At 36.5% G+C, this 55226-nt stretch overlaps 1 protein-coding gene across 10 annotated transcripts; it reads left to right on the forward strand.

Moving 5' to 3' along the window:
* Positions 1 to 19916: 19916 nt before the first annotated feature.
* On the forward strand, positions 19917 to 43206 carry LOC131156698 (gamma-tubulin complex component 4 homolog). 10 transcript variants are annotated; one of them, XM_058110567.1, is made up of 17 exons: positions 19917 to 19967; positions 20456 to 20849; positions 21285 to 21576; positions 22873 to 23009; positions 23415 to 23513; positions 24952 to 25072; positions 33653 to 33925; positions 34145 to 34225; positions 34307 to 34390; positions 35534 to 35620; positions 36547 to 36602; positions 36729 to 36926; positions 37129 to 37354; positions 38184 to 38272; positions 39561 to 39714; positions 41328 to 41450; positions 41542 to 41974. In XM_058110567.1, exons 2-17 carry the CDS (start codon positions 20680 to 20682, stop codon positions 41608 to 41610), a joined length of 2259 nt encoding a protein of 752 aa, XP_057966550.1. In that variant the 5' UTR covers positions 19917 to 19967; positions 20456 to 20679; the 3' UTR covers positions 41611 to 41974. The 10 variants fall into 10 exon arrangements, with proteins under 10 accessions (XP_057966550.1, XP_057966553.1, XP_057966552.1 ...); XM_058110570.1 differs by having other exon boundaries at positions 19955 to 19972; XM_058110569.1 differs by lacking the exon at positions 19917 to 19967 and adding an exon at positions 20041 to 20107.
* Positions 43207 to 55226: the final 12020 nt, after the last annotated feature.

A 55226-nucleotide genomic window follows, 5' to 3' on the forward strand; every position in this document is an offset into this window, starting at 1 on the left:
ATTTTCTTTTCTAGATCTTGCATTTTTGAATCTTTTAAGTCTTCGCAAACACTTTGTAATTTTATGAATTCATTGGGCATTGTGTTTTTTTTACACTCAAGTTCTACAATTAGAAGATCTTTATTATTATCACTTGAAGTTTGAGATCTTACTGCATTCAACTCTTTTTCTAATTTTTCATTCTTGTTTACTAATTGTTTGATTTTTAAATCATTTTCCCTTTCAACAAGAACTTTTGACTCATATTCTTTCATACATGCCTCATACTTTTTATTCAAAATAGTATATCTCTTATTAGCTTTAACAAGTCACTTATGAATTCTAACATATTCGATTTGCAGTTCTTCATAAGTAGGCATACTTTCACTATCAGAACTATCACATGATTCAGTATCAGATGCATCATTCAAATCATCACATGAATCATTTTCAGATTAATCTAATAAAATGGAAGGAGTCGAGATTACCTCATCATTAGTCAAAGCAACAAAGCACGAGTTACCTCCTTCAAGATCCGTAGAGCTTGAGTCACAAGGAGTGATCACTTTATTTTGCATGGATGTTTCATATCTCCTCTCAAGTTCATCCCAGATTTCTTTAGCACTGTTACACTTCATAACCTTACAGAGAATATCAGAATCTAAAGCATGCATCAAGGTGTTCATAGCATCAAAATTTACTTGCACTAAATACATGTCACCATTATTCAGCTCATTTTCTAATTAGGGAACGTCAACACAATCAATGGTTTTCATAGGCACAACATTCCCATAAGCAATGACTTTCCAGAATCTCCAATTTAAAGTTTTGATAAAAATAGGCATCCTAAATTTCCATACAGCATAATTATCACCACAAAATACTAGAGGGTTCGTAACTAACCTTCCCTCACATGAAGAGGATGCACTAACACAAGTCATCGTGATCTTTTACTAAGTAACGTTTAAGTCTAAGTGACGAGGCTCTGATACCACTTGTTAGCTTTGGTGCAATCCCAAGAAGGGGTGAATTGGAGATTTAAATTTTATCCCTAGGTCAACCAGTCTAGCAGCAGTATTACACAACCTAGGGTCTGTCTATGTAGTCATAAATAAGCATACATGTGTGGTAATATAAAATGTAGAAGACTAAACAGCACACACAATATGTTATTGAGGTTCGGCCAAAGTGCCTATGTCCTCGCCTTGGCTCACCAGCACAAGGATTCCACTACAGCTCACTTAATAGGTGGAGTGACACTGATTACAACCAGATCAATTAGCGGAACTGACCTTAACTTACAACCGCACCTTACTAGGATGGTGCACCTTACTTTCCTAACCGGGTCGAAGCCAATTCGAGACTATTCCACAGGACTGGTCTCCCTCTTCAGGCCCATGCCTAGAACACAACAAATGTATATAGATTTGCATACATGGAAATATGCTTCTCAAACATGCAAATATGTAGCCCAATATAGCTCAAAAAATAACGCAAGCACAAATGATAGTAGATATGCTTAGTGCTTAATAATGTGTGTTAAACACTTAATCTAGTATAGATGAGAAATCAAGATCTAGAGTGTATTTCTAAGCAGACTTTGAAACACAATATGAAGATTCTCAAAATCAGTTTAGAGTTTCAAAGATGTTAGCAAGATGATTCAAACAAACTCAAAAAATATGTTCACAATATGCTAAGCACAAGAGATGTTTGAATGCAAGCTTAAGAAAATATTTTGCACACAAAAATAAGGGCTAAGGTATCTTGTAATATCAATGCAAGCACCCACAAGCCACTAAGTTTTCCCACACAAGATTTATTAGATAAAATCAGTGGGAGACCTTAAGCTTAACTCTCAATATCAAAATCAATCAATAAACCACACAAATGAGAGTATTAAGCAATATAGAATAAAGCACATGCACTTTTAGCACACTCACTACACTTGGATAACCAAAGAAATTGAAGCTTTTGAGTGTATGTGACTAGTATAAGCAAAAATAAGATTTGGAATTTTGAGAGAATTTTTCCTTAATGATCTTGCTAAATCTTTGCTAATTTTTGCAAATGAACTTGTATATATAGGCAAGGGCAATTTTATGACCGTTAGGGACTTAATGGGCATAATTAAAAAAGTTTTAAACCAATTTAACCCAAATAACCCCGTGTTACCACAGTTAAAATTATTTCAACCCAAAAGGGTCGGTCAACCATCTTGATGGTTTGGTCGATCGTGGTGCTCAGTTCGATCGACCAGGGAGAATTTGAACTAAGTGTTTGGTCAATCATTTATAAGACAATTTTGAACCTCCGCGGTTCGGTCGACCGTATTGGGTTCGGTTAACCGAATTGTACTAACTTCGGTCAACCAAGTCATTTTGAACTTAGTGGTTTGATCGACCAGGACGTTGGGACTTCCCCCGAGGTGCTTCGATCGACCAGAGCATTGCAGCTCATTTTCGGTCGGTCGATCGAAGAGTCAACTTGTTGACCCTAGGGAAATTTGGTCGACCAGAACGTTGGAGTATATTTTTGGACGGTCGATCTAAAGTTCAAAATGTTGACCCAATGAAGGTTCAGTCAACCGAATGCTTATGCGCAGTTGACCGAATGCTTCTGTGCATTACAATTCGGTCGACCGAACATGCCTTTTTCGAGTATTTTGGTCCTAGTCCATTTATAAAGTTATCCTTATTTATATAATGATTGAATTTAATTCAATAGGGCATATTTTAATGCAAACATAAGGGTCTTAAGGTCAGTCTAGGTCTTTTTGAGCATATCATCCTACCATGCGTGATGCAGATTATTATAGACCATATTGTGGTACAATCCATAATCAAATTATAGCCCAGAATATAGAATTATAAAAATAATTATAAATACAACACAATTTTCTTCATTCTTCTGCATGATCATCATATGCCATCATGATGTAGCTTTCTGTTCAAATATACGCGTAGGGTGAACCTGCATGCAAGCTCATGACAAATATCAGTATCAAGTGTATTTGTCATTATCAAAACTGGGAAATGACCAACTAGGTCAACGGAAACTCAACCGTTAAATATTACTTTGTCAGTGTCTACGCCAACTGGGTAGTAGTGTTGTGTAGGAAGGTACTCAAGAACTGTCCAATTTGTATTTAGGGGAGGTCATTACCAGCTGATCTAGTGATTTTAGATATGCATGGGTTTAAGATTATTTTGGGGATGGACTGGCTAGCTAATAACAACGCTAGTATAGACTTTTATCAGAGAGAGGTGGTATTCAGACCTTCAGGAGGACAAGAGTACAGATTTGTGCGGTCATATGTGCGCACCCCGCCACAGATGTTATCCGCCATTTCGGTGAGGAGGTTGTTGCTAGAGGGTTGTTTGGGATATTTGGCCTGTGTGAAGGAAGTATCAGAAGGGGAGTTGAGGTTAGAGGATATCCCGATGGTGAGGGATCTTCCTGATATATATCTCGAGGATTTGTTTGGACTACCTCCTGATCGTGAGGTAGAATTTGCTATTGATCTAATTCCGGGGACAGCGCTGATTTCTAAAGCGTCATACAGAATGGCACCGACAAAATTAAAAAAGATAATAGAACAGTTACAAGAATTATAAGATAAGGGGTCTATCAGGCCCAGCGTGTCACCCTGGGGAGCGCCGGTATTGTTTGTGAAAAAGAAAGATGGGTCGATGAGAATGTGCATCAACTACATATTTTCATATTTCCATAAGTCGGCCAAAATAGTGGGGACAGTTTAATCCTAAAATTAAGATGCCCATAAGAATGTAAGATACTAAGAGGGCAACAATTAGACTCCTATGTTTTGTGGAAATTCTTTATTCCCTGGGAAGTGATGTTATCCCCATGAGAATAAGATTTCATGGGCATCACATTACCAAGTATTCCAAAAGATCCTATGAACCAAATAACACCTAACAGAATTATCTTTAGCAACTTACTTAGAAGGAAAAAAATCATAATGATACTCAAACCTTTAGCAATTTACTATCCAATAGGAAAACCATACATGCTAGGACCTAGAGCTTTATCTTTTTGCTCTATCATGTGCGAATCCTACTTGGTAATAGGACACCAATTTAACCGCTTAGGCATCAGCTCGGTTGGGATTTGATTTGTGTATAGCTTAATGTGAAATATTCTGTTGTTGTCTACAATTGACTGTGGCTTTTGAAGCCATCTTCAGAATCTAATCCTTCTACCATTAGCAACTCTCTATAACAAATGAATATCACCCTTTTCTTCCTAGTCCATTTCACACAAGATTTATGCTATCAGACAATGTCCAATCACTGATCATAGTTGACGAAACAACTTCATTAGTATTGTATTCCATACTAAAAAACCAAGACACGTCTTTATTGCATATTTGTCGAGTCACTAGAGCAAGATCATGGTTGACTTGAAGTCAGTATATCAGGACTTAGACTAGTCATAATTGCAATCCATGTTTTTCATTAAGGATATTTTCCAACTATGTTTTGATATTCAACATGTGCCACCATAGGTTAGAAGTTGAGCCTTAAAAACTATTTAAAGTAAGAAAAAAAAATCTAGAAACCAATTTGGTAGGAAAATGATACTTTTCCCTGATTTAAAAGTGTAAGCCTGTGCATTAGTTTAGCATTGAAAAGGAATTGGATGATTAGAATTCTAGGGAATGTTTAGAAGCTCATATCATTTTTACTCAAACAAATTACAAAGCTATAATGAAAATTTTGAAGTGCCTTTTATACAATTGATCTGACAGGCAAATGATTACACATCCTGGTCTGAGATGTCCCAGCAGGTATGGTCCTTGATGAGTATGAGTCATCATTGCAAATTCTCTGTTTAAAGATGAGGCTAACTATTGGTGGTTATCTATTTATCATACACCTAGTTGATTGTTTTCAAAAGAAACTAGTACTTAGAGATCCAAATGGAGTGATAGTTTCCTTCCAACTAACAAGCTCTCATATTTGACATCTTAAGAGCTTGTGGAAGGATAGAATTTGGACGCATGTCTGGGGTTATAACAGCAATGAAATAAATATATAAGTTAACGAATTCCAAACTACTTTACTCATAGGTGATGAATTTTTAGATATTCTTCTCAAATGATTTATCGGAGTTACCTTCAAGAGGAGATTGAATTTAATATTGATTTGGTGCTAGAAACGGAGCCTATGTCGACTAAGGCAACGTAGGGTGCAATTAGAAGATTTCCTTGACAAGGAATTTGTTCAACCTGGTATATCATCATAGGTTGCACTTGTGTTATTCACTAAGAAACATAATGGGGCCTTGAGGCTATGCATTAATTATTGGAAGTTGAATCACGTTACATTAAAAAAAAAATTGGTATCGATTTCTAGGAATTGGTGGATTATTTGATTGATTGGTAAAATCCCAAAATTTTTTAAGGTTGATTTGCAATTAAATTATCACTAATTAAAATTTGAGAATTACACATCCCAAAGACAGAATTGAGTACACAGTAAGATCGCTATAAGTTTATGGTGTTACCAATTGGGGTTACCAATGCACCTTACATTTTTCATAGATATAATGAATCAAGTTATTCAACCATACTTGGATCAATTCATTATAATTTTATAGATGATTATTAGGGTATTCAAAGACTCAAGAAGAGTATGAACAACATTTGTGATTAATTTTACAAACATTATGAGAGCATAAGTTATATGCTAAACATGAAATGTGGGTTCTGGACAACTAATACAAAATTTTTGGGTCATGTCATAATCAAAGGATAGTTATCTATTGATTCTTCTAAGGTTATGTCGGGGTTAGATCTTTGGAAGACTGGAGATGAAAATTGAAATTGTTGGGTCTTGGTGCTGAAGCAAGGTGTATTAGGACAAGATGTACAATCCAACAATTTAGGTTAGTTACCAGCTCTAGTAGAGTTGTTTAAAAGATTAACTCAAAACTTGTTAGGTTAACGATTGATTTTTCTTGGGGAGGTATTTAATAAATTTCGAGGTCAAAATTTTTATAAGAAGTGGAGAATGTAACGACCCCAAAAATAATATGCATGGAAATGAAATAATAATAATAATAATAATAATAATAATAATAATAATAATAATAATAATAATATACTGAATGGTGATGATATGAGATTTGAAATATGGGAAATGATGAAAAGTGGAATATAGAATTGTTTTATTGAGAACGATGAATTGTGATATACCAATATGTATTTTACTAAAAAATGATGGAATATGATATATATGTATGTATGTATGTATGTATGTATAGTAATGTTTTCTATGATAAACGAGGAAAGAATAAATATCGATATGCTTTATTGAGAAATTTTGAAATATGTGAAATGAGATATATACTATTATGAGACGGAACATGTACTAATATGATGGCAATGAAACAGAAAATGGTAAGAATATTTCTGATGTGATGAAATGTACCAACATACTGAAATGTGAATACTGAAATGTGAATACTGAAATGCGAATATTGAAATGTGGGAATGAGAACCCTGATAGACTGAAGTTGGATAGAAAGCACGGTACCGTTACTACCAAGGTGTTAGTGCAACCACATGGTCTCGTGGAGAGTGTGGCATGGTAGTCGATTGAGCCAGTAAGAAGGGTAATTTTGCCACTTGGCTTCCGGATCAAGAGTGGGCAAGCCAATCGTACTACAGACAGACAGTTTCCTTATTTTTATCTAATCGGGTAGGCCAATCGCGGTTAAGTCCAGCCTTCGGGCCGCACAACCCGGTCATGGGGGGAAGCATGACGATGTGAATATCCTCAAGGCAGCCATGAGTTACAGACAGAATGTGTATTTGTTACTAGTGGACACTCATGAGCTAGTTTGTGAAATGAAAATTAGAAATGAAAGAGTGTGAGTTTAATTGCATAAATAATTAGGGCGAAGTAAAACTCTCTGCCTAAGGGCTTACTGAGTAAGGTGAGTGCCCTAATAAGTATCAGTTGTAGCCGCACCCGAGTTAATCGGGGTAAGGTTACAAACGATATCAGAGTAGAGGGGCGCTACATGTATGGGTGTGTTATCTCCCCTATCCTCAGGAACTTTCACCGATAAATATTAGTTGTATATGTGTAAGTATAAGAAATGGTAACATAGCTTATGAAATTATATTTTATGATTATGAGTACATATCGGTATATTTTCTCAGATGATGTAATCACTTAAATGAGTATATTGATATAACTAAACTTATACTGCCACACACTGTGAATAATTTATTCCATCTTACTGAGAGGTGTCTCACCCAAATATCTAAACATTTCAGGAAACTGTGACAGACCAGTAGATAAAGCTCCGAGATAGAGGGAAGCTGGTACCCTAGTAGACAGGATAAGTGTTTTGTGTTGGGGACACGTTTGTGTAATTCCCTATGGTACATTATGGATTTTTTGGAATATGTATGGATGTATAGAACCCTGGTTATTTGTATTCTAGATGGTTTGTAAATATTGACTTCCGCTATTAGGTTTGTTTGTATGTGATAGACTGTTTACCCAATACCCATTTTGGATCGGGTTATGTTAGAATGGTATCAGAATTTTTGACATGACGGATGTTTGATTAATATTTATTATTTATTGGAGACAAAAATGAAAAAAAAAATGGTATGAAAATCGGGGTGTCACACTTACTAGCTCTTTAGTCATCTGATTTATTTTTCTCCCAAGTTCACCAATGACTAGGTCCTTTTTTTTTTCAATAAAAGTTTGAGATCTTAAATCTTCTAGTTCTTTCTTTACTTTTTCATTCTTGCTTTCCAATCACCTGATTTTTAAATCTATTTCTCTTTCAGCAAGATTTTTTTATTCTAATTCTTTCATTACAACTTCATTCTTATTTTTCAATGAAGTATATCGTTTAGTTATTTTAACTAGAATCTTATGAACTTTGAATAATTCTGTTTGTAGTTCTTCATAAGATGGTCTACTCTCATCACTGGATTTATCAGATGAATCATCACAAGAATCATTAAATGATTTGGATGAGGAGCTTTGTACTTCATCATCGTCCCGTGCCATAAGACAACCATTTGCAATCTCTTGGTCACTTGATTCACATTCTGAGCTACTAGAACTTATATTGTCCCATGTAGTGGCTTTCATTGCGTTTTTTCTTTTTCTTCTTGGAATCCTTCTTAAGTTGTGGACAATCTGGTTTTATGTAGCTCATTTTCTTGCAATTATAGCATGTAGGAGGTTCATTCCTTGTTTCCTTTTATTGGTTTCTCCTTTATCTAATTTTGAGTCTTGGAATTTTCTAGTGAATTTATTATTTCTAAGGATTTTTGTAAGTCTCTTGGTTATGAGGGCTACATCATTCACATCCATTGTCTCTTCATCTTCATCTCTAGAACTTTCATTTGAAGCTTTAAAAGCAATGGATTCCTTGGCTTTAGATTTTCCTCTAGTTCTTTTGTTTATTGTCATTTCATAAGTAAGGAGAGATCCAATTAATTCATCTAAGGAGGTATTTTTCAATTTTCTTCCTTCCATAATTGCAGTGGCCTTAGGTTACCAAATTGGTAGGATTCCTCTTTGTTGAGTTAACCCAACAAATTAATATTTAGCAATCACACAATTACAATGATATTAATTTGCAACCTCACAAGTCCAACCAACAATCCTTTTGAATATTCTAATCCAATCAACAAGGTAAACTTGATTTCACAATATGAAACAATATGGAAATTTCAGCAAGCTTCCAAAATTTAGATTTTTATATCAAATAAGTTACTTGAATTTAATCAATAAGTTAATGAGCTTTGATATTTATTAATCAACGTATTCCCTTAAGGTTTCCGCAAACTTTGATATTTATCAATCAACGTACTCCCTTTAACGTTTCCACAATTCTCAATAACAAATTAATTTCCAACAATTAAGTAAGCATCCATGTAATTTATATATGCAGAAAATTAAATAGATTTAGGGAAGAGAATTTTACGAGGTTCGGTTATACCCGCCTACGTTCTCGCCTTAGGTAAACCACCCAAAGATTTCACTATACTACTCCCTTAATTGGGCGGTACAAACCATTTACACACTCCTTCAAGTAGGATGAAGTCCTCCTCTCCAAGTGATATATACCCCACGCTCGGTTAGCCAACTATTCAATCAACCCTGAATCGTAAAAAACAATAAGAGAAAATTTTGTGTACAATGACACTCTCAAAAGAGCTGGTCAGTACAATTTGAATATCACAATATACTTCAATCAAATATCAATATAGAAAGATGAAGCTCAAGTATATATTACTGGGTTCTTTCTTAGATTGAAAATTTCAAGTAGAGGACAAGAATCGTGAGCTTTTAAATTAGCAAGTACTTGGCTTTAGCTTTCAGAAAATATTCAGCAAGAATGATTTGATTGAGAAAGAATTTGATCAATAATTGATTTTGATCTTTCTTGTTATATTTGATTCTTGGGTTTAACACGTATTTATAAATATAAAAAGTAGTATTTCGTATTCCCCAAGTTGCTTTGAGTATACCCCAAGTTTTCACAAAGTTTGGGGGTCAAGCAATACTTTTGGAAACCTTCCCACGCTGTTTTAAATTTAAATTTACGAAGGCCAGTCGCCTAAACCTAAAGGTCAGTTGCTTGTGCCTTTTAAATCAGTGTATTTTTTAAAACAGTATAGGGTTAGTCGCTTGGGCCCGATGGGTCAGTCGCCTGACCTGGTTCTGTTTGCTTGTCAGACAACTGATCAGATATGGTCAGTCACCTAATCTGCTGTCAACTTCGATCATCTTTCAGTATTTTAGTCATAACTTTTTCTAGACAACTCCAAATTGGACGTTCTTGGTATCAACAGAAATCTAAGAGAAAATCTCATAACTTTCATGTTGAACACCTTTTAAGATAAGAAACCATTGATAGATAAAATTGCATATCAATGCAAATGTAGTAACCCGACCCAAAAAAAAAACAAAAATAAATAAATAATAAATAAAAAATAATAAATAAATAAACAAATAATAAAAAATAAAAAATAAAAAGATATTTTGGAGAAGATATTTTGGGAAGATATTTTGAAAGGAGATATTTTGAGATATTTATATATAAATATCTTGGAGGAGATATTTATTTAGATTAATTAAAGGTTAAGTTAGGTTTTATTTTATAAACTCTCATTCTCTCTCTCTCTCTCTAGGATTTCACATCATCTGTTGCCAAAATCCACGATCCGTCGTTACCACGTGGGTTAGAAGGAGAATCTCTACGTTTATTGTGGAACAGATCTTCATTTGTGGAATTTCAGGATTTTCCCTAAAATTGAGGTAAGGGTCTAAATTCGGTTTCAGTTTGGTAGATCGGTAGTATAGGAAATTATATTGAAATATTGTTCTTCGATTTTTAGGTTTTGGTGACCCCGAGTCATTGTTTTCGATCGGTTCGTTTGTGTTTCGGTTTCAGGTTTAAGGTAAGGGGATTTGTTTACATCAATTTATTTTGAAAAGTAAACCGGTAAGACTGTAGTCTATACTATTATGTACGTTATGACTGTTCATTTGCAAAATTCTATCTGGTAAAAGTGTCGGCTTAATTATTTTTACAGTTTTGGTAAATTTAGGGATTTTTGCATATGATCTCCAAACGTTTTAAAAACTTACCTAGTTGCTTTAAACTACTAGTAGAAGATGCTTGAACCCTCATTTTTCATCTAAATGACTTTTTGAATCGATTACATCTCAAAACAGTTTTTGACGAAATGAACATGATATATGCTGTCAAATGGACTTATAATGCATTGGTATATACAGTTATGAACTATGGGAACTAAGGTTCCATTATACTATCTGAAACTATGGAAAATAGGTGCCGATTAAATACCGGGTTTTATATGTGAAAAAGGGTAAGCTGAGAGTACGTGTGCCGGTTGATACCTCAGTTTGAAAGAAAGAAATAATGCTTTTCTAGTTCATTAATGAGATTGTGAAAATACTGGAATTGCACAGGTTATTATATTTTGTTATAAATTGTATATATAATAAATGGAACCACAGTTTGCTACCAAAAGGAGTTAAAAGATACTTTCGTGAAAAAGTTGAAAAATACTTCTACAAAAAGGGGTTGAAAGATACTTCCAAAAAAGGAGTCGAAAGATACTTCTGTGAAGAAGTTGAAAAATATTTCTGCGAAAAGGGGTTGAAAGATACTACCGCCATATAAGGCACGGTACCGTAGCTAGTGAGTACAGTGCAACCACACATAAGAATCAGTGTGGGTACGTAGATAGTCAGCTAGCAGGAGTATGAAACCACCGGTGAAATAAATTACCAGATGGGGGTAGTCAGACTATATATGAGATACTTAACAGTGCCTGCATGAATAGGGCATTGTCAGAGTATCAATGCACATCCCGTGCCATAGGATAAACAGGCGTAATATGTCACACCAAGCTGTTCGTCGTTCTTAATATTTATATGCATGATTTAAAAACTAATATGGGATTTTTATAGTATTTGTGATGATATATCTATTGCAGTTCAGTATTGAAAAATATTCCTTGAATGTATCTGTTTTAAGTTGACATAGAAGCATGTGGTCACACACTGATTGTAATATCTTCCACCTTACTGAGAAGTGTCTCACCCCATTACACAACCATTGTTTTTAGGTCTTACTGGACGTCAGTCCTAGTTGTTTGGAGGGACTTGGACGTTTGTTTTGATTTAGTTTACGTAAGTGCTCTATGTGTGTAATAATATTAGTTTGGAACACCTTTTTGGGAGATTGTAAGAATTGGTTATATTTTCAGTATGGATGTATATATTAGAGCATACGGTTAGTAAACTCTGGTATATGTCTATTAGAAATCCCGATGGATGTTTATGTCTTCCGCTATTTTTGAATGACTGTTGTGTATGAGTTACACTTGTATGTCCCTATTCAGGGCAGGTTGTCTATGTATGTTAATCCGATACAAGTATTATGTATGATGGATGGCAGTCTAGGTCCGTTTAAAGGGTCGGGTCATTACAGTTGGTATCAAAGCTCTTAACCCTTCGGAAGTGTGATTTAAATCAAGTCGCCTGGTTAGGGATATGTTCAGACTTAAGAATTTTCTAGTTCTGTAGTCTAGAATATACCAGAGTATAGAACATGGATAAGACATCGGGTTTTGTTTTGTATGCTTGGAGACGAAATTCCCTTGGCAGACTTCTATGTTTTTCTGGATCATTCGAAGGGTTCAGAAAATCATGCCAATCTATTAATGGTGTTGTTTCATAGCAGAAGGGCAGGATTTGAGTTAGAATGATGATGGTAAATTAATGGAGTACGTAAATATTGAAAATATGATTTTAAGTGACTGAGTCTATAATAAAATAGTATTAGCCGATATTTAGGCTTTTACCTTTCTAATGGATTTTCATTTTTTTGCCTTTTAGGATGAAATCCAAGGACATTACTGCCAACATAGGAGGCAATAGTAGTGAGGGTGCTGGCCATGAGGCTAGCAGTGACTCTACGAGTGTATTATGAAATTTCGCACAACAACTTATGGCTGAGGTGGTGCGAATGAATAGGGGGCAAGACCGTCTCACATCTGAGATGGGATGCTCCATTAATCAGTTCACTAGGTTGAAACCTTCGATGTTCGTAGGAAGTGCAGATCCAGTTCATGCTGAGAATTAGATCGAGGAGATCGAGAAAATCCTGTACATTTTGAACTGTACGGAGAAGTAGAAAGTAACCTTTGCAATGTTCAAGTTGTCAAGGGAGGCAGAGAGATGGTGGGTGTCGGTTAAGAAGATGGAGGAACATCAATCGATACCAGTAGCGATGACGTGGTCCCATTTTAGAGATATATTCTTTGAATGATACTTTTTGGCCACGATCAGAAACACGAAGATGGAAGAGTTTATGAACTTGTCTCAAGAGTCACTGTCGGTGCAGCAATACGCTGCGAAATTCCAGGAGCTATCTCAATTTGCTCCATTTATGATACTGGATGAAGCGAGGAGGGCCTGGAAGTTTTAAAGGGGTCTAAGGAAGGAAATCCATATACAGACAGCGATCTTGCAGTTGCAATACTTTGCTACACTGGTCAATAAAGCTACTGTGGCAAAGGAGAGCCTACTGGAGGACGTGGAGGTTTAGGTTTCGAAGAAAAGGCCAGCGCCTCCTAGTTCTTTGTCTAGGGCGAGGTAGGGTAATTGGAAGAGGAATAGTGGTGGTACGTTTCAGAACACCCAGCTTCCCATGGTTGCTCTCTTTGTGGTAAGAAGCACGCTGGTTAGTGTTAGCTGACTACAGGGGCTTGAATGCGGTGTGGTAGGCAGGGACATAAGGCGAGAGATTGTCGCCTGCCAGGAAACAGTGGAATCTTGCAACAGTCATACAAAGGAAATACTTAGGCGCAGCATGGTGGTCAGCAAGGGGGTACAGCCCAGGCTAGGGTGTATTCTTTGACACTTGGTGACGCAGAGAATGCTGGTAATGTAGTCACAGGTATCATTTACATGTTTTCTTATAAAGATGTCGTATTATTTTATTCTGGTGCAACACATTCTTTTATTTCCCAAGAATTTGTTAAATTGTGTGGATTAGAGGTTCAACTGTTAGATAATGAACAGGTAGTGGCTACACCGTCAGGATCAATAGTCGGGTGTAGCAAGATAGTCTGTGACTTCCCGATTGAAATTCAGGGAAGGGTACTACCAGTTGACCTTATGGCATTTGATATGTATGACTTTGACATCATCCTAGGGATGGATTGGCTATCCGCCAGTTATGCCAGTATCGATTGCCGCAGGAGGGAGGTGATATTTAGACCGCCAGGGCAGCAGGAATTTAAGTTCCTAGGATCGTGTGTGCGTTATGCACCATAGATCCTTTCAGCTTTGCAAGTTAGGAGGTTACTTCTGGAGGGTTGCCAATGGTATCTGGCGTTTGTGAAAGACACGCCGACTGAAGAACATAAGCTGGAGACGATTGCAGTAGTGTGCGAGTTCCTTGACATGTTTCTAGAGGACTTGCCAGGATTACCTCTGGACCGTGAAGTGGAATTCGCTATAAAGTTAGCTATAGATACAGCGACAATTTTGAAAGCTATGTATCGCATGACTCCAACTAAATTAAAAGAGTTGAACGAACAACTGCAGGAGCTACTAGACAAGGGGTACATTCGACCTAGTGTTTCTCCTAAGGGAGTACCGGTATTATTTGTGAAGAAGAAGGATGAGTCGATGAGAATGTGCATCTATTACAGAGAACTTAACAAGGTAACGGTAAAGAACAAATATCCACTACCCAAGATTGATGATCTGTTTGACCAGCTTCAAGGCACGTAAATCTTCTCTAAAATTGATCTCCGATCTGGGTATCACCAGCTGAAGGTGAAAGTGGAGGACATTCCAAAGACAACATTTTGAACCCGGTATGGCCATTACGAATTTATGGTTATGCCTTTTGGTTTGACTAATGCACCTGCAGCATTTATGGATTTGATGAATAGGGTCTTTCACGAATATTTAGACCAGCTCATTGTGGTATTTATTGATGACATCCTAGTGTATTCTAAGAGCGCTGCAGAGCATGAAGTTCATTTGAGGTTGGTATTGCAAATGCTTAGGGATAAGAGGTTGTATGCTGAACTAAAGAAGTGCGAGTTCTGGTTGGAACAAATTGCATTTATAGAGCACGTCGTGTCCAAAGAAGGTGTATCAGTGGACCAAAGTAAGATTGAGGTTATAGTGGATTGGGCAAGATTGAAGAATGTTCAGGAGGTCAGAAGTTTTCTGGGTCTTGCAAGTTACTACCGACATTTTGTAGAAGGGTTCTCCAGTTTAGTAGTTAACGCGACTCACGAGGAAGAACGTGAGGTATGATTGGACTGATGAGTGCAAGTTGAGTTTTTAGGAGCTGAAACGGCGACTGGTTACTGTTTCAGTCCTGACCATTCCATCTGGGGATGGCGGATTTGTTATCTACAATGATGCCTCTAAAAAAGGTTTTGACTGTGTTCTAATGTAGTAGGGCAGAGTAATTGCTTACGCTTCTCATCAACTTAAAGAGTACGAGAAGAATTACCTGACACATGATATGGAATTAGCAGCAGTGGTGTTTGCATTAGAATTTTGGAGGCATTACTTGTATGGTGAAAGGTGTGAGATTTTTACCAATCATAAAAGTCTGAAGTACTTCTTCACCCAGAAAGAACTGAACATGAGACAACGCAGGTGGCTTGAATTGATAAAAGACTATGACTGTACTATTAGCTATCACCCAGGAAAGGCTAACGTGGTAACTGATTCTCTGAGTCGGAATTCTATTGATGCGTCGGTCTCAGCAGTGGGGGTTCAACATCATATATGTATGGACCTGGAAAGGTTGTGCTTGGAGGTGATGGAAGGGAATCATTAGGATGTTCTTGCCAGCTTGGTGGTGCAGCTGACCTTATAGAAGAGGATTCGTGCGATGTAGAAGGAGGATCCGGAATTAGTTGAGCTTATGGAAGGAGTTTAGAGTGGGTTGAAGCCGAATTTCAGTATCTCTAGTAATGGGATATTGAGATTTCGCCATAGGGTTTGTGTACCGAATAATTCCGTAATTAAACGGGTCATTCTAGAAGAGGCACACCGTTCGCTCTACACCGTACATCCTGGTAGTACGAAGATGTACCAGAATTTGAGGGAGTCCTTCTAGTGGTCCAACATGAAAAGAGAGATCGCCATTTTGTAAAGCAGTGCCTAACTTGTCAGTGGGTCAAAGTAGAGCACCGGAGGCTAGCAGGACCACTTTAGCCACTTGCCATCCCCGAGTGAAAGTGGGAGCACATTTCGATGGATTTTGTGACGAGATTACCTGCAGCGGTGCATGGGCAGAATGCTTGTGGTAGATCGGCTGACGAAGACTGCACATTTCATTCCAATCAAAGTCAACTATTCTCTGAATAGGTTGGCAAAGTTATACATGTAGAAGATTGTATAACTCCATGGTGTTCCTGTTTCTATAGTTTCAGATCGAGATCCACGTTTTAGGTCTCGATTCTGGAAGAGTCTATAGATGCCTTGGGATCACAACTGACATTCAGTACGTCTTTCCACCCACAGACGGATGGACAGTCTGAGAGGTCTATTCAGACGTTAGAGGATATGTTGCGGGCTTGTGTACTGGACTTTGATGATAGTTGGATACGGTATTTAATGCTTGTCGAGTTTGCATATAAAAACAGTTACCAGGTTAGCATTGAGATGACACCTTATAAGGCATTGTATGGTCACCAGTGTCGATCTCCATTATATTGGGATTAGGTTGGTAAGCGGAAAATACTAGGTCCGGAACTAGTTCAGCAGGCCTCTGCAAAGGTCGAGTTGATCAAGGAGAGAATTAAGGCAGCTTAGAGTCGGCCAAAAAGTTATGCTGATACTCGTCGACGGGATCCAGAATTTGAGGTAGGAGATATGGTGTTTCTAAGGATCGCTCCGATGAAAGGGGTGATGAGGTTCGAAAAGAAGGGGAAGCTAAGTCATCGATATATTGGGCCTTTTGAAATCCTAGAAATGATAGGTTCGGTTGCTTATCGAGTTGCTTTACCTCCAAGACTATCTAAAGTCCATGACGTGTTTCACGTCTCGGTGCTGAGGAAGTACGTGTCGAATCCTTCGCACGTGCTGAGTTACGAACCTCTAGAGATCAGTGATACTTTATCATATGAGAAGGTACTAGTACTGATATTAGATCGGAAAGTTCAGCAATTACGGACTAGGGAAATACCGCCAGTGAATGTATTATGGCGTAACCATGTAGTGGAGGAAGCTTCATAGGAGTTAGAGTCAGAGATACGCTAGAAGTACCCGCAGTTTTTTCTAATAGTACGTAGTTATGTATAGTAGTATAGGTGGTATGGTCTTCGGGAGAGTTTTGTGTGTGTGTGTGTAATCTTCCGAAGCATCGCATTGTAACCATGGTATTCCTCCACCATAAGCAGGGGTAGATAATAAATTCGGGCTGGAGCTGCTTTGTGGGTGGCTGCCGACTCTTTTGTAAGTCTCCGGTGTAAGGTAAAGTATGCTTGGTATCGGTTGGTGAATTTCGAGAACGAAATTCTTATAAAGAGGGGAGATTGTAGTAACCCGACCCAAAAAAATAAAATAAATAAATAATGAATAATAAATAAATAAATAAATAAAAAGATATTTTGGAGGAGATATTTTGGGGAAGATATTTTGAAAGGAGATATTTTGAGATATTTATATATAAATATCTTGGAGGAGAAATTTATTTAGATTACTTTAAGGTCAAGTAAGATTTTATTCTATAAACTCTCATTCTCTCTCTCTCTCTCTCTCTCTCTAGGATTTCGCGCCATCCATTGCCGGAATCCACGATCCGTCGTTACCACGTGGGTTAGAAGGAGAATCTCTACGTTTATTATGGAACGGATCTTCGTTTGTGGAATTTCAGGATTTTCCCTAAAATCAAGTTAAGGGTCTAAATTTGGTTTTAGTTTGGTAGATCGGTAGTATAGGAAATTATATTGAAATATTGTTCTTCGATTTTTAGGTTTTGGTGACCCCGAGTCATTGTTTTCGATCGGTTCGTTTGTGTTTTGGTTTCAAGTTTAAGGTAAGGGGATTTGTTTACATCAATTTATTTTGAAAAGTAAACCGGTAAGACTGTAGTCTATACTATTATGTACGTTATGACTGTTCGTTTGCAAAATTCTATTGGGTAAAAGTGTCGGCTTAATTATTTTTACAATTTTGGTAAATTTAGGGATTTTTGCATATGATCTTCAAACATTTTAAAAACTTACCTAATTGCTTTAAACTACTAGTAGAAGATGCTTGAACCCTCATTTTTCATCTAAATGACTTTTTGAATCGATTACATCTCAAAACAGTTTTTGACGAAATGAACATGATATAAGCTGTCAAATGGACTTATAATGCATTGGTATATACAGTTATGAACTATAGGAACTAAGGTTCCATTATACTATCTGAAACTATGGAAAATAGGTGCCGATTAAATACCGAGTTTTATATGTGAAAAAGGGTAAGCTGAGAGTACGTGTGCCGGTTGATACCTCAGTTTGAAAGAAAGAAACAATGTTTGTCTAGTTCATTAATGAGATTGTGAGAATACTGGAATTGCATAGGTTATTATGTTTTGGTATAAATTGTATATATGATAAATGGAATCACAACTTGCTACCAAAAGAAGTTGAAAGATACTTCTGTGAAGAAGTTGAAAAATACTTCTGCGAAAAGGGGTTGAAAGATACTTCTAAAAAAGGAGTTGAAAGATACTTCTGTGAAGAAGTTGAAAAATACTTCTGCGAAAAGGGGTTGAAAGATACTAACGCCATATAAGGCACGATACTGTAGCTAGTGAGTACAGTGCAACCACATATGAGAATCAGTGTGGGTACGTAGATAGTCAGCTAGCAGAAGTATGAAATGACTGGTGAAATAATGGACCAGATGGGGGCAGTCGGACTATATATGAGATACTTGATAGTGCCTACACGAAGAGGGCATTGTTAGAGTATGAGTGCACAACCTGTGCCACGGGGTAAATAGGCGTAATATGTCATACCAAGCTGTTCGTCGTTATTAATATTCATATACATGATTTAAAAACTAATATGGGAATTTTATAGTATTTATGATGATATATCTGTTGTAGTTTGGTATTGAAAAATATTCCTTGAGTGTATTTGTTTTAGGTTGACATAAAAGCATGTGGTCACACACTGATTGTAATATTTTCCGCTTTACTGAGAAGTGTCTTGCCCCATTACACAACCATTGTTTTCAGGTCCTACTAGACGTCGGTCCTAGTTGCTTGGAGGGACTTGAAAGTTTGTTTTGATTTAGTTTACGTAAGTGCTCTATGTATGTAATAATATTAGTTTGGAACACCTTTTTAGGAGATTGTAAGAACTGGTTATATTTTCAGTATGGATGTATGTATTAGAGCGTACGGTTAGTAAACTCTGGTATATGTCTATTAGAAATCCCGATGGATGTTTATGTCTTCTGCTATTTTTGAATGACTGCTGTGTATAAGTTACACCCGTATGTCCCTGTTGAGGGCGGGTTGTCTATGTATGTTTATCAGATACAAGTATTCTGTATGATGGATGACAGTCTAGGTCCGTTTAAAGGGTCTGGATTACAGCAGATATAGAAAAAAGATGGGAATTTGGAGAATCACGTTTTGGTGTTTTTTATTCCAAATATAATTTTAACCTTTTTGAAATAACTTTTGATCTTATAAAAATATTTTCCAAGCATTTTAAAAGGTATTTAGGTCTAAATAATTAACCTAAGAGCATCATGTATCTATATTGAAATCATATGAAATACTTACATGAGATTTCTTAAAAGGTTTTAACTTTCTAAACGCTAAGTTTTCATATATTTGCTTTACTCTCAATATCTTCACGTATTTGCTTTGACTTCCTTCATGTTTGACTTAACTTTAAGCTTCAATAGTCTTTAACTTCATAAGATCTTATAGCATTAAGTTCGAACTTTTAAAAGACTTTGTCAAACACTTGTTCTTGAACACTTGAATCCTGAATCATCACTTAACCAAATATGTTAAGTTCATTTATTTTGTTATCATCAAAATAAGATTCTAAACCTTGTGAGACCAATCGCCAAAATAAAATTGATCTTCCTAATTTAAGAGTCTAATGTATAGTTTTGTCTTTGTTTCGTTTTGCTACGGTTATTTTTTTTTTTTTTTCTGTTTGTAACTTATTTTACTCAAATCACGATATTCTTCTACCATAAATAAAGAGTTTTCTAATAAAGAAAGAAGGTGTCGCTCTCTTTTACAAAAATAAAAATAAAAATATTAACTCTGTAATTTAAAAATAAAAAAAAATATTTAAATTTTCAACTAAACTATTGCCGAACTAAAGTAGACGAGTCCCCACCGGCAGTCGCAAATGGCTACACGCCCCACCTGCGGAGTTGTGAGTAAGGTTCCCCTCCCCCCCCCCCCCCCCCCCCCCCGGCCCTCTCTCTCTCTCTCTCTCTCTCTCTCGTAATGCTTTTGGAGTAGAACTTTTGATTCAGGACAGCGAATGGTCTTTTCTGGGGTTCTCGCTGTTTTATGGGTATTCTGTATTATATTGGTGTTTTTCTTTGGTGCATGCTTGGTTTAGAAGAGGGTAGGGTTGTTGCTGATGGCTTGTATGTCTTTCAATATATTATTACAAAGAAGAGATCATTGATGTTTGTGGGTGGGTAACACTGATTGAGTATATCAGAAGTGAAACTGGTCTCTGTTTCTAGGCTGGGACTCATTTTTCATTTTATTGCCTGGAAGGGGAAAAGAAGAAGATAAAACTATTTTATTTTTATCAGTTTTGACCCGACTTTGATATGATCTGTGAGATTTTTGTAATTTTTATATATTCAAAATAAATAGAAAAAGAGTTTCATGAATTGTAATTTTAATGCAGAAATCGAGCCTGAATCCGAACTTGAAACGGAGCCTGAGCCTGACCATCCGAGCTTGAACCAAATTGAGCCTGAGCCGAGCTCTTATTCTATCGAGCCGAGCCTGAATATGCTGAAGCTTGGCTCGGCTCTTTTGCAGCCCTACCTGCTGCAGCACTGAACTGAAGCTGCTCCACTCGTAACCATTACTCTTGCCTCAGTTTTGCGCAAGTGATCGGAGAGAGAAATGTTGCATGAGCTTCTCCTTGCACTCTTAGGATACACCGGCGATCTCATCATTGATGAGAGAGACCACCAAAACTCCATTGGCGTTCGTTTTTCCCCGGACGCTCCTGCCTCGGATGAATGCCCCTTCAAGCTCGCTCCCGATCTCTCCTTCATCCAACCTAGCGACAGGTCCATCTATTCTCTTCTCTCTTCTCTCTTCGACTCCTAGTTATGAAGAAATTCATGTTTTTGTATTCAAATTTTTTTTGTTGTCATTTGGGGATTTGACAGTGTGGATTGTACTTGGCGAAATTTATCTGTACTTGGTTAGCTTTGGGATGGAAATGTTTCTTGTGTGCGACATTTTCATTCTTTTTTTTTTGTTTCACCCACTACTCCCTCCCTCCTTGCCCTACACCCCCAAAAAAAACACCCGCCGGAGGGGGGGCGGGTTTGTGTTCAAATTTAGTGAGGAGTTGAGTTTGATTTATGAATTTGAAGAACATGAGGGCAAACATTTATTTACCAATTTTTCGATTCTTGGAGCGAATCTTTGATTCTTGCTTCATTTAGTTAGATTGTTGGATTATTTTCTGCTACTGATTGAATTGATGAATGCTGCAGGGATGCTATTGAGAAAATCATTTCACTAGGGTTTTGTTATAAGGAGCTTGATCGATTTGCAACAGAATCACGGGATTTGAGTTGGATAAGGTCTTCAGATGACTCTCCTCTTTCCCGAACTTTTGAATTACAGCAGGGGAAAACTCAGAAGTCAAGCGTCTACCGCAGGGGCATTGCTAATGGCATTGTTGAGATACTGTCAATCTACAGGTCTGCTGTACTGCACATTGAGCAAAAATTGTTGTCAGATCCTGTGCCCCTGTTGGCAACGGTAACTCAAGGCCTGAATAAGGTTTCACTATTACTCTATTCTTTTTTGTTATTGTTGTTATATCATATAGTATGCTACTCTGTATATTCAATGGGTTGATGGTTTTATGGATATATTGGGGAACGGTGGGTCATGACTTGGGGAGATGTATACAATGTAGAGGATGGTCATAATGTTTTTTAGCAATGAAAATCTTATTTTAGATGGATTACAGAGTTATTGTAAGACTTTACATGTATCATAGACTCCTATAGGAGTACTAATTTTTTGTAAAGATGGGAGGAGAGTTGTAGACCAAGAGAAAGGCAAGGAAGTGGTTGTTCAAGAGCCCCCGGGCCCTGGCTCAGGTGGCAGGGGGATCTGCGGTGGGCTGCTTGACAGTATAAGCCTGGGTTCAATTCCTTGCTGAGCAAAAACCTGAATATTCCTCCTGCATTGGCTGTGGGGCCAGACAGTGTGGGCGATGAATCAGTCTGAGTACCTTGTGACGCTACCAGTGATCATATATCATGTAGCTGGATGAGCCGAGGGCGCCAGGACACCCGGCGTAACCCAAAAAGATAAAAAAAAAGTGGTTGTTCAAGATTATGAGTACTCAGGATAATTCTAATGCAATAGGCTAAGAGGGAGAAGCGTCCTTCTAAAGGGGATTGCTTCCAAACACGTGAACTGAACAGATATCATTAGGGAATTCTGCAGGAGATGAATGTGCTCAGGATCTACTAGATATTAGTAAGATCAGGTTGAAGTTAGTTATCCCCAATCATTGGGAGATCAGACTGAGGATGCAGACTGGTGTGAGGAAGAAAATTTAGCAGAGGGAGTTAGATAAATCAAAGACATCAATCAATTATTATAGATGGCTTTGAAAGTTGATATATAAATGAGAAATCCTAATTTCTTTGTCATTTTTTTTTCCCTTTTTAGTAGAACTCTTGTGCTCATCTAGCGTTATATCCCCCACCCTCTCCCCCCCTGTTTCTTTCAGTTACTAATATATTTCTTCCAGTCAAAAAGAGAATTATTTGATAGCATTTAAAAAATTTGATGTTAGCTGTAAAATAAATTACGGTATTTTATTCTAATTGAGCATTTCTTTTGTTGAACTTAAAATTGGCTGTAGCTGAGGGGAAAGATTTTAATAATTGTAAGAAAACCATATAATGGTGAACCTTACTAATGTTACTTTCTAAAGTATATGTTTGGATGAAATTTGTTTCTTGAATTTGGAAGTACCATTTCAGCTACCAAAATGGATTTCTTATCACAATTGAATTTTCTTTTAACTTCTTTCTTATGAATTGATGGTTCTTCCAGTTTTTTATTCTCTTGCCACCTCTTTACGACCTCATTCTAGAGATTGAGCATGATGATATTCGTGGAGGACAACTTTTAAATCTTTTGCACAAGCGATGCCATTGTGGGGTGCCTGAATTGCAGACCTGCATTCAAAGGTATGGACTTTGTTTCACTTTTATTCAGTTTTTCTTTCACTTTTATTCAGTTTTTGTTTATTGGTCAAAATGCTAATTATGAATATTTTTCTATTTTCTATTTTTCCCCTTGGGTGTAACTCATCTATTGTTACTACTACATCAATGCTTTATATTGAATTGTTTTCATATCTAGTTTCATTTCTGTTGCCTAATGCAATCCTTGGGTTTTTTTAATTTTTTCTTCAAAAGAAATTTTCTTTGACTCAAATACCAATTTGTTTATAATATGATAACTATTGGCTACTTATGATAAAAACCATTGATCTCTAGAATAAAAGATCATTATTCTGCATTTGCAAATGGAAATTAACTAATTGTTTTTATTTTTTCCTTTCCATTTTTCTGTTTGTTCCCAAAGCATAGGCTTCTTTGGCATGGGCATCAGGTCCTGTATAACCAGCTTGCATCTTGGATGGTTTATGGGATTCTTCAGGATCAGCATGGAGAATTTTTCATTAGAAGGTTGTGCTAAAGACGTGTAAATATATATTATCCTTGATTGTGATAATTTCAATTCTGAGTATGCATTCAATTAAATGCACTTATGCTTAAAAAACTATACACTGTTATAGATATCTCCACTAGTAATAATTGCATTTGGTATGTGTAACACACACTTGTAGCATCTGCTTATCATCTCAGAATTTGCTTTAGTCAATGCACATCTGAAACTGGGAAAATTATGCTTGACAAATGTTCTTTCACATGTACATTGCCTGAAACCCCAAGGGGGCAACTCAGTGGAGGAGAGAGCCAGGATAAGTTCCTTGAGAAGCGTAGGTCTTTGGTTTGTGTTCTGAGTAGTTCTTTGGATCCACCCTAGGGCTTGTGGCCTGCTTTACTCACTGCAATTGATGGGTCAAAGTAGCTGGCTAATTTACAGCCACATCCTCAATTATCAGGGTGCAATCAATCTTCCATCTATCTAATTCATTACCCCCTTTTTTTAAAAGATAAGAGATAGGTAATATATCAATTGTACAATTTATCATTTGTACAGCAGTACATAGGTATTAAATTTTATAGTATGGTGTACTGAGAGTTTATGAATGGCATAATGAATGCAGTATGACAATTAGCAATAGTTCAGAACATGCTGCCAAATTAATGATGGTTACTTTGGTGGAAGATTTCGATGCTGATTCTATTATAACTTCGATTGAAATTACACGCTGCAGGCAGTTTCAATTGTATTGTCGAGTGTTAAATTTGTAGTGTTACTCCACCTAGACTTTGACATTCTAATAGCAATTGTTGCTAATCTCAAGCATCTTGTCAAAACCAACTTTAGCTATTCCAATTCTGCTGGAAGTCCTATGTAAACAAGTCTGACCAAATGATCCCCTTTCATCTTCTCTTGGTTACTTAATCCTTTTCTTTTGGCCCTGGTTAGCCTTGGGTTGCTGTATTAGCTTGCAAGAATTGTTTTGTGCTTCTATGCTTTTATGCTTTCCTTTTGTTTCACTCAACTATGAAAATGAAAAGTAAGAGGACGTCTAGAGTCCTCACTACTTCAGTTACACTTGCATTCTAATTTTCTAGATCTATACAGATACATGTTAAGAAGGTTGATAATTATGTCAGCATTGTTGAAATACTGAGTAAAACGGAAAACCTGATGACAATGATAGTTCTCTCACTCTATTTGTAGTATATGTCAACTATATTCTGATGACCATAATACCCTTACTCTTACTAACATCACACTAGTACACACTAGTAATGCTAAATGACCAAAATTACTGTTAACAAGTATAATCAATAATATTAATCTTTGAGTGATTTTTAAGTATTTGTGGTTTTGAAAGTTTCATAATTCTAGATTGTTTTGTCTATTTGTGGGAATTAGCATTTACTTTTACATAGCATTAACTGAAGTTGGGTACATGATATTTTTTAGGCAGGAAGATAAGGACATAGAGCATGGTGCATCTCATCCAGATGTGCTTGAAAAGTTGGCACGCATGTCCACTGATGACGCATCATTAACAGATTGGCACTTGGGATTTCATATTTTTTTGGTATGCATGAATTGTGATTTTATTCATTTTTTTTTAATAAATTTTATTGGATTTAAATTTTTGGGAGATGGTGTAATATTTTGTATGACGACAATGATGATGAGGATGATTTGTGGCTTGCTTGATGCTATTGTACCATCATCATAGCAGAACCTGTCTCGTTTCTCATGTGGCCCATATTTTGCACTAATGGCTCCTTTTTTTTCTTGGAGCTGGACGTATAGCAATCAAATCTTGCTAAACACTAAACGTCTCTTGGTTGAGAAATGATCATGTTAATTGTGAAGTTGGCACTAAATCATGATTGTTTTGTTTATTTTTCTATTGCTAATTGCCAGTTTGGTGGCTTTATTTTGCTTTTATTGTTGTGTGACTAGTACCTATCATCCGTGGAAGTACTCATTTCTCAATTTAAATGGAGGAAGAAAAAGAATAAAGAAACCTCCAACAACTACTTTAATGTTTGAGAAGACAATATGTGAGGTTTCATAACAGAAGAAGAAGAAGAAGAAGAATTAAACATTTTGGTTCCTAATGTTTTTGATTCCTTGTTTTAATTTCTCTCGAATCTGGTTCGTTTCCATATCCAAAAGAAATTAAACATGGCTGTGAAGTTTTGTGGAAATATGTTTCCTTATTTTAGGAACACAAACATGTGTGGTCTAACATATTTGTTATATAAAGTAGCATCAATAACCAAGCTTTAAGTCCCATTAAGTGAAGTCAGCTATATGAATCCTTTTCTTCCAATTTTCAAGTTCTTGGGCAATATCCTTAGTTAGTTGGAGTATTGCCAAAATTTTTTGTTCTAGATATAGGTTTAACCTTGCCCCTTTTATGACCTCTAATGTCAACTAAATCGCTCTTACTACAGCATTACTTGGTCTATGTAACAAGTGCCCAAAGCATCTCAATCACCCTTTATTTTATCTTATTTTATTAGACAATATGTGCCTACTTCATGTGTTCATTCCTTGTAATAATCTTTTAAAGTTATGCCCCTTATGGCCCTTGCATCTTAACATTCTCATTTCATACACATTTATGTTTTAGATATATTATTTCTTAGTTGCTCAACATTCTAATCCATGTAGCATGGCCTATCTTATGGTGAAAAAAGGGCGTTCCCAAGCCGCAAGGCTCCCTACTTTGCAAGGGTAGGGGGAGGGTAATCACAGTGTATGCAGCCTTGCCCTTGCTTTTATGCAAAGAGGATGGTTCCTTGGACTCAAACCTGTGACCAACTAGTCACAAAGAAGCAACCTTACTGTTGGTCCAATGCCTGCACTCCATGACTGATCTTATATCCATTCTATAAAATTTTCCTTCTAATTTTAAGGGTAGTCTACGGCCATGTAACATGCTACTTTAATTCTATGCATCACATCTTCAACGTTTCATTCTACTTGCACAATAGATCCAAGAAAATTAAATCTATTACTCATGGATCATGATAAATTGTTGATTATCAGTTTTAATATTTTTCTTCATTATTCCTAATGAGTGAAATTGCATTTAATGGGTTCGTACTTATGTAAAAACCTCTTGATTCTAAAGCATCTCTCCATATTTTTAGCTTAGATTCTACTCCCTCTCTTGCTTCATCTATCAATACAATATCATTTGTGGGAGAGACATACCAAGTAACCTCATTTTGGATATATTTAGAAAGTTCATCCATAACTAAAGCAGAAAGATTAGGGCCTATAGTAGACCTTGATGTACGCTTATTGTACTTGGGAATTCCCAAGTTTCTGCCTTTGTAGGTTTTTGTCCTAAGTTCATCATTAGCCTCTCATGCATATCCTTAATAACTTCTATATGTTTACTACCTACTCTGATGCATGGGCAGCATCTAGGCTCTGCAGCCATGGGAGAATTTAGAAGAAATAAAAGAGAGGAAGGAAAGGGAAAGGGAAGGGAGGAGAGAGGAGATACCAGAGGGGAACTCACCTTCAATCAAATATTCAAACTCATCAACAAATAACTTACAACATGACTTTCACACACTATTATAAGAAAGCCTAAACACATAAATTACAGACATACCCCTAAAACTACATGAATTACAAACATACCCCCTACTTTACACAAATATTACAAACAAGTCCCCACAACATACATAATATTATACTAATTAAACTAAATACATAATAAACAAGTAGTTAAACCCAAGAATCCCTTTTCCCAATTCTTTTTAATTATTCTCCAACATGGCTCTTCCCAAGATTTTGGTTCTTGTCTTACATCAACTCTCCCCCAGTTAGAAAAAATTTGGCCTCTAATTTTGAGATGTTGGAGAATCAAGAGGGAGAAGCAAACTTAGACTCTTCGGAAGCCAGTGCTTGAATGAGACATAAAACTACGTTCCCTTGGTAGCACCATTGATTTGAGTTGAGAATTAGCATCAATGAACATGTTGGGGATGACAAACTCAACGATAGGAATGTATGAAAGACTTTGGATGTCTTCAAACATATGCATTTTTTTGCTTGTAGTGTTTTCAAGTTGAGTAAATATGACTAATTCTTTGTCTTGGTTAATTGGTAGAGCAGACTTCAAAACGATTTTCTTCCCATTATAGTGGAGGAAATATGTATTCTCAAGCCCTTGAGTCTCACCCAAATCATCCAACCAAGGAGAACCAAGGATTACATGGCCAATCTTCATAGGTAGGACATTGCATCAAACATTAGCCAAATGTTCACCCATTTGTATGGTAACCAAACATCTTTAATAAACATGTACAATAGAGTTATCAACCCAAGATATCTCGTAAAGCTTTGGGTGAGGTTTTGGATGAAGCTGCATTTGAGTGGCTCCATTTATGGAAACCACATTCATTGGACATCTTCTATCAATAATGATTTTGCAAACCTTTTCTTTGCATTTGAGAAAGGTGTTGAAGAGCTTGAAATTGTGCCCAAGGTATGATAAATGACGTTCCTATGTCCTATAATTTGTCATCATGCTTCTGAAATTATGCACATATATATATATATATATATATATATATATGCTGCAGCTATTTTAACACAATTTCTTACAAGCCTTACTCCCAATTTCTCAAAAACTATCTTCAATTCACCTTTGATATTGATTGTCCAGCTGAAATGAAACAAATACACAAAGAAAACTCACAAAGTACAACAACAAAACCTGTTTTTTTAATACTGGAGTGACAATTTCTAGGGCGTTGTGCCAAAAATTATTGTACTTGCTTGCAATGTAGTGTCCACAATCAAAATATCTTGCTGCGTATCAAAATATCATGGAGAAAACACCAATTTCTTGTCGTGAGAACCAATTTCTTGCGATTTTGGCAGCAGGAGGAAGTTTGGCAGAATCCTCATTCACAGTCGCCAGCGTGTGGGGCACACGAGTCGCCGGCTGCGACTTTCCTGCAATGATTTTCTAGGGAGTGGTAGATCAAAGGGTGGTGAGTCGAATGGTGGTGGTGGTGTGTCAAAAAAACTTTGGCATGGGTGGATTTTGAAGGGGGTGGGTGGCTGGAGAATTTCAGGTGGCGCGGGGCTTCAGGGCTGGTTGGTTAGTGATGAAATTTTAAGGGGAAGGGTTTCAGGGGGTTTTGTTTTTGGTGGTGTTGCAGAATCTAAGCTGGAATCAAGGTTTCGAAAATGGGGACACAACTAGAATTTTTTAAAAGGTCAAAAATTGCAGAACCATTTTCAGGGTTTTTTTTTTTTTTTAACTGAAAATTCAGATTAGAGAAGAATTAGTGAGAGAACGATGGGAGGGAAATAGAGAGAGGAAAAGACAAGAAGGAAGAATGTAGAAGAGGAAGAAGGAGGAGAAGAAGAAGAAAGACAAAACAGAGAAGGGAGCGTTACATACAGAATAGAGAGTGAGAGAACAGAGCAGAGGCAGAGCAGAAAACCAAAGAACAAGAAGAGAAGAAAGAAGAAGTAGCAGCAGAGAGGGAGGGAGAAGTTACAAAATAGAGGAGAAGGAAAGAAGTAGTAAAGGAGAAGAAATAGCAGCAGAGGTAGTTAATTGATGAACAAAAGAGACACACCCAAATATACGAGGAGAGAGAGAGAGAGAGAGAATAAAGGTGAATTAGGAGAGAGAATGGAGTAGGGAATTTTACCACTAAGAATAGAGAATGGCATCCTGTTGATAAGCTAGCAAGCTGTAAGTACAACATCACTCCAAAACACTTTAGGTACATGCATTTGATAAAGTAAGGTGCAAGTGATTTCAAGGATATGTCTATTTTTTCTCTCTGCAAAACCCATTTTGTTGAGGAGTGTGGGCACATGATGATTGATGGACGATATCAAACTGAGTCTTGTATGTAGTGAATTGTGCACTAAAATACTGTTTAGCACGACCACTTTGAAGTGTTTGAATTGGCAAACCAAATTGAGTCTTTATTTCAAAACAAAAGGCACAAAATACATGAAATTACTCGGAATGATGTTTTAGTAAATATAGCTAAGTCATTCTTGAGTAATCATCCCCAAAGGTTACGAAGTACCGGAAACCCAACTTGGACACAACTCTACTAGGACCCCAAACATCAGAGTGAACTAACATAAAAGGGCTTGCAGCCTATTTATTGACTCGGAAAGTGAAAGGGACACGATGATGCTTTCCCAACTAACAAGACTCACAATCAAGACTACACAAAGAACTCAAATCAAGAACAAGATGTTTTGACTTTTCTAGTGAAGGATGACCACGACAACAAAGAATCTGGAGAGGTGTAGCAGCAGTGGTGCAAGCAGCAGAAGGAGATAGCGGCTCAAAGTGATAAAGTGTACTAGCTTCACGCCCTCTGCCAATCGTCTTCCTCATCTTCAAATCTTGAATAACCATAGAATCAGGGAAAGAGTGTCACTGAACAATTCATGGATTTGTAATCTTGCTAGCGGACATAAGATTGAAAGGAAATTTGGGAATATACAAGACCAAAGGAAAATAAATAGAAGAAGTGGGATTTACAATCCCAATTCCCTTGACTACAGTGGTGGATCCATCAGTAAGAGTAACACGAGGTAAATTTGCAGGATATTGAAGAGTGGAGAAGAAGTTAGGTATACCTATGAGTCTGTGATATGATCAATAGTAGCGGAGTCTATGACCCAAGGACTATGATGAGAAGTACTGGATGACAGGCATACTGTGGGTTACTTGTTTGGGCAAGAGATGCAATGGGAAGAGAAGCTTGTTATGACTCTTGGTACTGCTGGAACTTGGAATACTCTTCCTCAAACATGGATACAGTATGTTGCCCCCCACATTAGGCCCCAAAGGTATGGAGTTGGTGGTGGTTGCATCGGCTGCCCCCAAAGGTGTGAAGTTAGTGGTGGCTGCATTGGAAACACGTGAAGGTCTACTCTGTAGATTCCAACATTGCTCAATAGTATGATTACCTTGTCCATTATGAGTGCACTTGTGAGGAGTGCCTCTACCTCGTCCATCTCTACCACCACGACCACTCGAACCACCTCGATAACTTTTGTAGTTGTTTGGTAGAGTACTAGAGTCACCCTTGTAGCAAAGGCTGTTCCCTTAGAGCCAGATTCAAGAGCAGGAGAATGTGTGCTAAAGGAAGCATGAAGGACATGAGAATGAACATCGGCAAATGATGGTAGCTCGACATTACTAAGTATCTGGGACTGGAGTGCCTCAAACTCGGGTCTCAAGCTCACTAGAACCCGAAGGACTGTTATCTGCTCCCTTTGCTTTTGCATATCACAAACATCGACAGTTATTGGTGGCATGTCAAGCTTCTCATGAATACGCTTCATCTCTCCAAAATAATCTTTTATGCTTCTATCTCCTTGTTGTAACTGAAAGTGCTGTTGGGATAAATCATACATAAGTGTAATGTTACTAGAATATAGAAGCTTGACATAATCCCAAATCTCCTTACACATATCTAGATGCATTCACACCTATGCAATCTGTGGCTCCATTGAATTCCATAAGAGGGAAACAATCATGGCATCTTCTTGAACCTACACTTATGTTCTCTTCTCATTAGAAGGATCAGATTAGAGCAAATGATCAAATTTTCCTAATCCTGCTAAATAAACCTGAACAGCTTTAGACCATTGAACGTAATTCTTTCCATCCAACTTTTGAGCCATTATTTGTGGCAGCGATGTAGGAAATAGACTTTTGAGATTCTTGGACTCCATTTAAACACTCACAAACTTGCAGCAACACCAATGTCAAACAAGAAGAACAATCAAAACTAATTGGGACAATCACAAAACCACGTGAAGCCCCGACACAACCACAAACAAGGTGAATGACTCACCTACTGATATAACACTGCCACAGCCTCACAACTTGATGTACGAACACTGCTGCTATTCCAAGAAATTCACAAAGTAGCCTTTACAAACACCGAACAGAAATTAACGAATTACTGCGAGTGCGTGGTAAAAAAAGGTTGGATTTTTTAGCAAAAAGGCATGCCCAACAGCTTGATAATATTGTCTGGAGAAGGAATCAGAACATGGCAGAGGGAAAAAATGAAAAAAAGTGGCTGGAAACTCTCTCAAGTGTCGGCGTTTGGGATAGGCATTGCCAGCAGTTGGCCGGCATGTGACGGTGCATGGGGCCTTTTCCGGTGATGGGGTTTTGTGGTGTTAGGCTTCGGAGGGTTTTGTGTTTGGGTATAGGTTGGTTTTGGGAAATAATGAGGAGTGTAGGTGGATGTGAGAAGGAAAGCAATGGGAATGTGTTTTCCGGCAACAGCTGAGTATAAGGTTTAGGTTGGATCACGCTTTGATACCATGTTGAGATTTTGATTAAAATGAATGACCTAACTTGAAGATGGGTCTCGCCCTCTATTTATAATACAAATTAAATACATTCTAATGACAATAATATCCTTACTAACTCTCACTAATTAACATACTAACACACTTAATAATAATAGCAAAAGACATAAATAACCTCTAACAATAAGATAGTCTAGACACATAAAATTACACACATACCCCTCAAATTACATGAATTACAAACATACCCGTACTTTACACAAATATTACGAACAAGCCCCCAAAATACACATGATATTATACTAATTAAACTAAATACATAATAAACTACTAATTAAACCCAACAATCCCTTTGTCCAATTCTTCTTAATTATTCTCCAACATGACTCTTCCCAAGATCTTGCTTGTCCTACATCATACTCCATTGCTAAAACCTGCGATGAAACTTCCCTTGGTACTCTATCATAGTCTTTCTCTAGGTCAATAAAAACCATTTGCAACCCCTTTTTCTTTTCCCTAAACATTTCCACTTGTCTCCTTAGGAGATATATAGCCCATTTTGTTGATCTCTCGGGCATAAAATCAAATTGATTTTCTGGGACCCTCCTTTGTAATCTTAAATTTTGTTCAATTTCTCTTCCCAAAGATTCATTTGGCTTTTAAAAAGTGAAAGGATAAATGAAAACAATACAAACCAAAGCTTTCCCAAACATACCATTAGGTTGAGCAGGTAGATGAAGTTAGGTGTGAACTTAATATAAAATTGATATTCATAATAGTCCTAATAAATTAATTAATGTCCTTGTACTGTACTTCTTGGACCAGATAATATATTCCAGTCTTCTATCTAAGTTCATGTAGAGCTCTACCAGTTTCTGTGATGAAACAGTTGCTAACTAATCTGCAAATATGAAAAAAGTGAACAAGAATATCTGCCTGAGGGTTCAACCTTATGTTCGTAGGTCAGTCTGTTGCACCGGCAGTCATATTTTCTCAGCATCCATGTTTGTTTTGGTTTATATCTTCTTATGGGAGTTTAGTGTGAATTATAGCACTCTTTGTTTTAGTCCTTTACTGTCAGTCTGTGAGCAGAGCAGCCCAATGCACTTCTGCTAGCTGGAAATAATATTTAGCATTTCTTGCTGTGATGTACAACTTTAATTCCTTTGGAGATGTTGCTGTGTGAAGGAATCTTGATGCAAGACTGACTGGCAGCAGAGAATTCAGTAAGACAATGATAAATTAAGAGAGAACCAAAAGAAGGTAACAGAAAAGAGAATGGGAAAATCAATGCAAGACTTAATTTAGTGCATAATTCTCAATATTGTGATCTGCCTCTCATGTTACTCGTCAAGCCTTTATATAGGTTTTCTCCTACTACCAAATAAGGAAACAATTTCTAGGAAATAATATCAAATATTATATGGAAACAATCTCTAGGAAATAAAATCAAATCCTTAAAAATTAGACCAGCATGTAATTGTAAAATATTTACATCATATTGATCATATAATCATAAAGACCCTATATTAAGTCTTATGCCTGTGGTAGACTTGAAGATCTTGCTGTGTAATCTCTATCAAATCTCCATGCCAGTGTGGGTTGGAGAGAAGATGGGCTTCTGGGAGGAGAACATGGCCCTAACTTAATCCTGTTCATTAAATCTTGTCAAAGTGTTGTTGCTTGTATCGATGCATATAAATTTGTCTCTTGTTTTAGAAAATTAGTGCATATTTTTTTGAAGATTTTTTTCCTAATTAAGTACCAATTTGGAACTTTGTTGTTGAAACTGTTTGCTTAAATGTTAGCATTATTGCAGGATATGCTGCCAGAGTATATCCATATGCATGTGGCAGAATCGATTCATTTTGCTGGTAAAGCAATCAGAGTTCTTCGGAATCCAAGCCCTGCCTTTTTATACCAGGATGCTATCCATAATCAGCGGATACCAAAAGGATCGCAGAGAATTCAAGGATCTCCAGGATGCTTTTCTTTTCATAAGGAGCCTTTTGTGGATATGAAAATGATTGGTGAAGAGTTACTTCCACAGTCTGAGGCTGATAAGATTGAAGCTATGCTTCAAAACCTAAAGGTTTGTGATTATAAATAAAATCTCATGTCACCACATCGTTATAGTTATCCATACTAGATGATGATTATGTTTTGTGTTCTACTGCATGCAATAAAAGGGTGCCCTTAGATTTATTTCCAAGCCAGCTTGGTACTCTTATTTTATGTTTCTTTCTAAAGATAGTTTCCTTCCGCTTCCACAACTTGAGTTTTTCTGGCTAAGTTGTTTGTTCATAATCAGGAGTCATCTGAGTTCCACAAAAGATCATTTGAATCCGCCATTGACTCTATTCGGGCTATTGCTGCAAGTCACCTTTGGCAGGTACCAAATTGGCAAATTTTCTTTTTTTCTTTTTCAAATCCTTGTGTATCTGTTTGTCATTTTCACCCTATTTTTTTACAGCTCGTGGTTGTTCGTGCTGACTTGAATGGCCACCTAAAGGCCCTCAAAGATTATTTCCTTTTAGCAAAAGGAGATTTTTTCCAGGTAAAGTACAGATGGTTCCTATTTATTTAATATATCTTTGTAATCACATTTCCTACTTTGATGCAGCTTAACATCCTAAAAACTTACTACTTACTAGGCATTGCTAAAAAATCTGATTCCTTGGATAACTTGTTTAAATTTTATGAACTTTACATGTGCATGCTGCCATGCGTGGAAAGGTTGGGATTTCTTGATAATTGACACTGTCTCTGTCAGTATAGATTTATGTTATTATATGTAGTAGGGGTGTATTTGAGTCGAGTCAACTCAACATAGTAAAATACTCAAACTCGACTAAAAAATATTGAACTCGAAACTTGACTCGAAAATGTTAGGCTCGAAACTCGACTTGAATTCGATCAATTTCATATTGATAAATTCGAATTGTTAAACTCGAACTCTACTCGGCTACAAGTTTATAAAACTCGAGCTGAACTTGATTATAAATTAATATTAAAAACATATATATAATGTACATATAATAATATATTTATAAAATATATTATATGACATGTATAATATAAAAATAATAAAATTAAAAAGCTCAATTAGGCTCAAAACTCGACTCGAATACTATTATTGAGCTCGAACTCGACTCATTAAAATATTCAAGTAGCTTGAACTTGACTCGAACTCGAGTAGAATCAAGTCGAGTTGAGTTAGGAAACTAATCGAGTTCGTGTAGCTCGTGAATAAGCTTGGCTCGCTTACGCCCCTAATATGTACTCTTAAAAAGGGCGTGCACTTTGTGGTATGTATATGTTTATATATTGGAATGAGGTGGCACTGCCCCACTTTAGTTTATATGTTCACTTTGTGTGATGTAACTTCATTTCAAACTCCATATAGGGCTTAGCATGTGTAAAGATGTTTGCTATCAATTTACAATCTTATATATTTGTGGATTGTTGTGTAACTCAAATCCAATCTGAATAGTTTTACTTGTTTATTATTTTTTGTATGCTCATTGCATTCCTGTACCACACTTATTTGACTATACTAAGAAGAAATTGTAACTTATGTGCTGGTATCGGATTTATGGATTCTATGAACCTACTGCACAGAGACATTTTCTAGCATGAAATTTCCTCTGCAGTATAATGATTAATTATTAGTTCTGAATTAGTCGTTAAATTATGCCAGTGTTTTCTTGAGGAGAGTCGCCACTTGATGCGTTTACCACCTCGTCAGTCAACTGCTGAAGCTGATCTTATGGTTCCATTTCAGTTGGTAAGTGTAGCATGATATTATTCCTAATTGATAGGATTGTTTTCTTTGCTTTGTTACCTTCATCGGTTGCATTGGTTTAAAGTACTCTTAGGATGATTAAACTGAAAAAATTGTGACAGTTATTTTTGTTGTTTCTGTTTGTATGTTTTTTTTCCCAATATGGAAATGTCTATTTCACATTTTCTTCTATAATAAAAAAAGTTGTATATTTTTGTCACCTAATATAAATTTCTAAACTCTTGTCAATAGTCGAGCAGTGTTATTTGGATTTGAAAACTTGCAGTATTGTTGTCTTTGAATACTCACAGTTTGACCTTTTTGGGTACGGTACAGTTTGACTTCCAGTCTACAGATAGTGGCTGTTCTATATTTTTATTAATCTGAAATAGGCTTCTAAACTTAGAGAAGCTGTAAGACCATTTATCTCGGAAACTATGATTTTGTAGGCAGGCTACGGAATCAAGACAATTGCAAGCTTTTTGTGTTTAGGGCCCAAACCATGGTTTTGTTATTCGTGACCAAACTTTATCCCATCATTTCTTTTAAGTATCACGTGTATAGTGTTATAACTTCTGGTCCCTGAACACTCTGCTTTGCCAGGAAGGTGCTTTTTACATTCAATGTCCTTTAATCCATGATATTTGGGTGATGTATCTAGCATTCGGTTGGCTGTGTGAACTGACCTAGTACGAATATCAAGTATTATTTGGGTCAACAAATCAGCATTATTTGTTTCGCTCAAACCAGTTTTTATTTTAACAAGGCAACAAGCTTCATATTTCTTGCTAAGTGAATTTCAAAATAACTAAATGCTTTATTTCGATTTGCCAAATTTTTTGTGTATAAAAGATTTAATATCTGAATTTTATAGCTTTCAATTGAACTATTATAATAAAATAGAATTCTTGATTTTATGTGCAATGCAGGCTGCAATAAAGACTATTGGTGATGAAGATAAGTACTTTTCTAGGGTATCCTTGAGGTTAGTGTTCATGTTTGTTGCTTCTACTTTCTGATCTAAATTAGCATCTCTCTTAGCCATTTTGAATCAGTCTTGCTACTTCAGTTAATTATTAAATTTTTTTATTCCTCTTTTTACCACCACTAGGATTTCTTCTTTTAGAATCACAGTTAAATCCTCTCAAATGGATTTACCAAAGGCAAAAACTTATTCTGATGGAAATTCAGATGCTGCATCATCAAATGCTTCTTCAGAGACATCGCTTGATGGATGGGATGGTATTTCTCTTGAATATGCTATTGATTGGCCTTTGCAGTTGTTCTTTACCCAAGAAGTGATCTCCAAGTAAGATTCTATTTTGAATGCTTTTTGCCTTTCCAGGGCCTTATGTTTTTTTTTTTCTTTTAAAATTTTAAATTTTTTTTTAACAACTGATGAATTTGAACTATTCAAAGTATCTTTATAATTTTACCAAAAAAGTGAATGCTGCTGCAGAAATGGTCAATATTGCCAAACAAATGCATTTTTAATAGCTAGTAGGATGCAGGTACCACAGGTTATTCCAGTACTTGCTACGGCTTAAGCGAACTCAAATGGAATTGGAGAAGTCATGGGCTTCTGGTATGCATCAAGATCACACAGATTTTTCTAAACATCGAAATGATCGCATAAACTGCTCAATATTACAATTGCGACGGCAACGGTCTAGATCAATGTGGCATGTTAGAGAGCATATGGCTTTCTTGATTAGAAATCTCCAATTCTATATCCAGGTAATTAATTAGCCTAACCTTCACTTCTGTATATGGTTTGTTAAGTGAGAAATTGGTTCTATGCAAAACCATCAGGAAAAAAAATAGAAGCCAAGAGTATTCAAGGCTTCTATATCCTTATAATATATTCTAGTGGGGGCAAAGGGCAATATGTAGCAGTCCATTTATAGACATTTTTTTTATCATTAAATATGAAATATGATATTTAGACTTTGTGGCAGTGATTTGAATTTATTATATTAATCGCTTAATTCATGTCTACTCTCTCCTGTCTATTCTCTCTCTCTCTCTCTCAATTTGATTTTTTTTTTGGTGGTTTTACAGAAGTATGTGATGGATCTTGTGGTCCCTGCCTTTTGTAAATGTCCTTTCATGTCACTTGACTGGAGTTATTTAAAGGTTGTTTTGACTTGTAGATTGTATTCTAAAATGCTTGATTATTTTTGTTTAAATGTCAGATTTGTCATGTATTAGTAGTTTTGTTGACATTTCTCACTTTATGAGTTCAAAATTAACACCTGTTTTCCATTGTTTTTGTTGTACTCATTTTTATTTTATTTTAAAAAGAACTAAAAAATAATAATCAGAACAGGGTCTGTTGTCATAAACCTCACTTCTGTATTTGCATAATGTACTGAGGATATAATGAAGCCATGGATCCTTCTTTTAGTATTTCTTATGGTGAGGGTGATGCACAAGTTATTGATCATTTTATGGGCCTAGCCTTAGTGGAAAGCAATTTTACCGATGGTTTTTGGAAAGCTTTTATTTGCAATTTATGCTTGCTCATTTTATGAGCGCATTTAAAGTCCAAAGATGTTCTTCTCAGGTGGATGTGATAGAATCCCAATGGAACGTAGTGCAAGCTCATATTCAAGATTCTCATGATTTCACTGAACTTGTGGGCTTTCATCAAGAGTGAGTTAATTGTTTCTTTTTATTCCTCTCACTTTTGAATCTGAAATTCTGTTAGTTCTCCAGCTTAAAATAATTTACAACAGCATGTAGAGATTCTATTGATCATTTATTGGTTATTATTACCTGCCAATTTTTCATTAAGAAAATATGGAATCAATGATATATGTGATCATAACTTTTCAATGGCTAACTAGATTAAGAATGAATGAGGCACCGTAATTTTCATTGTTTGAAAAAATTTGTGTTCCTCAGTTGCCCATGCCTAAACGCTCTCGATTGGTTGAATTGGCGGAAAGGGATTCATGTAGCCGACCCCACCTAGTGGGACTAAAGGCTTCTTCTTCTTCTTCTTCTTGTAATTGCCCGTGCCTCATCTCAAACCATGCAATTCTGTTCCTGTGCTAAAGAAGTTGCATCATCTTTGTTGATTTTATTTGACACAATCATACCCATGGATAAGAAAAAAAAAATTGAGCAAGAGAGGATAAACAGCCTGCTAAAAATGAAAAGAGAAAGCAAGAGAATATAAGCTAATGAAGTAGAGACCTATAATCTCTTGACAAGTCAATCAAGCAGAGTTCTCTAAAAGCTGCAGGAACAGAACAAGAAAAAAGGAGGAAGGAAAACAATTCTACTTCATGTTTTTGAACTGAGGGCTAAAAGTTGTGATCATGAAACCTAGAATGTCATGATTCTGAAGTGCTCATAGTCATTCAGTCTAAGGTGCTCTATGAAGGATAATGTCAAGAGTTTGAAAAGGGGATTCTTGAGTTAGTTGCTTTATGTGTTTTTCCTTTTAAATGATTTTTTTTTATCTCTTCGTTACCAGTTTTTAGCTTTGAGGACTTCCTGCCCTTTAGCCCGTAAGCCTTTCTTCTACTCCTAAAAACGAAAATCTTTCTGCCTGATTACTAACGTCTTAGTTGTGATTCTAGTTTCATTTACAATGCAGTGGGCAAATTTTTAATTTGTTCTTTAGATGGCTGAATCTTGAACAAACCTCTGGCTTAAATTTTCAGAAATTTCAACTAATTAGTTTATTTTCCAAAATTTAACTATTTTCATATATATATATATATATTTTCACATTCTCATTTTGAATTTGAAATTTAGTCAAACCTCTGGCTTAAATTTTCAAAAATTTCAACTAATTAGTTAAGTTTCCAAAATTTAACCTTTTCTTTTTTAACATTCTTATTTTGAATTTGAAATTTAGTGTACCTAAATTTTTTTGTCTTATGTGTGGTTATAATGGCAAAATACTTTCTGGTTTCACTATAACCTGTAGGTACTTGTCAGCTCTGATTTCACAGTCCTTCTTGGACATTGGTTCTGTGTCGAGGATACTGGACAGCATAATGAAGCTTTGTATGCAGTTCTGCTGGACCATTGAGAACCAAAATAGCAGTTCCAATGCATCTGAACTGGAACATATAACTGAGGTAATTATTGCCAATTTTTTGTTTTATGTGTTCTCTCAAAATTTTCCCCTGTTTTGTCTTTTTTTTGGTGCGTAAAAATTGCTGTCAGTGTATATAGGTCGGGGTACAAATTTCTATATAATTCTTGTGTTTTTTTTTTTTTCCGTTTTGCACGCTTGGAGTTCAACCGTTTAAGCCCCATCCTATTTAATTAATCAATTACATGAAAATATATACCATTCATTTAGGCATATAGATGTTTTATCCTTTTCTGTCTCTTTGCCTATATTACATGATGGCTCCATGTTTTGTAACTCTAAGCTTCCTATTATTGGCTGCTCTCTAATCATCGGAAAATTGTTTAAAATGAAAGAATAAAGTTTCTTCCTCTTAAGGGATACTTGCCTCTTGATTTTTGTGATAAATAACAGCCTCCTGGTAATTGATTGTATCTGAATACTTTGTTGGATCTGTTCTGGTAGCACTGATACTGACATGAGACACAGATACGACACAATACCAACAGGGCAATGCAGTATTTTTTTTTTTTTTTTTTTAAATTGAGGATAAAACATGGTAGGGATACCTTATTTAATTGTTATATATTAGGCTTGTTTTTCCCTTTAGATGACAAATATTGAGGTAATTTTAATTTAAATGAAATATAGACATCATTCATGCACAATTATCAATTGCACATTTGACAAACTGCCGTTATACAATCATCAGCTACATGGCTTGGCCAGGGAAATTTTTTTTAAAAAAAAAAGGAGAAGAAAAGCAAAGAAAAGAAAATATTAACCACGAGTGGCAAACTGGCGATGGCTTTAGATAGGTGGAATTCTAGGGTTGGAAGGTTTAGCAGTTTTCTACAAAGCTGGCACAGTAGCGCTAGGGCTCCGAAGTCCCAACCTCCAGAGTGTAGCGAACTGGTGATGGCTTTAGAGAGGGGAATTCTGGGATTGGGTGATCCAGCACGGCTCTGCAAGGCATGCATAGTGGTGCTAGGGCTCCAAAGTTCTTTACTTTTTGGCTTTTGTGTGTCATAACAAGGGTGCAACAGTATGCAACATTTCACCGCAAGAAGTGCCCTGGACATGCCCTTGCGCAAATTGTTTTGGCTGTGTCCAAAAAATATAATAATAATAATAATAATTAATTTCTGACTCGTGAATGACATCTGTCTGGGTGTGTCAGGCAGGTGAACAGGTGTCAGATACTGACACTCAGTCTTCCATAAGTGTCAGTGTTTCCTTTTTTTCCTTTTGCATTCTGCTGGTATGCGTTGCATGATTTAATAGAAAAACCTGCATTGCAGATATTGGAAATCTGTAAACACGAGTAATCTGGCCTGTGCATGTAACGAAAGAGGTGGATGACCTTTCTTCAATTGCTATCATTGACTTCCTTATTGCTCATGTGTTTCCTATCTAATCTACCTTAATATTTCATACCTACCCCCACCCTCTCTTCCTCCCATGCCCATTTTTCTTGGGATCTGGTATATACATTCTGCATCACAGATCTGGCCAATTCTGTCATGGGATATGATGGAGACGCTAGGCTCAGCTTTAATTATCTGTGTCGTAAGGTGGTGATATATTTCATTGATACGCCCTTCTAATAATTCTCAGGAGTTTAATAAGAAATCGAACTCTTTATACACAATACTGCGTAGCAGCAGACTTGCAGGAAGCCAGCGAGCCCCATTTCTAAGACGATTCCTTCTGCGTCTGAACTTCAATTCTTTCTTTGAGGTAACATCTTCTGTCGGTTCCTCCAGATGCTACATCTAATCTTAGTCATACAACAAATAAGCATTCTAACATATTATTTTGCTGTGAGCAGGCTACTGCAAGAGGTGTGCTGAATGTTGTCAGACCACGCCCAGCCCTTCCTGTTTTAAATCAACAGTAGATTTGATTGTAGTTTTCCAGTTCGTTTGAGGTTTTTTGGTCCCTTCGCATAGCACTTGCCTACAGTTTTTATTCTTGTAAATGTGTATTTTGTGATGTACAAACTTTATTTCTTTTTGGCTTAAGACATGAAGTATCCATTCATTTTTGGAAGTGTCTGTAGCAGCAGATAAGTGTAAGTATGTTTCAGTGTTTAGATTAAGTAACAGTTATATTATAAGCAAATATATTTTCTGCAAGCAGCCCTTTTAGGTAGCTCATAGGGCTGGGGCTTAGGTTCTTTTTGCAAGTTTAACCCTACATAATGTAACATGATGGTAACATATAATTAATTGGTTAATCTTCTGAGCTTTGTAGTTCTGCAACTTCATGAGCATATCAATAAGGTTCTTGAGCATGTTGATCCTCATGTGCTGTCCACAATGTGCTATTGTGCTCTACCAGTGATGAAGATATTGCAGCTGCAAGCTCAATCACTTGTCAGCCAGCCAATGCACGATTACTGATATATTACTAGTCATTGTTTCAATATTCAACCATTTGCACTTTGTTAGGGCCATTGAACACTAAAATCTGCTTGTGAAGATTGTGCACTTCATAAACTTCTGGGAACAATGGAAGAGTAGATGGCTCTTGACTAAATGGAAAAGAAATTGCTGAGAACATATTAAAAGATGGTAATGGTTTGTTACAATTCACCAAGATGGCAAGATCCTTCTATGTTACCAATCATTTCGTCTTTGTACACAGAGTAACTTGAGCTGCCTGCATTGAATAACAAACAAAAAAAACAGAGAACAAAATAACCTTATGGCATTATTTTTTCAGAGTTAATCGGTGAGCTTTTGAGTAGAGACAGAATGTGAAGTAGTTCAAGTGTTAAAAGGCAAGAGCAGTTTGCCACCTTGCTTCAGAACACTCTTTTGATAATTTTTTGAGTTTGATTCCTTTAGAGTGCATGATTCACCTCCACCAGAAAATTTGCAGTGATAATTAAAGTGTTTTATGGTTTTATTTTTTTCCGAAAGAATTCTTGGTGTGACTGACTGTGTATACATTATTCATGTGAGCCCGTGGCTTGGACTGGTTTGTATAGCTGCAGTTCACTTAGGTTTTTCATAGAAAGGGAAATAAACGAACAGCAAATAGCATGATTCTTCTACATGCAGCTTCTTTTGGCCCGGTTGAGGATTGAGAAAGGTAAAACTCTTCACATGCACGCGCACAATTTCTATGGGGGATGCTATCCTAACACAATTGTTAAATGACTTATTAGCGGCAGGGGGAAGCTGGTGTAGGGAATTGAATCTGCTCATTAGTGATACATGCCAAAATTGGCGTGAGACTTTTTTGTTAACAGGGATAGAAGCATTTCCCGGTTTATCACATAGCTAGACTTGCAGCTACGTGTGATAGGAAAGGAATTGTACCTCCTTTCTGTTCATTTTTCGTATGGGCAAAAAGAAGAGTTGATCTCTTGAGATGTAGCATTGAGAACCTCCTTTGAATATTGTAAAAGCCCTTGTTTCTGGATCGGTGTTCCTAGTTCTTGTAACTACTAAAAATAATAAATATCAAACAGATAATTTATATAGTATGCTTTTGCACACTTGATTGGCATGCTTTCAATTTTAAAATTTCTTTACTAATCTCTATGCAGGTTTGGGATACTTGATAAGTCCAGTGCAGAGAAAAATCCCTTCTTGTCATCGTTTAAAATGTTTTCCATTGAACTTCTCAATTTTGGATGTGTTAGCCAAGTCTTGGTCATAAGCAGATCAACATCCGTAACAATAGGGGGAAAAAATAAGCACTACCCTTAGATTGCTAAGAAATCATTAATCTGAAAACATGATACAAGCAAAGCTTATTGATTCGGGCGGTGCACAACATTGCTCAATTTGCTCTTAGGTACATTTTTTCTTCCAATTTGGTGCATGAGGCTTGTCGATGTCCACCTTTAGGATATAACAAAACTTCTAGAAGCATGTACTAATCTACTTGGGGACAGGAATAGTAGTGACACAATGAACGTAGGCAAAGGAGGAAGAAGAATGATTTTTTTTTTTTTTTTCTGGGTATTGTGGAATTACAAAACAAAAGCTAGTGAAGAAAAATAAACTACTAAAAAAACAATGGGATTTGTATATATTAAGGAAGACTTTAAACAATTAATAAAGGTGAAAAAGGCCAAAAGATCAAAGGGAAAAACAATGAAAATAAGCTAAAAATGTCTCAAAATGGATGCATTGAAGTCTAGGTATTTACGTGTTAAGAGAACTCCCACATAAAAGGAGCTACTATACTTCCTAAATAATCAACACGGGGCAAACTATTGACTAGCCAAGAACAACAACAACGCTTTTAAAATATTACCACACAAAATACCAACATAACTCACATTTATTTTCTCTATAATTAACTAGTTGTGGGCATGCACGCTGTGCATGCTCTCTGTCTTTTTTTAAAATTTTATATTTATTTTGAGGAAACAATTGTAATGAAAATGTGTAGGAGTTGAAAGATATTTAAATTTGATTAGAAGAATAGTTATAACTAACTGTAAGAGCAATTTGGAGTAGTTATGTGTAGTTATTTGGGTGTTTTGGATAGTTTAAAAAACAAAGAGATTAGAGATTATTTCTTAAAATTAGAGAGGGAATTCCTATTTCTTGATTTGATTTTTAAATTACTCAAAATACGTGCATAACTAATCATTATCTCAGAGTGCCCCTATAACTACCCAAATTGTCCCTATAATTGAACATTAACTTTTAATTAAATTTAAATATCTTATAATTCTTATTCACTTTCTTTACATTTTTTCAAAATAAATTAAAATTTTAGGGAAAGTCGGGAAGCATAGTGTGTGCCCAGAGCTAGATTCTTTAAATTAAATTTAAAATTTTATATTGGCTGTTTGTCTTCGGTTAGGCTTGCTTAAAATTTAAGGAAAAATACATTTACTCCTAAATCATATAGAGTGAGTTTGCTCCCCATTTTTTTTTCTTCAACTTCTCTTTTTTAAAGTCAAAATTGAGTTGCACGTATTTGCTAAACAACTTTTTCAGCTTATAAAAGTCAAATTTTAAGAGTAACAGAGGGCATTATTAATGGCTGCCACTCAGATTTCTTATAATCTCGTGGGTTGAGGCAAGGTGATTCCCTCTCCTTTTCAGCTTATCATGGTGATGGAAGTTGAGTCTTTAGTTGCAAAACCCATTGGAGGAGGTCTTTTTCAAAGATCTTAGCATCGGGAGGAGTGGACTCGAACACAACAGTTGGGCTTCTAAAAAAGTTAGAAAATACTATGTTATTGGAGTTTGGAGATCCATTTGTAGAGACTAGGAAGATTTTTTTTTTTTTCCTTTGTTAAATTTTACTTGAGAAATGGGAATGTCTTTTCTTTTGGCATCTCATTCAGTGCAGCCCTTCGCCCCTTTGTGCAAGGTTTCCTTCTATTTTCAGCTTGGAGCCTTGGACTGTGACACAGATGTTCTAATTAGTTCCCTTCTGAAGCATTCATGTAAAGTGGTCATCTAACAAGATGGTATCAGAATCAGGTTACCAAGAGGTCTTTGGGTTCTAGTTTCATCCTCCGCATTTATTCTATGGTATTTAAAAATTTATTGTGTATTTATTTCTTCACGTGTTGTCGGGCTGCACGAGTAGTATTAAAACTTGATATACATTCTAGGTCCACAACCTGCTTTTAGGTAAAGTGGTAATCTAACAAGATGAACCAACCTTAGCATTGGACAATAACAGCAGCTTTACAGGCAGCTCCTGCTACAAGAATTTTACGTTTGCAGTAGTATCAGCAGCAGGTTCCCTTGAAATCCTAATTGAAAACCCCTGCACCTACAAAAGTTGCTTGTTTTGCATGGGAGGCAACTCTTAGGAAGATTCTCCCCACTGACAACCTACAGAAAGAGAACTGCCTCGTCAACAAATGCTTTTTGTGCATGGAAAATGCCAATTAAGACAATTGTTCAAATCCTCGTACATTATTTTTGGGCCAAAAATCTTTGTGACCTGGCCATCGCACTCATCTGGCGGCGGTGGGTTATTATTAAGGCAGTGGAGGAAGAAGTTTGGGCATGGAAGGCATTCTTTCAAGAAGGAAAGTGGGAAAGCTTAGACTCTTATTCCCTGTAGCATTCTTTGGATTGTGTGGAAGGGAAGAAATAGAAGAGCCTTTTAAGGATCAGCTATGTCGTTAAATATTATTGAAGATGGACTACCACTGTAACTAGTTGATATAGTGGTTTGTACATGATAAACACTAATACAATTCTTGACTTTTTTGACAATTATGGATGACATCTTTGATGACATCTTTTTTGACATAGTTTTTGTACATGAGTGGTTCCCCTTGGTGCTCTTTAATGAATTCTTTGTCGATCAGAAAAAAAAAATGTTGAACAAATAATGAAATTGTTAGGACTATTCTTGCACTATGTTAATAATTGTCTTGCTCTCATAATTTCCATTTAATGTCAGATCCATCATACAAATGATATGTTTACCCATTTCTTGCAGCTGTTAGATTCTTATAATATCTGCTATTTTTTTTCTTGTGCTTAGTATGTATTTTTTGCTGTTACAAAAAGAAGCACAAGCACTAGGAAACTGTGCATTTATTTATGAAAACTATAACTGTTAAAATCCCAAGTATCTTTGTGTATAATGGGTAAATTAGGAAAGTGCGTAAATATCGGACATTATATATTATTCTGTAGGGGGATTATTTCCTTATTAGAATAGGTGATTGTATTATAAGATTGGGATGTACATAATGTTAATTTATGCAGAGTTGAATAGAATTTGAATTCAGCTAACATGGTATCAGAGTTAGGGTTTCTCAACCTTAGCTAACTATGGCCAGCGTCATCACCAATGGCACCGTTAACAACAGAGGGTCGACCCCTGCTGAAAATATTGATGATGATTTAGAGATCACATCCGTTGGAGGTTCGAATAGGCTAGACAACACAACTTTTTCACTCGCAGAGGAAAAATTAAACGGAAATTTTTTTCATGAGTGGGCTCAATCCATAAAATTGGTAATTGAAGGAAAAGGGAGGCGAGGTTATCTTCCCAGTGAATAGAGGAAACCCGACTCCACTGAAGTTGTGGCCTTGCAAAAATGGAGGTCCGAAAACTCTATGGTCACCACTTGGCTCGTCAACTTAATGCAACCTTCAATTGGGAAAATCTACTTTTTCTTACCAACGGTGAAGGACGTCTAGGACGCCGTTCGTGAGACATATTCCGACATCGAAAGTTACTCATAGATTTTTTAGATCAAGACCCGGTTGTGGCAGATGAGGCAAGGCAAGCGAGGCGTTACTGAGTATTTCATGGAGATGACCCATCTTTGGCAGGAGCTCGACCTGAGCATCGAAGAAGAATGGGAATGCTCTGGCGACAGCGCACGATACAAAAAACGACTCGAAAACGAACGGGTCTTCGAGTTCTTGGCCGACCTCAACCGAGATCTGGATGATGTATGGGGACGAATTCTTGGCCGATGACCTCTGCCATCAACCCGAGAGGTGTTCACTGAAGTAAGGAGGGAGGAGAGCCGAAGACGCGTGATGGTAAAGCCACAGCCGAATCGTGTTGGGTCTAAAATACCAGCCCTAAATTCGGGTGGGTTGGATGTCTCGGCTCTAATTTCAAAAGGCCCGGGAGGATACAGACAAAAACCATAAAAAGGCAAATTATGGTGTGAGCATTGTCGAAAGTCAGGTCATTCAAAAGAAACCTGCTGGGAGATTCATGGAAAGGCTGCAGATTGGAAGCCGAGACATTATCAAAAAAATCGTGGGTATCAGGCTACCACTGACAGTTCGACTAAAAAATTACAAGGTGAAAAAAACAATAATATCATTCCAAGTAGTGCATTCAGCCTTGAGCAGTTGGATCAGCTATATAAAATGATTACCTCCATTCAAACACTGGGTCAGTCTTCCACTAGTTCTCTAGCTCACCGAGGTAATTATTTATCGACCTTAAATACTATATCTTGTCACAAATCACCATGGATAATTGACTCAGGTGCATTTGATCATATGACAGGTTCTTATCAATTGTTTTCATCCTATTCACCATATGCTGGAAACCTGAGAGTCAAAATTGCAGATGGTTCACTCTCACCAGTTGCCTGTAAAAGAAGTATTCGCATATTTGACTTTGTAACCTTAAAATTTGTCCTACGTGTTCTCAAGTTATCTTGCAACTTATTATCCATTAGTCAGTTAACAAAAGACTCCAATTGCTCTGTTGAATTTGTTTCATCTCATTGTGTTTTTCAAGACCTATCATCGGGGAAGACGATTGGCACTGCTAAAGCGTATGAGGGACTCTACTACTTTGAGGAGGCAAGCTTGAGTGAACAATGTAATACTGTAATTTGTGATTCTACATCTATTTCTAGAGATAGTGAACTTTTGTTATGGCATTCTAGGATGGCTCACCCAAATTTTCAATATTTAAAACGTTTGTTTCTGTCTATCTGTTCAAATAAAATGTCTCTTGAGTTTCAATGTGAACTGTGTGACCTTGCAAAACATCGGCGTGCTTCTTTCCAAACATCCATATACAAATCATCTCATCCATTTACTATGATTCATAGTGATTTGTGGGGACCCTCAAGATCCCTCAATCGCACTCATACAAAATGGTTTGTTACTTTTATTGATGACCATACTCGCCTTTGTTGGGTTTACTTGTTAAAAAATAAAACGAAAGTCCATTCCATTTTTGTTAGTTTTCATTCAATGATTCAAACACAATTCCAGACTCACATTCAAATTTTACATACTGATAATGGTACGAAATATTTTAATGATGTTCTGGGAACTTATCTTCAAGAAAATGAGATTGTTCATCAAAGTTCTTGTGTGGATACCCCTCAACAAAATGGGGTTGCTGAAAGAAAAAACAGACATATACTTGAAGTAGCTCGAGCATTCATGTTTGCTACAAACATGAGAAACTATTTTTGGGGAGATGTCATCTTAACAGCTACACATCTCATTAATTGAATGCCGAGTTGAGTACTTTCCTTTGCCACTCCTCTCTAGAAATTCCAAGAACATTTTCCTACCTCACGTCTTCCCTCCAGTATTCCGCTAAAAATCTTTGGCTGTACGACTTTTGTTCATATTCATGCTCACCATCGCGATAAATTGGATCTCGTGCCATTAAATGTGTCTTCATTGGTTACTCCCCTACCCAGAAAGGCTACAAATGCTATGACCCTGTCTCAAAGAGAATGTTTGTTAGCCTTGATGTCACATTCTTTGAAACCACTCCTTATTTCCCAAAGCCTTCTCTTTAGGGGGAGCAATGGAGTGAAGATCGGTTCTTTGACTTCTTTACCACAGAGTCTATCGAGTCTCCTATTACCACTAACTTTGTGCCATCTATTGAGTCTCCTATTACTTCATTCCCTAACCCATCCACTGTGTCTCCCGTTGCATCACTTCCTAACTTGTCAAACACAAAAGAGCACTTAACCTCAGGGGGGAGATGCAGGGAAGCAAAACAACACAGACATACTAGTTTACTCTAGAAAGTCAAACACAAAGAATAGGGAGAATCTCATACTTAAGGCACCAAGAGTGTTGGAACCGGTGATGGCTCCGAACAACCATGAGTCTCATGAGCTCTCTTCTGATAATCCTGTACCTGATGACATCAATTTACCTATTGCAGTTAGAAAACAAACCAGGTCATTTACTCAATATCCTTGGTCTAAATATATGTCTTATAAAAGCTCGTCTACAGGATATCGTGTCTTTATCTCTAACCTTGACAGGATGAGAATTCCAAAGAATATTCAAGAAGCTCTGGAAATACCTAAATGGAGGGAGGTTGTCATGGAGGAAATGTGGGCTCTAGAGAAAAATGGGACTTGGAATGTAATGAATTTGTTAAGAGGTAAGAAGTCAATTGGTTGTAAGTGGGTCTTCACAGTGAAATATAAATCTGATGGGATAGTTGAACGATATAAAGCCCGACTCGTTGCAAAAGGATTCACACAAACTTATGACATTGACTATACAGAGACATTTGCACCGGTGACAAACTTGAATATAGTTTAGGTTGTTCTATCCTTGGTAGCCAACTTAGATTGGCCACTACAACAACTTTGACATTAAGAATGCATTTCTAAATGGTGAGTTAAAAGAAGAAGTCTACATGACAATACCTCTAGGCTTTAGCAAGAAAGGTGAAGAAAACAAAGTGTGTAAACTCAAGAAGTCCTTGTAAGGACTCAAGCAATCTCTCAGGGCATGGTTCGACAGATTTTCAAAAGTAATAAAGAACCAAGGATATCGACAAGGGCAATCTGATCATACCCTATTCTTCCAACAGTCTGAAAAAGGTAAGCGAACAATTTTAATAGTGTATGTTGAAGATATAATTTTAACTGGGGATGATACAGTAGAGATGGAAAGATTGAAGAAAGTTCTAGCTACTGAATTTGAAGTTAAAAACTTGGGACAAACGCAGTACTTCTTAGGCATGGAAGTTGTTAGAACGAAAAAGGGTATTAGTGTCTCTCAGTGAAAGTATATCACTGATCTCCTAATTGAAACTGGCATGCTAGGATGCAAACCTAGTGAAACCCTGATTGAAGTTGTAAAGAGGGTCGAAGACTGTGGAATATCTGTTAAAAAGGAGAGGTATTAGAGATTGGTTGGTAAGCTAATCTACTTATCACATACCAGACCAGATATTGCATTTTCAGTTAGTGTGGTAAGTCAACACATGCATTCACCAAAAGAAGCTTATTTAGATGTTGTATACCAGATCCTTCGATATCTCAAGGGCTCCCCAGGCAAAGGACTCTTCTTCAAGAAATGTTAAAGCAAGGAAATAGAGATCTTTACAGATGCAGATTGGGCATGATCAGTGGAAGATATAAGGTCCACCACTGGTTATCGCACATTTGTCTGGGGAAATTTGGTAACCTGGAGAAGCAAAAACAGAATGTAGTGGCTCGTAGTAGTGCTGAAGTTGATTTTAGAGCAGTTGCTCAAGGATTATGTGAAGGACTATGGTTACGAAAACTCTTGGATGAACTACAGGTCTCGGTGAAATTTCCTATCAAACTCTATTGTGACAACAAAGCAGCCATTAGTATCTTTCTCAATTCAGTTCAACATGATAGGACTAAACATGTAAAAGTGGACCAACATTTTATCAAAGAGAAAGTTGAAGAAGGAACTATTTGTATGACCTATGTACCTACCAAGGAACAAACTGCATATATCTTTACGAAAGGGTTGGCACGACAGAACTTTGATGATCTCATTAGCAAGTTGGAGATGATTAATATCTATGATCCAACTTGGGGGGGAGTGTTAAAATCCCGAGTATCTTTGTGTATAATGGGTAAATTAGGAAAGTGTGTAAATGTAGGAGATTATATATTATTCTGTAGGGGGATTATTTCTTTATTAGAATAGGTGATTATATTATAAGATTGGGATGTACATAATGTTAATTTATGCAGAATTGAATAGAATTTGAATTTAGCTAACAATAACCATCATTATCCTCTGTAGTGCTCGTACTAGTAAAAATTTTGGAAACAAATGTGAGCATATGTGTAAGTGGTGGTCAGTGAAGTCGTATGGATCTATGAAATATATTTAGAACTATCCAATCAAATTCTTTCAGAGGTTGAATGCAATAATAATGAAAGAAAGGTTTGCAAGTTAAAAAATTTAGTTAAAAAATATTTTTTATTTGAGCATTGAATGATGTGGATTGCAGATTTTATAGAATATACGTTTGAGGCTCAATCTTATTATGTTGTTCCTCCCAGGGCCATGTTAAAGCCACCCTTCGCCTAGGATCAGAAGTGCATACTATCAATGCAGATGGGGCTATCCTTTTGAGTAGTTGGTTTCAATGAAAGAGGAGAGCATGAACGTGCTTAGGGAGTTCATTGCCAAACATAATGTTCCAAATTATGTCCATGAATTAGTTGAGAGCAGTTCGGTCGAAGATGATGGACAAATACCTGAGAAGCTTCTAGTGAAGTCAAAGAAACAAAAATAACTTTGTTTCCTCTCTCTCAAATTTAAAACACACGAGAAGTTGTGTAATGACCCGAAAATTCATACTAATTTTTTTTTTTACAACTGTAAACTATATTACTCTGATACCCCTGATAACATCTACTATAACATCTCAGTCCCAAAGTGGGCACCGAGGAATACCTGTTCATAAAATCACACACCTATGCAGTAGAAAACATAAAATCATATAACCATAATTACAATACCAGAATTCATTATCTTCCCAAAACACGCGCGCACACACACACACACACACATACATATATATACATCACTCCAGTCTTCACCACTAGATCATCTAGTAGCTACACAAATATACATCTCTCAGCATACACTTACCCTTCTGATATAACAGTATAAATATCCTCTCTATCTCTGAACCTGATCTGCTCGTCTAGTTGGATCACCTGAAATGTATTAAATTACTGGGATGAGACAACTCTCAGTAAGACAAAATATACTATTACCAGTGTATGGTAACTGAGTTTATATGAGCAATATACTTTTAATCTACTGAAACTGAAATAGCATGCAAAATATAATACAGTATAACTCACACCTATGTGACTTAAAATACAACTATTTCTGAACTTTCTATTTAATCATACTTTTAGTATCTATATATATATATATATATATAACTGTAGAAACTTCCCTAGATGGTTGTATGTCATGATTTGACCTCTCATGACAAGGTTCTGCAGCCCGTAGGCGGGACTTAACACTGGTTGGCCTACTGGGATAAGTCAACTGAAACCTCTATCGTCAGATCGGCCGCCTCAACCAGACTACTGGGGAGCCTACAATCTCTCCCAAGGCATGATCAACTACTGATAAAATCCACACATTATCTGAGATATGTGATTGCACTCTATACTGTAATAACTGCGGTACCGTGCTCTATAATCTGATCTGTTCCATCAAGGTTTGATACTATATAATATGGTTATATATACTGTAAGAACACGACCCGAGGTATGTAGATTGAATAAATGAAAAAGGGTAAAAAGGTAAATTTTGTAGGCTTCATTGACGAATCCATTGCTCCCATCAACAAAGGCCCTTATACTCTTCATTGTCAAAATTCAGAGTCTCGTTGACGAAGAGATACCAAATGTGTTGTAAAATATCGGGATAGGGTTCGTCGCCAAAGGAGTTCGTTCGTCGATGAAATGTATGGACGATTCGTCGACGAAGGCACCATCTCGTCGACGAGGTTGACCGGGTCAAAGGGGCTATAAATATCTGTTTCATTTGCTTCTTAGTTACGTAAGCCAAAACACTCTCTCTCTCTCTCTCTCTCTCTCTCTCTCTTTCTCTCTCTCTCTCTCTCTCTCTCTCTCCTCTCTCTCTCTCTTCGATTCTTCGCTGTTTGTCGCTTGATTCGACGATCTGACATTACTGCATGGATCAGGGGAGGAAGCTCTTCGAGAATAATGAATTAGAAAGTTGTTTCGAGGATTTTTGGGTTTTGACTCAAAATCGAGATAAGGGTCCGATTTCAATTTCGTTTCGAAATATGTGTAATAGTAAGAATTGTAAGGAAGTATTTTTCTTGGTTGTTTGGGTTCTAGTGTCTCGGTTTGTAGTTTTGGAGCCGTAGAGTTTTTAGTTTGGTATTCGGGAAAAGGTAAGGGGATTTTGTTTATATCAGTTTATTTTGAAATTGGGATCGGTAAACCTGTAGTTTACGATCATATGTATGTTTTAGTTACTTATTTGGGAAGATCTATCAGGTGAAAATGCAGGATTTTCGGGTTACAATTTTCGAGAAAATTTGGGGGTTTCGGGTATCATCTCTATTTTGTTGTAGAAATTGTATGTTGTATTAAAGTTGTAGTATTGAGATGACCGTACCCATATTTGTATTAAACTGTATTCTTGAACTGAAAATGATATCATTTTCTGTATACCAAATAAGTGTGGAATGAAATGTTACCTTTCCTAACCGGGTCAAGGCCAATCCAAGACTATTCACAGGGCTAGTCTCCATCTTCTGACAACCCATCGGGAATACAACCTATAATATCAAATTCATGCACAAACAAAGGTGATTCTAAACTAAGCAGATGATGTACAACAGTATGCTCAATACAATTACAAATTGCACTTCAGTATGATGTAAATGTATAAGCTCAGTAAAGTCTAAATATGACTACTTTTAGGATAATGTCAATATTATCAAGCAATATGCGAGAGTGTGTTATGAGTAAATCTTTGAGTCAAGATATGTACGTATATCAATCACAAGTAATACCCTCAAAGATCTCAAAAGCACAAGCAAATATCTCAAAGATAATTTATCAAATAAGTATGAGAGATATTTGAATATCAAGCTTGTTTTAAAAGAATTTCACAATAGCACAAAAAAAAAAAAAAAAAAAAACCAAGCATTTGAATACTTGCAACAATAATGCAAGACTCACAAGCTCTAGAAAGTATTCCAACTGAAGACTTATGGATTAAATCACACAAGAACTCTCAAACTTACTCTCAATAAAATCAATATCAAACAAATACAATGAGAGTGTAAACTAATATGAACAATCTCAATAATACTCTTACCAAAGGTTTTTAGCAAGTAGGATGAGCAAGAGAGAGAATTTTAACTTATATGAGTATTGGAAATTCAAAGGATTTTGGCTAATGATGTTTTCTAATCTCTTGTTAATCTTTCCAAATGAACTAGTATATATAGACATACACAAAATTATAAACGTTGAGGGACATAGGAGTCTTTTTAGAAAAGATTAATGAAGTTTAAATAAAATTAACCTTGTTTTAGTGCAGTTAAAAATGTTCAACCTAAGAGTTTTCAGTCGACTATATTTTAAGTTCAGTCGACCTAATTGTTAAGTTCGGTCGACCGTGAAGATTTTGAACTGAAGGTTCGGTCGATTGACTCAAGGCGATTTACGAACCCTTTGAGGTTCGGTCGACTATATCTGAAATTTGGTCTGCTAATTATATAGTTCGATCAACTCAATCACAAATGAACTAGAAGTTCGGTTGACTAAGTTATTGGGGGTCAGACATGTGTGAGTTTGGTCGACTATGGAAGATACGTTCAAAAAGATATAATCGACCGAGTGAAGTCAAAATGTTGACTTCCACCAAGTTCGGTCAATTGAGGCATTTTACACTGCCAAGGTTCGGTCGACTGAATCTGTCCACAAACTATATTTGGCCCAAATAAAGACCCAAGTAAAATCCCTATAAATGTGAGTTATTAACCAATTGCTTGATGGATTCCTATAGTCATTCTATGGTCTTTTTGAGCTTATGCAATCTATCATGCATGTCATGCAATTATATTACAGACCAAATTAAAAACTAAAAGCAATACAATGAAAATCATTCTTTTATTTCTTTTGCTCTTCAGATTCCTATGGATTATGCTAGGAGTATGTGCTCGTTAGGTTTTTTTAGCAACCACATCACTTTCATGTGTGTGTTCTGAATGATTAATCTATTCAAGTACTTAGGCACACATATTAGTAACTTGCGGTTTGCA

This window comes from Malania oleifera, chromosome 5, assembly GCF_029873635.1.
Source record: "Malania oleifera isolate guangnan ecotype guangnan chromosome 5, ASM2987363v1, whole genome shotgun sequence".
Classification (NCBI taxonomy): domain Eukaryota; kingdom Viridiplantae; phylum Streptophyta; class Magnoliopsida; order Santalales; family Ximeniaceae; genus Malania; species Malania oleifera.

Bases quoted from the DNA above. Each gene is read 5' to 3' on its own strand.
- LOC131156698 (XM_058110567.1), top strand. From the start codon at position 20,680: ATGTTGCATGAGCTTCTCCTTGCACTCTTAGGATACACCGGCGATCTC. The intron at 23,010-23,414 runs GTATGGACTTTG...CCCAAAGCATAG, and splicing joins TTGCAGACCTGCATTCAAAG to GCTTCTTTGGCATGGGCATC. The intron at 37,355-38,183 runs GTAATTAATTAG...TGTTCTTCTCAG, and splicing joins ATCTCCAATTCTATATCCAG to GTGGATGTGATAGAATCCCA.